At 42.9% G+C, this 65,061-nt stretch overlaps 1 protein-coding gene across 2 annotated transcripts; it reads right to left on the bottom strand.

Annotated features, from left to right (window-relative positions):
• Positions 1-17,986: 17,986 nt before the first annotated feature.
• Positions 17,987-63,024, bottom strand: LOC138365808 (uncharacterized). 2 transcript variants are annotated; one of them, XM_069326293.1, is made up of 4 exons: positions 45,645-45,663; positions 34,376-34,574; positions 25,131-25,298; positions 17,987-19,799 (listed from the first exon to the last, which is right to left on the bottom strand). In XM_069326293.1, the coding sequence occupies exons 2-4, from the start codon at positions 34,501-34,503 to the stop codon at positions 19,673-19,675; spliced, it is 423 nt and encodes a 140-aa protein (XP_069182394.1). In that variant the 5' UTR covers positions 34,504-34,574; positions 45,645-45,663; the 3' UTR covers positions 17,987-19,672. The 2 variants fall into 2 exon arrangements, with proteins under 2 accessions (XP_069182394.1, XP_069182393.1); XM_069326292.1 differs by lacking the exon at positions 45,645-45,663 and adding an exon at positions 62,815-63,024 and having other exon boundaries at positions 17,996-19,799.
• Positions 63,025-65,061: the final 2,037 nt, after the last annotated feature.

Below are 65,061 nucleotides of genomic sequence, written 5' to 3'. Positions count from 1 at the left end.
AACTACCTTCCAGTAGCCGGCATAACTAGTATGCTTTAACCCACTACGCCATCAGACCTTACAAAAGAAGTAGATAGTTCGAGATATATATATCTCAAACATCTCTACCTCCCGAAGGCACCAGATGAGTGAGGGGTCAGTCTGCAATTTTCGTCAAGCCACTGTCAATGTGAGAGAACTCGTGTCCAGCTTATAAGCCTATACTTGCATAAACCACAAGTGAAGATAAACAATCTTTGGACAACACCCACCAGTGGGACTCGAACCCAGAAAGCACAACTACCTTCCAGTAGCCGGCATAACTAGTATGCTTTAACCCACTACGCCATCAGACCTTACAAAAGAAGTAGATAGTTCGAGATATATATATCTCAAACATCTCTACCTCCCGAAGGCACCAGATGAGTGAGGGGTCAGTCTGCAATTTTCGTCAAGCCACTGTCAATGTGAGAGAACTCGTGTCCAGCTTATAAGCCTATACTTGCATAAACCACAAGTGAAGATAAACAATCTTTGGACAACACCCACCAGTGGGACTCGAACCCAGAAAGCACAACTACCTTCCAGTAGCCGGCATAACTAGTATGCTTTAACCCACTACGCCATCAGACCTTACAAAAGAAGTAGATAGTTCGAGATATATATATCTCAAACATCTCTACCTCCCGAAGGCACCAGATGAGTGAGGGGTCAGTCTGCAATTTTCGTCAAGCCACTGTCAATGTGAGAGAACTCGTGTCCAGCTTATAAGCCTATACTTGCATAAACCACAAGTGAAGATAAACAATCTTTGGACAACACCCACCAGTGGGACTCGAACCCAGAAAGCACAACTACCTTCCAGTAGCCGGCATAACTAGTATGCTTTAACCCACTACGCCATCAGACCTTACAAAAGAAGTAGATAGTTCGAGATATATATATCTCAAACATCTCTACCTCCCGAAGGCACCAGATGAGTGAGGGTTAAAGCATACTAGTTATGCCGGCTACTGGAAGGTAGTTGTGCTTTCTGGGTTCGAGTCCCACTGGTGGGTGTTGTCCAAAGATTGTTTATCTTCACTTGTGGTTTATGCAAGTATAGGCTTATAAGCTGGACACGAGTTCTCTCACATTGACAGTGGCTTGACGAAAATTGCAGACTGACCCCTCACTCATCTGGTGCCTTCGGGAGGTAGAGATGTTTGAGATATATATATCTCGAACTATCTACTTCTTTTGTAAGGTCTGATGGCGTAGTGGGTTAAAGCATACTAGTTATGCCGGCTACTGGAAGGTAGTTGTGCTTTCTGGGTTCGAGTCCCACTGGTGGGTGTTGTCCAAAGATTGTTTATCTTCACTTGTGGTTTATGCAAGTATAGGCTTATAAGCTGGACACGAGTTCTCTCACATTGACAGTGGCTTGACGAAAATTGCAGACTGACCCCTCACTCATCTGGTGCCTTCGGGAGGTAGAGATGTTTGAGATATATATATCTCGAACTATCTACTTCTTTTGTAAGGTCTGATGGCGTAGTGGGTTAAAGCATACTAGTTATGCCGGCTACTGGAAGGTAGTTGTGCTTTCTGGGTTCGAGTCCCACTGGTGGGTGTTGTCCAAAGATTGTTTATCTTCACTTGTGGTTTATGCAAGTATAGGCTTATAAGCTGGACACGAGTTCTCTCACATTGACAGTGGCTTGACGAAAATTGCAGACTGACCCCTCACTCATCTGGTGCCTTCGGGAGGTAGAGATGTTTGAGATATATATATCTCGAACTATCTACTTCTTTTGTAAGGTCTGATGGCGTAGTGGGTTAAAGCATACTAGTTATGCCGGCTACTGGAAGGTAGTTGTGCTTTCTGGGTTCGAGTCCCACTGGTGGGTGTTGTCCAAAGATTGTTTATCTTCACTTGTGGTTTATGCAAGTATAGGCTTATAAGCTGGACACGAGTTCTCTCACATTGACAGTGGCTTGACGAAAATTGCAGACTGACCCCTCACTCATCTGGTGCCTTCGGGAGGTAGAGATGTTTGAGATATATATATCTCGAACTATCTACTTCTTTTGTAAGGTCTGATGGCGTAGTGGGTTAAAGCATACTAGTTATGCCGGCTACTGGAAGGTAGTTGTGCTTTCTGGGTTCGAGTCCCACTGGTGGGTGTTGTCCAAAGATTGTTTATCTTCACTTGTGGTTTATGCAAGTATAGGCTTATAAGCTGGACACGAGTTCTCTCACATTGACAGTGGCTTGACGAAAATTGCAGACTGACCCCTCACTCATCTGGTGCCTTCGGGAGGTAGAGATGTTTGAGATATATATATCTCGAACTATCTACTTCTTTTGTAAGGTCTGATGGCGTAGTGGATTAAAGCATACTAGTTATGCCGGCTACTGGAAGGTAGTTGTGCTTTCTGGGTTCGAGTCCCACTGGTGGGTGTTGTCCAAAGATTGTTTATCTTCACTTGTGGTTTATGCAAGTATAGGCTTATAAGCTGGACACGAGTTCTCTCACATTGACAGTGGCTTGACGAAAATTGCAGACTGACCCCTCACTCATCTGGTGCCTTCGGGAGGTAGAGATGTTTGAGATATATATATCTCGAACTATCTACTTCTTTTGTAAGGTCTGATGGCGTAGTGGGTTAAAGCATACTAGTTATGCCGGCTACTGGAAGGTAGTTGTGCTTTCTGGGTTCGAGTCCCACTGGTGGGTGTTGTCCAAAGATTGTTTATCTTCACTTGTGGTTTATACAAGTATAGGCTTATAAGCTGGACACGAGTTCTCTCACATTGACAGTGGCTTGACGAAAATTGCAGACTGACCCCTCACTCATCTGGTGCCTTCGGGAGGTAGAGATGTTTGAGATATATATATCTCGAACTATCTACTTCTTTTGTAAGGTCTGATGGCGTAGTGGGTTAAAGCATACTAGTTATGCCGGCTACTGGAAGGTAGTTGTGCTTTCTGGGTTCGAGTCCCACTGGTGGGTGTTGTCCAAAGATTGTTTATCTTCACTTGTGGTTTATGCAAGTATAGGCTTATAAGCTGGACACGAGTTCTCTCACATTGACAGTGGCTTGACGAAAATTGCAGACTGACCCCTCACTCATCTGGTGCCTTCGGGAGGTAGAGATGTTTGAGATATATATATCTCGAACTATCTACTTCTTTTGTAAGGTCTGATGGCGTAGTGGGTTAAAGCATACTAGTTATGCCGGCTACTGGAAGGTAGTTGTGCTTTCTGGGTTCGAGTCCCACTGGTGGGTGTTGTCCAAAGATTGTTTATCTTCACTTGTGGTTTATGCAAGTATAGGCTTATAAGCTGGACACGAGTTCTCTCACATTGACAGTGGCTTGACGAAAATTGCAGACTGACCCCTCACTCATCTGGTGCCTTCGGGAGGTAGAGATGTTTGAGATATATATATCTCGAACTATCTACTTCTTTTGTAAGGTCTGATGGCGTAGTGGGTTAAAGCATACTAGTTATGCCGGCTACTGGAAGGTAGTTGTGCTTTCTGGGTTCGAGTCCCACTGGTGGGTGTTGTCCAAAGATTGTTTATCTTCACTTGTGGTTTATGCAAGTATAGGCTTATAAGCTGGACACGAGTTCTCTCACATTGACAGTGGCTTGACGAAAATTGCAGACTGACCCCTCACTCATCTGGTGCCTTCGGGAGGTAGAGATGTTTGAGATATATATATCTCGAACTATCTACTTCTTTTGTAAGGTCTGATGGCGTAGTGGATTAAAGCATACTAGTTATGCCGGCTACTGGAAGGTAGTTGTGCTTTCTGGGTTCGAGTCCCACTGGTGGGTGTTGTCCAAAGATTGTTTATCTTCACTTGTGGTTTATGCAAGTATAGGCTTATAAGCTGGACACGAGTTCTCTCACATTGACAGTGGCTTGACGAAAATTGCAGACTGACCCCTCACTCATCTGGTGCCTTCGGGAGGTAGAGATGTTTGAGATATATATATCTCAAACATCTCTACCTCCCGAAGGCACCAGATGAGTGAGGGGTCAGTCTGCAATTTTCGTCAAGCCACTGTCAATGTGAGAGAACTCGTGTCCAGCTTATAAGCCTATACTTGCATAAACCACAAGTGAAGATAAACAATCTTTGGACAACACCCACCAGTGGGACTCGAACCCAGAAAGCACAACTACCTTCCAGTAGCCGGCATAACTAGTATGCTTTAATCCACTACGCCATCAGACCTTACAAAAGAAGTAGATAGTTCGAGATATATATATCTCAAACATCTCTACCTCCCGAAGGCACCAGATGAGTGAGGGGTCAGTCTGCAATTTTCGTCAAGCCACTGTCAATGTGAGAGAACTCGTGTCCAGCTTATAAGCCTATACTTGCATAAACCACAAGTGAAGATAAACAATCTTTGGACAACACCCACCAGTGGGACTCGAACCCAGAAAGCACAACTACCTTCCAGTAGCCGGCATAACTAGTATGCTTTAACCCACTACGCCATCAGACCTTACAAAAGAAGTAGATAGTTCGAGATATATATATCTCAAACATCTCTACCTCCCGAAGGCACCAGATGAGTGAGGGGTCAGTCTGCAATTTTCGTCAAGCCACTGTCAATGTGAGAGAACTCGTGTCCAGCTTATAAGCCTATACTTGCATAAACCACAAGTGAAGATAAACAATCTTTGGACAACACCCACCAGTGGGACTCGAACCCAGAAAGCACAACTACCTTCCAGTAGCCGGCATAACTAGTATGCTTTAACCCACTACGCCATCAGACCTTACAAAAGAAGTAGATAGTTCGAGATATATATATCTCAAACATCTCTACCTCCCGAAGGCACCAGATGAGTGAGGGGTCAGTCTGCAATTTTCGTCAAGCCACTGTCAATGTGAGAGAACTCGTGTCCAGCTTATAAGCCTATACTTGCATAAACCACAAGTGAAGATAAACAATCTTTGGACAACACCCACCAGTGGGACTCGAACCCAGAAAGCACAACTACCTTCCAGTAGCCGGCATAACTAGTATGCTTTAACCCACTACGCCATCAGACCTTACAAAAGAAGTAGATAGTTCGAGATATATATATCTCGAACTATCTACTTCTTTTGTAAGGTCTGATGGCGTAGTGGGTTAAAGCATACTAGTTATGCCGGCTACTGGAAGGTAGTTGTGCTTTCTGGGTTCGAGTCCCACTGGTGGGTGTTGTCCAAAGATTGTTTATCTTCACTTGTGGTTTATGCAAGTATAGGCTTATAAGCTGGACACGAGTTCTCTCACATTGACAGTGGCTTGACGAAAATTGCAGACTGACCCCTCACTCATCTGGTGCCTTCGGGAGGTAGAGATGTTTGAGATATATATATCTCGAACTATCTACTTCTTTTGTAAGGTCTGATGGCGTAGTGGGTTAAAGCATACTAGTTATGCCGGCTACTGGAAGGTAGTTGTGCTTTCTGGGTTCGAGTCCCACTGGTGGGTGTTGTCCAAAGATTGTTTATCTTCACTTGTGGTTTATGCAAGTATAGGCTTATAAGCTGGACACGAGTTCTCTCACATTGACAGTGGCTTGACGAAAATTGCAGACTGACCCCTCACTCATCTGGTGCCTTCGGGAGGTAGAGATGTTTGAGATATATATATCTCGAACTATCTACTTCTTTTGTAAGGTCTGATGGCGTAGTGGGTTAAAGCATACTAGTTATGCCGGCTACTGGAAGGTAGTTGTGCTTTCTGGGTTCGAGTCCCACTGGTGGGTGTTGTCCAAAGATTGTTTATCTTCACTTGTGGTTTATGCAAGTATAGGCTTATAAGCTGGACACGAGTTCTCTCACATTGATAGTGGCTTGACGAAAATTGCAGACTGACCCCTCACTCATCTGGTGCCTTCGGGAGGTAGAGATGTTTGAGATATATATATCTCGAACTATCTACTTCTTTTGTAAGGTCTGATGGCGTAGTGGGTTAAAGCATACTAGTTATGCCGGCTACTGGAAGGTAGTTGTGCTTTCTGGGTTCGAGTCCCACTGGTGGGTGTTGTCCAAAGATTGTTTATCTTCACTTGTGGTTTATGCAAGTATAGGCTTATAAGCTGGACACGAGTTCTCTCACATTGACAGTGGCTTGACGAAAATTGCAGACTGACCCCTCACTCATCTGGTGCCTTTGGGAGGTAGAGATGTTTGAGATATATATATCTCGAACTATCTACTTCTTTTGTAAGGTCTGATGGCGTAGTGGGTTAAAGCATACTAGTTATGCCGGCTACTGGAAGGTAGTTGTGCTTTCTGGGTTCGAGTCCCACTGGTGGGTGTTGTCCAAAGATTGTTTATCTTCACTTGTGGTTTATGCAAGTATAGGCTTATAAGCTGGACACGAGTTCTCTCACATTGACAGTGGCTTGACGAAAATTGCAGACTGACCCCTCACTCATCTGGTGCCTTCGGGAGGTAGAGATGTTTGAGATATATATATCTCGAACTATCTACTTCTTTTGTAAGGTCTGATGGCGTAGTGGGTTAAAGCATACTAGTTATGCCGGCTACTGGAAGGTAGTTGTGCTTTCTGGGTTCGAGTCCCACTGGTGGGTGTTGTCCAAAGATTGTTTATCTTCACTTGTGGTTTATGCAAGTATAGGCTTATAAGCTGGACACGAGTTCTCTCACATTGACAGTGGCTTGACGAAAATTGCAGACTGACCCCTCACTCATCTGGTGCCTTCGGGAGGTAGAGATGTTTGAGATATATATATCTCGAACTATCTACTTCTTTTGTAAGGTCTGATGGCGTAGTGGGTTAAAGCATACTAGTTATGCCGGCTACTGGAAGGTAGTTGTGCTTTCTGGGTTCGAGTCCCACTGGTGGGTGTTGTCCAAAGATTGTTTATCTTCACTTGTGGTTTATGCAAGTATAGGCTTATAAGCTGGACACGAGTTCTCTCACATTGACAGTGGCTTGACGAAAATTGCAGACTGACCCCTCACTCATCTGGTGCCTTCGGGAGGTAGAGATGTTTGAGATATATATATCTCGAACTATCTACTTCTTTTGTAAGGTCTGATGGCGTAGTGGGTTAAAGCATACTAGTTATGCCGGCTACTGGAAGGTAGTTGTGCTTTCTGGGTTCGAGTCCCACTGGTGGGTGTTGTCCAAAGATTGTTTATCTTCACTTGTGGTTTATGCAAGTATAGGCTTATAAGCTGGACACGAGTTCTCTCACATTGACAGTGGCTTGACGAAAATTGCAGACTGACCCCTCACTCATCTGGTGCCTTCGGGAGGTAGAGATGTTTGAGATATATATATCTCGAACTATCTACTTCTTTTGTAAGGTCTGATGGCGTAGTGGGTTAAAGCATACTAGTTATGCCGGCTACTGGAAGGTAGTTGTGCTTTCTGGGTTCGAGTCCCACTGGTGGGTGTTGTCCAAAGATTGTTTATCTTCACTTGTGGTTTATGCAAGTATAGGCTTATAAGCTGGACACGAGTTCTCTCACATTGACAGTGGCTTGACGAAAATTGCAGACTGACCCCTCACTCATCTGGTGCCTTCGGGAGGTAGAGATGTTTGAGATATATATATCTCGAACTATCTACTTCTTTTGTAAGGTCTGATGGCGTAGTGGGTTAAAGCATACTAGTTATGCCGGCTACTGGAAGGTAGTTGTGCTTTCTGGGTTCGAGTCCCACTGGTGGGTGTTGTCCAAAGATTGTTTATCTTCACTTGTGGTTTATGCAAGTATAGGCTTATAAGCTGGACACGAGTTCTCTCACATTGACAGTGGCTTGACGAAAATTGCAGACTGACCCCTCACTCATCTGGTGCCTTCGGGAGGTAGAGATGTTTGAGATATATATATCTCGAACTATCTACTTCTTTTGTAAGGTCTGATGGCGTAGTGGGTTAAAGCATACTAGTTATGCCGGCTACTGGAAGGTAGTTGTGCTTTCTGGGTTCGAGTCCCACTGGTGGGTGTTGTCCAAAGATTGTTTATCTTCACTTGTGGTTTATGCAAGTATAGGCTTATAAGCTGGACACGAGTTCTCTCACATTGACAGTGGCTTGACGAAAATTGCAGACTGACCCCTCACTCATCTGGTGCCTTCGGGAGGTAGAGATGTTTGAGATATATATATCTCGAACTATCTACTTCTTTTGTAAGGTCTGATGGCGTAGTGGGTTAAAGCATACTAGTTATGCCGGCTACTGGAAGGTAGTTGTGCTTTCTGGGTTCGAGTCCCACTGGTGGGTGTTGTCCAAAGATTGTTTATCTTCACTTGTGGTTTATGCAAGTATAGGCTTATAAGCTGGACACGAGTTCTCTCACATTGACAGTGGCTTGACGAAAATTGCAGACTGACCCCTCACTCATCTGGTGCCTTCGGGAGGTAGAGATGTTTGAGATATATATATCTCGAACTATCTACTTCTTTTGTAAGGTCTGATGGCGTAGTGGGTTAAAGCATACTAGTTATGCCGGCTACTGGAAGGTAGTTGTGCTTTCTGGGTTCGAGTCCCACTGGTGGGTGTTGTCCAAAGATTGTTTATCTTCACTTGTGGTTTATGCAAGTATAGGCATATATATATATATATATATATATATATATATATATATATATATATATATATATATATATATTTATTTATTTATTTATTTATTTATTTTTATTAAATAAATAAAAATGGAAATGTTCGCTTGTTCAAAATCGCTAATCTCCGAAAGTTCTTCACCGATTGCTTTAAAATTTTCACACAACGTTCCATTTGCATCCGGCCAGATTTTTATATACATACTATATAGAGGTCACGTCTGTGACGGTAAAAAAACATGCTTTTTCTGAAGAACTGTGTTTTCCATGTGTTTTTCCATGTGAGGGAAATCTTCGAAACCTCATTATCGATTGCTTTGAAATTTTGACACAACGTTGCATTCGAATAGGCGCATCTTTTTATACATCTACTACATACATGCCTCACTTGTGACAGGAAAAAACATGTTTTTTTTTAAAAAACAGCGCCATCTGTTGGACGTAAGAGCAACGCATGCTGTAATCTCCAAAAATTCTTCACCGATTGCTTTGAAATTTTGACAACGTTGCATTCGAAAAAGCACGTCTTTTCATATACCTACTATATTTATGCAACCCCTGTGACAAGTAAAAACATGCGTTTTTGAAAAACAGCGCCATCTGTTGCACATAATAGCAACATGCACGCTATACTAAATATGTCACGCATTCCATTTCAATGTTTCCGATTTCATTGATAATTTTTATTTTCATAGATTGCGATATATTTTTTTTTATTGAATTATTTTGTGTGGCTGTGTTGGAATTGAGCTGTGTTGTTTACCATACCAATCATTTCATAAGTATGAGTATAGATGCCACACCTGTGACAGGTAAAACTATGCTTTTCTTGAAAAACAGCGCCATCTGTTGTATGTAAGAGCAACACACATGCTATACTAAATATGTTACAATTCCATTTCAATGTTACTGATTGCATTGATAAATTGAATTTTCATAGATTTGGATTTATTTTCATTTTGATTTAATTATTTTGTGTGAATTGCATTGGAATTGAGCTGTGTTGTTTACCATACCATTCATTGAGAGTATAGTTTATTTATATATTTGTTTATATTTTAATTTGATTTTTAACTGTTTTTCTTATATTTCAGTGATGGGAACATCAGATCACTTGATGTTCCCAGTTTTCTGATACGAACATCAGACCATTTGGGAAGGCATAGGACGAGGGAGTGGGGAATGGTGGGGATGATGAGGGGATGGAAGTGAGAGATGGTGGGGAGGACGAGGGAACAAGGGAGGGGGTTGGTGAGGAAGGACGAGGAGACGGAGGAGTTTGGGATAATGGGGACGAGGGGTTGGGGGGAATGGAGAATGGTGGGGAAGACAAAGGGACAGGGAAGTGGGGCATGGTGGGAAGGAAGAGATGATGGTGGAGTGTGGAATGGTGGGGGGGGGGGGGAATGAGGGGACGGTGGAGTGGGGAATGGTTGGGAGGCCAAGGAGACAGGTGAGGGGGGAATGGTTGGGAGGACTAGGGAAGAGGGAAGGATGCTGTGGCCGGGTATTGCTAGTATGTATGTATATATGTATGTATATATGTATGTATATATGTATGTATATATGTATGTATATATATATATATATATATATATATATATATATATATATACATATATATATATATTTTTAACCTAGAAGGGGTACCACCTCTGGTGCAAGTGTAGGGACCCATAGCCTCAGAGAAGAAAATAAAGAGTACTCAGAGAAGACCTTGTGGATCTTCACTGAACACTGATATTTTCTTCTCCTACCACCCCTATTCTTTTGGTATGTGTGTATATATATCTAACTTCATTTGAAAATGTCATTACACAAAAAGGGTTAAAACATTGGATACATGCAGAGTACAAGGCTACTTGTCACAAGTTGTAGAGCTCCTCCAGCTCCTCAGATGGCAGGCAGGAACCATGGATGCAGTGAGCATTTCCTCTCTGGATCGCCACACTAATGCGCTGAAAAGAAAACTGGCAGCTCTAGGGTCTAGTTGTTTCAATTCGCTTGGACCCCAACTTCTTAAAAACTAGCAGCACTTTTATCCCAGGCACCAAGTGTCTCTGAGGCAATGGGGACAAAATTGTAGTGGTGCTCAAGGTCTCTGCATTTATGTGACTTGGCTACTTTCCAGTGATTGGCAGCACCACCTGCTTGTGTAGCACTGAAGTCAACATAGGTGTTGGCTAAAGTTGAAATGCAAGTGTAGTCCCACACCAACTGTACCATTCTTCCAGGGGTTCACCGTGATTCAGTCTGGGCGACCGACAGGCTCATCAGAGTTGCGGGACATTAGGCAACAGGGCGCTCTCTCTGCTGGACAACTGGCTGTGGTAAAGCTTCTCTTAATAATGTCGTTAACCTCGCCAAGTCTTGCATGCCATCCTCCTGTCCTTTGGCAGAGAAGGCCATGCCGTCCATACCTGTTGGCCTCTGCCTCACCGCAAATACACCTGTATTCGGTGTGGATTGGGGTAGCGAGGCGGAGAGCCACGGCAATTCGGAGGGCCTGCGGTGTGAGACGGGAGCCGGTTGCTGACATTGGGGTTGCTAATAGGAAGTCACCTGCATGGGAAGCTGCTACAGCTCTAAGTCGGGCAGTGTCATGTGGTGGTGTTATAGTTTTTTACCATGTGGGGTTTGTTTTGTTATGCCTACCTTTCTGGGTGCCTGACCCCAGTCGATGGCAGATAAGGAAAACCCCAACCACAAGGGGTTTTCCAGGGCCATTGCTCCCTGAAACCTCTCTGAAGGGGCCAGGTTCTGGCACTGGTCCCTGGTAGGTCTGAACTCCTTAGCTAATGTCACAGTCTAATATAATATACATTAGCCCGATAAGCTCCAGAGAGCCGTAGGGGCTCCCCACAGAAAAGAGCGACTTACCCGGGAAGCAGTCGTCACTCACTCCTCAACTCGAAGTCGAGACAACTGGCTGCAACCGGTGAAAACACGCCCGAAAAGGGCCAGGAACATTTACAAGACACTGTGCTGCCAGGACCCTGTTCAACCTCCAAAAGCTCCGTGTCCAAATGTCAGCCTAGGACATTCCCAAAAACAGCAGCCAAAGCCGCGAACTTACGAACGTCGTGTGCACGGGGATAGAACGCAGGCTGGCTGGACCAAATAATCCTGCAGACGACCTGGGAGACCCGCACCCTGGAACAGGAAAGAAAGGAAACTGGGTCCACCCAGAGCGCATCCCCTGCCATGGAGGCCGTAGCGCACAGATAACAGCGAAGAACCGCAACCGGACACAAAACATGATGCACCCCCGGCCGAACCAACCAAGCATCAACAACCCAAGGACCCCTTCAGAAAGCAGCAGCCTCATTCTTCACCAGAAAAGAAGGAAAAGGCTGCAAACGAACGAAACAACCATAAGGACCAAAAGAGCAGAAACCCTTTCGCTAGAGGAGAGCATGAAGCTCCCCGACCCGACCTACAGAGGCCAATGCCAATAAGAAAAGCCTTAGAAAAACAGTCCTGAACTGAGGGGGCCACCACAAACCAAGGAGAAGAAAGAAGAGAGAGCACCCGGTCCAACGACCAGGACGGCTCAGGCAGCGCATGAGCAGGCAGCAGGTGCAACAACGCCCAAGAAAGCTTGCGGAACGGAGCAGAAGTGACAGGCGATTAGGTGGTTGGTTTAATGCTGTCCTACCTGAAGTCATCTTACCAGCAACAGTATGTGGTTCATTGGCATTCGATTGGCTATTTTCTGTCCTTTCATCATTGTTCTTTTGTTTCATAGCAGGTTGGTCTGTTCTTTCTTTCTTTCTTTCTTTCTTTCTTTCTTTCTTTCTTGGCTGTTTCTCGATTGGCATGTTATGCCTCATACTGTACAGTCACCTTTTATCATGCTGCATTGGTTGAGCCACTCCAGCTTGCTTTTGGAGTCTATACCTCTTTGGTTCAATTTCGCAAGCTTTTTCATGCATTCTATCATTTCCGGTCAACTCATGCGCCTCTTGAGCCTGCCTCGTCCCTTGACTGGGTTCTTTCTTTTCTTTCCTCTGCTCGGTATGCAGTGGTACCTTCAGTCAGGGATTTTTATTTCTCTGGCCACCGGGTGTCAGGTGGGAGAGTTTGATGCTCTTCTTCAAAGTGGGGGTAGTTTTGTTCCTTTAGTCTTGATGGGCACTTTGTTTCTTTGCAGCCAGCTGCTTCTTTTCTGGCGAAGGAGGAGTCGGCTAGCTTCTGGGGGAGGAGGGGGAGTCTTTTGGTTGTGAACTCATGGTTGGTTTGGCCAGGGATGCGTCATGTTTGCATTCGGCTCCCCCCTCCCCCTCCCCCAGGAAGGGGAAGGGGTAGGGGGAGCCCCAGACCCTTGTGCTGGCGATCCACCATGTAGTTCTTCGGCTGGATATCAAAATATGTAAGCGAAAACCGCTGACCGGATGGAGGGAGGGTTGCCGGGAAGCCTCTGGGACTCACCCAAAAATTACGTTTCATTACATTCAACACTGGTTTTCTGAGGAAGCCCCTACGACTCCCCGCAGCTACTTCACCAGAGACTAAAAAGAAAAGGGAGACTTACCCGGGAGGTGATCGGAGCTCCAGCATCTCAACTCGAAGGCGAGACAGGCTGCAGCCGCCTACCCAAAGTGACATAGGCCCGACTAGGCCCAGGAACGTGAATGAGGTAGCATGCAGCTAGGACCCTGTTTGACCGCCAAAAACCCCATGCCCGAATGTCAGCCCAGGACAAATTACCAGAGATGGCAGCAAGAGCAGCAAATTTATGAATGTCATTAGCACCGGGATAGACCACAGACCGGCTAGACTTAACCCAGCAAATGACCCTAGAGACCCGTACCCGCTAACAGGGAAGAAGGGAAACTGGATCAACCCATAGCTTGTCGCCGGACACAGAAGCCATGGCGCACAAATAGTGGAGGAGGGCCGCAACCGAACACAACACACGATGCACCCCTGGCCTGACCAACCAAGCATCAACAACCCAAGGACCCCTCTGGAAAGCAGCAGACTCAATCCTTGCCAGAAAAGAACGAGACGGCTGCAAACGAACAAGAAAGAGTTTCGGAAAAACAAACCTGAACTGAAGGGGCCACAACAAACCGAGGCGAAGACAGAAACGAGAACACACCGGCCAAAGACCAGGACGGCGCAGGCGGCACATGAACAGGCCGGAGGCAAGCAACTCCCATGACAGCCAGCGCAGCTGTGCAGAAGGAACATCAAAACCGAAAGCAAACTGTAGCGGCTCCGCCAGCACCGCACGAGCATCTGAGCTCAGCATTCCACTTCACCTGATCTTTCAGGCATCCCTGTGTACAGGAATCGTAGCAGACGTGTGGAAACAGGCTAACATAGTTCCAATCTACAAAAGGGGCAGCAGGGAAGACCCCCTCAATTATAGACCTGTATCATTGACAAGTGTAATAGTGAAAGTATTGGAAAAACTAATCAATACTAAATGGGTAGAACATTTGGAGAGAAATGATATAATATCAGACAGACAGTATGGTTTTCGATCTGGAAGATCCTGTGTATCAAATTTACTCAGTTTCTATGATCGAGCCACAGAGATATTACAGGAAAGAGATAGTTGGGTTGACTGCATCTATCTGGACCTAAAAAAGGCTTTCAACAGAGTTCCACATAAGAGGTTGTTCTGGAAACTGGAAAATATTGGAGGGGTGACAGGTAAGCTTCTAACATGGATGAAAAATTTTCTGACATAGAAAAATGAGGGCAGTAATCAGAGGCAATGTATCGGAATGGAGAAATGTCACAAGTGGAGTACCACAGGGTTCAGTTCTTGCATCAGTGATGTTTATTGTATACATAAATGATCTACCAGTTGGTATACAGAATTATATGAACATGTTTGCTGATGATGCTAAGATAATAGGAAGGATAAGAAATTTAGATGATTGTCATGCCCTTCAAGAAGACCTGGACAAAATAAGTATATGGAGCACCACTTGGCAAATGGAATTTAATGTTAATAAATGTCATGTTATGGAATGTGGAATAGGAGAACATAGACCCCACATAACCTATATATTATGTGAGAAATCTTTAAAGAATTCTGATAAAGAAAGAGATCTAGGGGTGGTTCTAGATAGAAAACTATCACCCGAGGACCACATAAAGAATATTGTGCAAGGAGCCTATGCTATGCTTTCTAACTTCAGAATTGCTTTTAAATACATGGATGGCGATATACTAAAGAAATTGTTCATGACTTTTGTTAGGCCAAAGCTAGAATATGCAGCCGTTGTGTGGTGCCCATATCTTAAGAAGCACATCAACAAACTGGAAAAGGTGCAAAGACATGCTACTAAGTGGCTCCCAGAACTGAAAGGCAAGAGCTACGAGGAGAGGTTAGAAGCATTAAATATGCCAAAACTAGAAGACAGAAGAAAAAGAGGTGATATGATCACTACGTACAAAATAGTAACAGGAATTGATAAAATCGACAGGGAAGATTTCCCGAGACCTGGAACTTCAAGAACAAGAGGTCATAGATTTAAACTAGCTAAACACAGATGCCGAAGAAATATAAGAAAATTCACCTTCGCAAATAGAGTGGTAGACGGTTGGAACAAGTTAAGTGAGAAGGTGGTGGAGGCCAAGACCGTCGGTAGTTTCAAAGCGTTATATGACAAAGAGTGCTGGGAAGACAGGACACCACGAGCGTAGCTCTCATCCTGTAACTACACTTAGGTAATTACACTTAGGTAATTACGAGACAAGACGACAGTATGAGTCAAGCGGACAGTCCCAAACCCCCACGAGAGAAGGACAAAATCACGTCAACAAAAACTGCAGGATACCTACGAAGAGACAAAAGGAAAATTAAGGACCGCCAGCAAAACCCCATACCACCGCTGAGACGAACCACGCAGGTGGGACACCATCAATGAAGCCACCTGATCCCCAAAGATGGCGAGAGACTCGAGTCAAAATTACCAGACTGGAAGACTCGAGGAGAAGACCAAACCAGCCCTGATACGGACCGGACCGATCATGAGAAGAGGTAGAGCCGGGAAAAGACCCATGGGTTTGGACACCGGGCAAGCAGCGACCGAAACCAAGGCTGGCAAGGAACCAGAAGGAATGATCGCCAAGGAACCAGGAACCCAAACCCGGCTAACTGGGAAAGAACCAACCCTGGGGAGCAGATAGCCCCGTCCGGGAGGGACCCTCTCGCGACCCTAAAAAGACCAAAAAGAACAATAACAGATAACAACGAGAAGAAGCCACTTGCTGAAAGAGATAAACCATAGACTCTGCAAACAGCAAGGACAAAATGGCGATGAAAACCAAAGACCCAGGGGCTCAGGTAGAGGCTAACGAGGAAGCGAGCACCACGAGCCGACATGCGAGACCCGAAGCCAAAAACAGCGACACCACAACTTGCAGGAGCAGTACAACTAGCTCCAGCAGGGCAGAACGACGCACGAGAAGCAGAGCAACAGATGAAGAGAACTACCCAGGACATGTACCTCACTAAAGCAAAAATGTACTGTCCGGCAAAGGAACACAAGGAAAAAGCCATAGCCATGGTCGTAATCCTAGCTCCCCCTGTCCCAACAAAAAAGGAACAGTAGGGGCAGGAGTGGGTGATTGGAACCTACAGCCACTAGCAGACAATGTAACACAGAAGCTGGTAGGGACATACAAGAAGATGAAAGAACGCAGTTCTACAACTGAGCAGCGGGGCTGTCCAATCGCAGGGAACTGAACATGTACACAGTCCAACCTAGCACCAACACTAGTATAGCCAATAAACACATACTGAGACACACAACAATGCATAGTATAGAGGTAGGAAATGCAACGAAAACAGAATGTACACGATCAAGTAAAGAGACACACACACTCCAATGTTTACATTTATTTATTTATTTATTATTTATTTATTTATATATATACAAGAAGGTACATTGGGTTTGTGAGAATACATTGGATAGTACAGTATTTACATTCTTGTAAAGCCACTAGTATGCGCAGCGTTTCGGGCAGGTCCTTAATCTAGCAGATAATTTTAAGTAGGTAATTTCAATCAGAATTGATAAATGATAAAGATATATTAGAAGAGAAAAATGAGATGAGAGAGATAAGTAAGTATATTAAAGCACATTGTTATATTAAAGCTCTGATTGATTACATTGACAGCTTGATTAGCAATTTAAACAAGATTAATAGACACCATACAGCAGATTGACAGCACATATAAGACAGCAATGATCACAATGGTAAAGGTGTTCAGATTGGGTACATAAAGATTGGGAGACTGGGTAGCAAAAGATACAGATAAACAAGATTTATAAACACCATACAACAGATTGGCAGCACATAGAAGAAAACAGCAATGATCACAATGGTAAAGATGTTCAAATTGGGAACATAAAGGTTGGGAGATTGGGTAGCAATTGATACAGTGCAATTTTAAGGCAAAAAGTGAAAAACTATGAAGATGAAATTAGGTACTTTTTAGGCTGCACATTAGAGTGCAGCCAGGCACTGAACGACGGCCAAGGAAGGAGTGTCCAGAAGCAATGACCGAATCATGAAACGAGTGTCCATCTGACATCCATCCCAGTCGATGGCAGATTATAGAATGCTCCAAAATCACAAGTGCATTTCTATAGGCCATTGCTCCTTGTGCCTCTCTGAGGGGCCAGGTTCTGGCTCGTGGTCCCCTGTAGGCCTGGAACTCCACCCACATCGATTGCTGCCAAAGTTAGGAATATCCATATCAGCATGGACAACTCCAGGGAGACGTAGGGGCTCCCCCCAGAAAAACGGCACTTACCAGGGAGAAGGCAGCACCAGATATAATGAGGACGAGACCACCGGCCACGACACACAACACAAGGTCGCCGAGAACTGGGAATGTGCACCAGATACCCGACCGACCCTGTTCGATCGGCAAAACCCCTAAACCTGAATATCGGCCCAAACATATTGGCAAAAACACCGGTTAGAGTGGCATACTTGCATACATCATGGGCATGAGGGTAGACTGCAGACTGGCTAGATTTAATGACATTATAGACAACCTGAGAAGGACAAGCCCTGGAACAGGAAACCAGGGAAACCAGATTAACCCACAGAGTCCACTGAAGCAGAACCGACGGCACAAATGTAGCAGCATAAAGCTGCCACTGGACAAAGAACATGATGCATCCCTGGCCAAACCAACCATGAGTCCACAACCAAAAGACTCCACCCCCCTCCCCCCCAGAAGCTCCTTCGCCAGAATGAGCTTCTGGCGAAGGAGTCTTCTTTTCCTCCTTCGCCAGACAAGAAGCAGCTGGCTGCAAAGAAACAAAGTGCCCATCAAGACTAGAGGAACAAAACTACCCCCCACTTTGAAGAAGAGCATCAAACTCTCCCACCTGACACCCAGTGGACAGAGAAATAAAAAATAAAGTCTTCAAAATACAATCCCAGACTGAAGGTGCCACTGCATACCGAGCAGAGGAAAGAAAAGAAAGAACCCAGTCAAGGGACGAGGCAGGCTCAAGAGGCGCATGAGTTGGCCGGAAAGGATAGAATGCATGAAAAAGCTTGCGAAATTGAACCAAAGAGGTATGTATAGACTCCAAAAGCAAGCTGGAGTGGCTCAACCAATGCAGCATGATAAAAGGTGACTGTACAGTATGAGGCATAACATGCCAATCGAGAAACAGCCAAGAAAGAAAGAAAAAGAACAGAACAACCTGCTATGAAACAAAAGAACAATGATGAAGGGACAGAAAATAGCCAATCGAATGCCAATAAACCTCATACTGTTGCCTGTAAGACGATTGCAGGTAGGACACCATTAAACTTATCCACCTAATCACCATAAAGATGGTGATAGACATGCATAAAAACTCCAGACACAAAGAGCAGAGGAGAAATTTGAACCAATAAAGTACATCACCAGCCCGACCCTCTGAAAGAGGAGCCATGGAAAATACCCTTTGTTCGGACACCGAGCAAACAGCGCCTGAAACTAAGGCTGGGTCAGCTACCAAGGAGCTAGAAGAATCACCCTTCCCCTTTAGGACTACAAATGCTCCAGCACCCAGAGCAACAGCCGGACCAGGAGAAAAAAGGTAAAAGAACCCCATTTCGACAAGTCTAGCTGAAAGGCGTCCACTACCAGGGCCTCGCAGTTGTGGAATGGTATCACATAAAGAGGCAGATGCCGAGACCATGCTGATGCGAAGAGGGCAACGTCCGGGCACCTGAAAATCTGGCAAAGCCTGAAGAAGGCAGCGACATCGACAGCCTATTCCATGGAAACAGGAAGCGGTGTCAATGATTCATTTCATGGAAACAGGAAAGAACCAGGACAGACTGTTGGTTGGAACACTGGACACTCCCAGAATATGAAAGGCATGGAGAGCCAAACCCCAAGAACTCTGCCAATGAGCTACTCTAAGAAACCAGCTCCAAAGTGACAGGAATAGAAGAGACCCCACCCCAGTTGAATTAATGAACCACAGGGAAACTGTGGTTCTGTACTGTGAGCACAACAAAGGTGAGAAGGCCAATAACCCTAGCCGAGCGGGTGAGCGCTAGTCACAAAGCTCAAAGCCACAACTGAGAGCCGAGGCATCCACAAAAACATCAAGCGAGGGCAGAGGAAGGAACCAGGGAATTGAGCCCCAAAAAAATCTGAAATCTAGCATTAAATGTTACTTTCTCTTTGGCAATTTATTGAATAACACAGTATTTAGTTAAATTGGTTACAGGGATGAAGGGAGGTAAAGAGTAGAGAAGAGGTAAAGGGTATAGAAGAGGTAAAGAGAAGAGAAGATTGAGATAGGAAAGGTGGTGAAGGGTAGGGAAGGTGGTGGACAAGTAGGGGTGAGTGGTGAAGGGTAGGGAAGGTGGTGGACAAGTAGGGGTGAGTGGTGAAGGGTAGGGAAGGTGGTGGACAAGTAGGGGTGAGTGGTGAAGGGTAGGGAAGGTGGTGGACAAGTAGGCGTGAGTGATGAAGGGTAGAGAAGGTGGTGGACAAGTAGGGGGTGAGTGGTGAAGGGTAGGGAAGGTGGTGGACCCTTCCATGCTCACATGGTGTCCAAAACCACTTGATATACTTCCTATCAGACTCACTTGGGGTTCATTCCTACCTGATACACTCTTTGCGTGTGAAATGTGTCCTTATAAACGAGAGGTTAATGTCATCAGTTTGTTTAATTCTGTCATTTCTCTCCCATGTTCTCTTAGTTCGACGCTTCAGTCCAATCTTTTTCCTGTTAGGGCAGAATATTAAAAACCACATCATCAAATATGCAAATGACATTTTAGATTTATGGTAAAATAGAAAGTGAAAATGATATTGAGGCATTACAAAGATACCTACATGAAGACTGCTTCTCTTCCTGTAGGTATCGACTTGAGAATGGTCTAGAACAGACCGAAACGTAGTTGTCCCTTTACTTTCTAGTGTGTGGTTTGCTCAACATATTTCAGCCATGTTATTGTGACTTGTCGTCTGCATACAGTACCTACATGAACTTCACAAATGGTCAGAAGATTGGCAAAGGTTTTTAAATAATGAAAAATGCAAGACCTTTCATGTGGGGCATAGCAACCCATATCACAACTACCAAATTAACAACATTACCATGCAGCAGATACATGAAGAAAAAGGTCTTGGTGTCAGAAGCCATCATTCACTAAAAGCTGCACAACAAGTAGAGAAGCAGTAAATAAAAAGCTAACCAAACCTGAAAATAATCAAGCAAACATTTGACTTTAAGAAAACGAAGTTAATTAACTGCATAAATTTCTGGTGTATTGCTTGCATTGCATTGTTATTGCTTGGATTATGGTATCCAAGGTTGGAGATTTCATCTTCAGAAGGGCATAGCTGCTCTTGAGAAAGTACAACACCTGGCAACAAAAATCATTCCAGAATTAAGTTATTCTGGCAAAGGGAGTGAGAGTATGTTCAGCATGTTAAGGGTCTTAAACAGAGGAGGGCTGTGTGTTGTCTGAAGACAGAGTTTGTTATACTGTACTTCTTTAATATCTTTGATATTCATCAAGTGAGACTCAATCGAAGCAGAAACGCAATGCAAATCAAGGGTCAAAAATTGTGGAATGACCTCCCGAATGTTATTAAAAGCTGAACATCTCCCAACAATTGCAAAAGAGACTAAGAAATATTTACTTAATATCATGTAATTATTATCCGATAATTAATACCATGTAAATAGTTTCACTCATATTTTCCCATATAATGTGTTGGAAGCGGAGAGTAAATATGTGAGGAACGGGAGAGTAAATATGTGAGGAAGAGGTGTAAATATGTGAGGAAGAGGGGTGTAAATATGTGAGGAAGGGCCGAGTAAATATGTGAGGAAGAGGGGTGTAAATATGAGAGGAAGAGGGGTGTAAATATGTGAGGAAGGGGCGAGTAAATATGTGAGGAAGAGGGGGTGTAAATATGTGAGGAAGAGGGGGTGTAAATATGTGAGGAAGAGGGGGTGTAAATATGTGAGGAAGAGGGGGTGTAAATATGTGAGGAAGAGGGGTGTAAATATGTGAGGAAGGGCCGAGTAAATATGTGAGGAAGAGGGGTGTAAATATGAGAGGAAGAGGGGTGTAAATATGTGAGGAAGGGGCGAGTAAATATGTGAGGAAGAGGGGGTGTAAATATGTGAGGAAGAGGGGGTGTAAATATGTGAGGAAGAGGGGGTGTAAATATGTGAGGAAGAGGGGGTGTAAATATGTGAGGAAGAGGGGTGTAAATATGTGAGGAAGGGGCGAGTAAATATGTGAGGAAGGGGCGAGTAAATATGTGAGGAAGGGGCGAGTAAATATGTGAGGAAGGGGTGAGTAAATATGTGAGGAAGAGGGGTGTAAATATGTGAGGAAGAGGGGTGTAAATATGTGAGGAAGAGGGGTGTAAATATGTGAGGAAGGGGTGAGTAAATATGTGAGGAAGGGGTGAGTAAATATGTGAGGAAGAGGGGTGTAAATATGTGAGGAAGGGGTGAGTAAATATGTGAGGAAGGGTGAGTAAATATGTGAGGAAGAGGGGTGTAAATATGTGAGGAAGAGGGGTGTAAATATGTGAGGAAGAGGGGTGTAAATATGTGAGGAAGAGGGGTGTAAATATGTGAGGAAGAGGGGTGTAAATATGTGAGGAAGAGGGGTGTAAATATGTGAGGAAGAGGGGTGTAAATATGTGAGGAAGAGGGGTGTAAATATGTGAGGAAGAGGGGTGTAAATATGTGAGGAAGAGGGGTGTAAATATGTGAGGAAGAGGGGTGTAAATATGTGAGGAAGAGGGGTGTAAATATGTGAGGAAGAGGGGTGTAAATATGTGAGGAAGAGGGGTGTAAATATGTGAGGAAGGGGTGAGTAAATATGTGAGGAAGGGGTGAGTAAATATGTGAGGAAGAGGGGTGTAAATATGTGAGGAAGAGGGGTGTAAATATGTGAGGAAGAGGGGTGTAAATATGTGAGGAAGAGGGGTGTAAATATGTGAGGAAGAGGGGTGTAAATATGTGAGGAAGAGGGGTGTAAATATGTGAGGAAGAGGGGTGTAAATATGTGAGGAAGAGGGGTGTAAATATGTGAGGAAGAGGGGTGTAAATATGTGAGGAAGAGGGGTGTAAATATGTGAGGAAGAGGGGTGTAAATATGTGAGGAAGAGGGGTGTAAATATGTGAGGAAGAGGGGTGTAAATATGTGAGGAAGAGGGGTGTAAATATGTGAGGAAGAGGGGTGTAAATATGTGAGGAAGGGGTGAGTAAATATGTGAGGAAGCAGACAGTGAAGAAGTGAGTGTGTGAGTGAGGAAGCAAGGAGTGAGTGAGTAAGCAGGGAGTGAGTAAGCTGGGAGTGAGTAAGCTGGGAGTGAGTAAGCTGGGAGTGAGTAAGCAGGGAGTGAGTAAGCAGGGAGTGAGTAAGCTGGGAATGAGTAAGCTGGGAGTAAGCTGGGAGTGAGTAAGCAGGGAGTGAGTAAGCTGGGAGTGAGTAAGCTGGGAGTGAGTAAGCTGGGAGTGAGTGAGTGAGTAAGTAGGGAGTGAGTGAGGGAGGAATCAGGGAATGAGTGTGAAGAAGCAGGGAGTGAGTGACTGTGTGAGGAAGCAGGGAGTGAGTGTGTGAGGAAGCAGGGAGTGAGTGTGTGAGGGAGCTGGGAGTGAGTGAGTGTGTGAGGAAGCAGGGAGTGAGTGAGTGTGTGAGGGAGCAGGGAGTGAGTGAGTGTGTGAGGAAGCAGGGAGTGAGTGAGTGTGTGAGGGAGCAGGGAGTGAGTGAGTGTGTGAGGGAGCAGGGAGTGAGTGAGTGTGTGAGGAAGCAGGGAGTGAGTGTGTGAGGAAGCAGGGAGTGAGTGAGTGTGTGAGGAAGCAGGGAGTGAGTGAGTGTGTGAGGAAGCAGGGAGTGAGTGAGTGTGTGAGGAAGCAGGGAGTGAGTGAGTGTGTGAGGAAGCAGGGAGTGAGTGAGTGTGTGAGGAAGCAGGGAGTGAGTGAGTGTGTGAGGGAGCTGGGAGTGAGTGTGTGAGGAAGCAGGGAGTGAGTGAGTGTGTGAGGGAGCAGGGAGTGAGTGAGTGTGTGAGGAAGCAGGGAGTGAGTGAGTGTGTGAGGAAGCAGGGAGTGAGTGAGTGTGTGAGGAAGCAGGGAGTGAGTGTGTGAGGAAGTAGGGAGTGAGTGAGTGTGTGAGGAAGCAGGGAGTGAGTGTGTGAGGAAGCAGGGAGTGAGTGAGTGTGTGAGGAAGCAGGGAGTGAGTGAGTGTGTGAGGAAGCAGGGAGTGAGTGAGTGTGTGAGGAAGCAGGGAGTGAGTGAGTGTGTGAGGAAGCAGGGAGTGAGTGAGTGTGTGAGGAAGCAGGGAGTGAGTGAGTGTGTGAGAAAGCAGGGAGTGAGTGAGTGTGTGAGAAAGCAGGGAGTGAGTGAGTGTGTGAGAAAGCAGGGAGTGAGTGAGTGTGTGAGAAAGCAGGGAGTGAGTGTGTGATGAAGCAGGGAGTGAGTGTATGAGGAAGCAGGGAGTGAGTGAGGAAGCAGTGAATGTGTGAGGATGCAGGGAGTGAGTGAGTGAGTGTGAGGAAGCAGGCAGTGAATGTGTGAGGATGCAGGGAGTGAGTGAGTGAGTGTGAGGAAGAAGGAAGTGAGTGTGTGAAGAAGCAGGGACAGAGTGTGTGAGGAAGCAGGGAGTGAGTGAAAAAGCAGGGAGTGAGTGAAAAAGCAGGGAGTGAGGTAGTGAGTGAATGTGTGAGGAAGCAGTGAGTGAGTGTGCGAGGAATCATAGTTTTCTAAGTATTTCCGTGGTGAATGATTCTACCTTCCACTCCCGTGGGTTAACAGTAATTAGTGACCATGGTGTATGTAGGCAGAAATGTTACATTACCATTCCCTTCACCATTTATTTATTTATTTATTTATATATGTATATACAAGAAGGTACATTGGGATTGTGAGGATACATAGCATAGTAATTACGTTCTTGTAAAGCCACTGGTATGCGCAGCATTTCGGGCAGGTCCCTAATCTAAGAAAATTTTAAGTAGGTAAATACTAGCAAAATTTTTAAAAATGGAAGATGAGAGAAATTTGTAGGTATATTAACGCACATAGGTAGCTCAGATTGATTGCACTGACAGCTTGAAAGGTAGTTTAACAAAAATTAATAGGCACAATACAGCATATAGCTAGCACATAAAAGAAGACAGCAATGAACACAGTGATAAAGTTGTTTGGATTAAGTACATAAAGATTGGGAGATTGGGTAACACTAGATACAGAGCAAATTTAAAGCTCAGTGTAGGAAACTACGAAGATGAAATTAGGTACTTTTTGTTTTTGTTTTTGAATGAGGCAAAAGTTTGACAGCTTTTCAATTCGCTAGGGAGCGAGTTCCATAGACTAGGTCCCTTTGTTTCCACTGTGTTTACACAGATTCAGTTTGACCCTGGGGATATCAAAGAGATATTTATTTCTGGTGTGGTGATAATGGGTCCTATTACATCTGTCCAGGGAGAGTTTCAGAGCATGGTTTGCATTTCAGAACAGGGTTTTGTAAATGCAGTTGACAAGAAAATGTGTGGAGGGAGTTAATATTTAGCATGTTAAGGGATTTAAACAAGGGAGCTGAGTGTTGTCTGAAAGCAGAGTTTGTTATTATTCTGATAGCAGATTTTTGCTGGGTGATGATGGGCTTGAGGTGGTTTGCAGTGGTAGACCCCCATGCACAGGTACCATAATTAAGATAGGGATAGCTTAGTGCATAATATAGTGAGAGGAGAGCAGAGTTAGGAACATAATATCTGATTTTGTAGAGTATATCAACTGTTTTACCAACTGTTTTAGAGACTTTCTTAGGTATGTGTTGAATGTGGGTGCTGAAGTCGAGTCTCTTGTCTAGGAATAGGCCAAGAAACTTTCCACCATGAAGAACTCTACTGTCCTTCAAATATGTAATCCCATTAAAATATTCTTTCAATTAGGAAAATGAAATAAAACAGTTAAAAGTTATTCTCAGCATTAAATGTTGATGAACAGTGTAATTTTAAATAAGGTGTCCTGCACCAACCCTTCAGTTTTGCACATTCTTTTACTAATTTCTTTTTCATCACTCACCTCTGCAAGGTCCATCGTTGATCGTTCATGGCATAGCTGTTAAGATCATTGACCTTGTATGAGCTAAAGGGGTCGAAGGCCATGGTGTTGAGGTTGAGGGAACCACCTTCCATCGTCGACCTGGAGTAGGCGCTTGACTCCCTGTACCTGCTGCCTCCCCCACCAGACCTGTACCGAGACAATTTTGTTATTACTATGCCATACTAGTTCAAGTACAATTTTCCCATGATTCATAAGTAGAGTAAAAGTACTGGAAAAATAATAAGTTAAGCAGGTACGATTTGGATTAGTATATTTATTCTATTGTTATTGTTGCCAATTATTTGCTCTTAAGTTACACATACGTTCTATTATAGTTGGTACATTTAATTTCTATTTGTTACAATACATTTATTTGCTAATTAATTTACTTAAATGTTAAGTAATTAATTTATACAGTACTGTATTCCCATTCTAAGTTTGAGTTTCACTTGAACCAGAAATACGAAGGCTATTTTAAGAACAGAGCGGAAGGCATGCTTTTGGAGCTAGATACACAAGAAGGCAATGGATACCTCAACCATCAGTAGTTTCAAAGCGTTATGTGATGAAGATTAAAGAGAAGATGGGATGACACGGGCATAGCTCTCACCTTGTAATTGCACTTCGGTAGCTACATTCTTTCTCAAGGTGCTGTAAACCATGTTTTGTAATGCCATATAAAGGAGCTTGTGTTTATATGCTTGGTAGAGCACCTCGCATGGCGTTCATCATATGATGTCGTTATGATTATGCTCCCCAGGGACTCGCCAATGGTTGCTGCAGTTTCAGATGACTGCTCAATTGTCCTGGTTTCTGGGAACTGCTTATTCATACAAGCACAGACCTTGTGGTGTTCAGAGTGGGAATAATGTTTCTGTGTACCCCTGTTCACAGTTCCCAGAAACCAGGACAATTGAGAAATAATTAACACTGCAGCAACCCTTAGCGAGTCCCTGGGAAGCATAATCACAATGACATAATATAATGGACACAATGAAAGGCGCTCTGCCAAACATATCAACACAAGCTCCTATAAAATCTTGTTCAGGAACATTATTTACAGCATCTTGAGAAAGGATGTAGGTTCCATCCAATACTTCATTTTAATACAAAGATTTGGGTCTTTCCTTGACCTTCATTCAAGCACTATAACATTTGAGTAAGTTTCCCCACAATTTTACTGTCATCAATATTGTTCTTGCACAGATCAACTAGATGGCCACAGTTCCTTAGAGTAACAACAAAAGTGCCTGACAATTTTTTGCCTTCAAGTTTTGATGATTTATGGTTAGCAGGTGTAAAAGTTGAAGTGCTCTTGTATCAACGCCTGGAACAACCAATATCCAATCCATAAGAGGTTAGTCTTGCAGACACTCTTGTCTGATTTATTTACTGTACTACAGTACTTCACTTCTGGCATTTTTGTAATGAGTTATTAACTATAAATGTTAATATCCAATGCAATAAACTATGACAACAAAGTACTATTATCACTGTTGCACAGCCACAGATGCCACCGAGTCACTGGATCTACTGACTAGTCTTGTACTAATCATGTGTTCTGTGTGTGTGTGTGCAGTGATGTCAACTGTATCATACAGTAAAAACAAATTGACCAGTGAAAATAAAAGAGAAACATACAATAGCACACTCAGAGACTTGCAAATATCTCTTCTGGGACAAATTTGGTAAAATCATATAAAAACATCAAAGATACTACTAAAACCCTCTTCATTTACATCAAACATCTGAATAGCATTTTCTGAAACCCAGACATAACCAAAATCACCTAGATCTAGATGTAAATCTTCAAAATTGGCAACACTGGGCAGGACGAGGCATTGCCTAATTTACCGAGGGCCACTAATCCTAGTGGCCTCTACGAGGACAGGAAGCCAGTGGCTTGTCTTCCCCCACATTTGCATTGATATTTTCTAGGTACATTTTAAAACTCAACACAGTTTTGGCAGTTATGGCTTTGGCCGTAACTGCCAAAATAACATCCAATAAAACGCAATAACACTGGGTGAAAAAGCATCTGTTCTCAGTCCTACATTGTGGCTTGTTTGAGGTTGAAACCATTGCTCCTTGTTTGTGTTACATCTGACCTTCTAAAGAAAATATCCGGATCAACATCCTCTATCTTGTCCAGTATTTTAAAAGTTTCAATGACATCTGCCCTGTCATGTCTGGTTTGCAGTGCTATTAGCCCTGTGGCCCTTAACCTTTCCTGATACGAGAGGTGACTTAGCTTTAGAATGACTTTTATTGTCAGGTGTTGCACCTTCTCCAGAGCAGCTATGTCCTTATGAAAATGAGGTCTCCATGCTTGGATACAGTAATCCAAATGGGGGCGCACCAGAGATTTGTACAGTTGAACCATTACCTTCTTTTCCTTAAAGTCAAAAGTACACTTGATTATGCCAAGAGTTTGGTTAGCTTTTCTGAGTGTTGACTCAGAAACCCATCTGCTGTGCAACTTTTAATGAGTGGTGGATTTTGACTCCAAGGTCCTTTCCTTCATCAATCTTCTGTAATGTAATGCTATTAACTTGAAAGTCATGGCATGGGTTGTTATTTCTCCCATGTAGGGTCTTGCATGTGTTGATATTAAAAAAACATTTGCCAGTCTTCTGACCACTTGTGGAGTTCATGTAGAGCTCTTTGTAAGGCTTCAATATCATCATCATTTCCCACTTTACCATAAATCTATGTTATTGATGTATATGACAAAAAGGGTAGGTCCCAAAATGGACCCTTGTGGCACCCCACTTATCACATTTCTCAATTCAGATTCTTTTCTATTTGTTATTTCTCGACCCTTCGTTTTCTTTCCTTCAACCATTGTTTTATCCATTCAAATATTTTTACCATTTATTTCATGGGCCTGTAATATCCTTACCAGTCTTTTATGTGGTGCCTTATAGAAAACTTTAGCAAAATCCATGTACACTACATCCATCGAAAAGCCTTTGTCTGGGTAACTGGTTACCATTTCCAAAAATGCGAGCAAGTTTGTAAGGCAAGATCTGTTTTTAACAAACCCATGTTGTGTCGATTGTACAAGGTTGTTCACTGAAAGCTGGTAAATGATTCTCTCCCTGAGGATTTTCTCCATGAGCTTGCAGATGTGCGATATTAAGCTGATCTTCCAGTACAGTAGTTTTCTGCCGAGCTCTTCCTATCTTTTTAGAAAATAGGGGTAACATTTGCATATTTCTAATCTAGCGGGACTACATCTTGGTCCAGAGATTTTGTGAAAAGGAGTTTCAGCGGGAGGCATAGTTCTTATTCCAGTTCCTTTAAGACTTTAGATTGGATTCCATCCACATCTGGGGCTTTTGAGTCTTAGTTTACCAATGTTTTTTCTAATTATTTTGCATGTATTGGGTATATCCCTAAATTCATTCTCCACCCATCCTTCAAACATTTGTGTGGGTGATGGAATGTCATCCAATCTTTCGAGTGTGAACACTGATGTAAAATAATCATTTAGAGTGTTTGCTGCCCTTTCATCATCCATTATAGCTTGGTTAGTTTCATATTAAGGGTCCATCTGATTCCTTTGTTTTGGTTTTACCTCTAGTATAGGCATAGAATGATTTTGGATCATTCTTTATGTTTTGGGCAAGTTTTCTTTCGTAGTTTCTTTTGGCTGCTCTGATTTTCTGAGTGGCCGAGATTGGTGTCCTTTTGTATAACTCATAATCAATGATGTTCATTGTGGATTTAACTCTGGAATTGGAGCCCTTAGGACAGTTCGTTGTTGCCTTCAACCTCGTTCTGACAGTCCCTGCGACAGCACTGGAACCAATCATAATGGCGTTTGCCTTTCCATTGGAGACTTTAGGCATCATAGTGAGGAGGGGACCTGCTGCTTGGGTGACAGTTTCTCCTCCATATCAACCTACCCTGGCTTTGCACCCTGGAGAGGATACTCCATACCGACAACCAGAACGCAACTCCATAGTTTCCTACAACTGATGAATGCCTACTATTTAGAATAAGAGGGTTAGGATTGGAGAAAATGATAGTGTATCATCAGCAAATAGAATTGACTTCAGGTGTTGAGTGGCATTTGGAAGAGCATCGATGTAAATGAGAGAGAGAAGAAGACTAAGTATACTACAGTGAGGAATGCCAGCATCGTTTACAAAAAAATTCTGGCCCAAAAAACCAACATTGAATGTCAAATCAAATCAAAATCAAATGAAATATTAATTCAAGTAAATTACATACATACAAGGTGTATTGTACAGTACATACATACAAGTACAATACATACAGTAAAGTACATACATACAAGGTGCATCATACATACAAAACATTGATGGATTTATAGATAGAGTTAGTACATACAATGCCTAAAGCCACTATTACACAAAGCGTTTCGGGCAGGAAAAACACCAAGACTAAAACTTAATACTAATTGAGATTAACCCTTAAAGTGCGCATCACTTCATATGAAGTGTAAATCGTTTTACCAGTCAACTGCGCTTCACTTCATATGAAGTGTATGGGTACCGCGCACGATTTGAATGGCCCGCGGTGTAGCTGGGGGTCCCATACGCTGCCCAGGGGCTCTAGTAAACAGCGGCCATTTTGAAAAAAAATCCAGCTCACGCTCCGATGGCATGGGAGGCCTCAGTTTAGCGAGAGTCACCATGGCGAGCGCACGGTCAAACGCCTCACGAGCACGCATCACTCAGTCCCTCACCCCAGAGCAAATAGCCCACGAATTATTCTCTGAAGGTGAAGAAAGTGTGTTTGACGATTCAGACAACGATGAGGATTATACACAGTTGTCGGGAGATAGTAGCAGCAGCAGTGAAAGTGAGAATGACCGCCATGCCATGGCGAGGCCTATACGCTCTCCCATGCCTCCTCGCCCATTTTCTACCCCAATTCTACCACAACCTCACAGTTCCTGTGGATATTTTCTGTTTGAGGTTGACGAGTCAGAGGGAGGTGACTCCTTTTCTGGGTTTAGTGACTCAGATCAAAGTTTTATTGAGCCTGTGGCTGGTACCAGTGGTGTAACTGGGCGAGAAATTGTCGCGTCAGCAGCATCTCGCCCAGCCAAGCGCCACCGCATGGCACCAAGACCCTCGTGTTCACGTGCACCCACCTCACGTGCACGTAGCCGCCGTGCTTCTCGCAGACGGTATTCAGCTCCTGGTCGCCGGTATGCATCGCTTCCTCGCCATCTTTCCTCTGCATCTCGCAGGACGCCTGGTGTACTTGAGTGGAGTGATGGTGACGATTTTATTCCTAATATTCCTCACTTTGACGATAAAGATGTAGGGATTACAAACCTTTTCCCTAATCAAGGTGAGGACATGGCTGAGATGGAATATTTTACAGCATTCTATGATGAACCACTCATAGAATACATTATACACCAAACGAACCTGCATGCTGCTTACCTGATTGAGAGGGAAATCACAGAATTTTCACGACTGCAGCGTTGGAAAAATACCACAGTGGCGGAAATGTATGTGTTTTTGGCACTCTGTTTGTTGATGAAGCACTGTCACAAACATGCAATAAATGACTATTGGAGCAAGGACAAGACAATACCAACACCTTTATTCGGGAAATATATGTCACGAGACAGGTTTCAGATACTCCTCAGGTGTCTACATTTTGGAAGTGTTCAGGACCGAACACCTGATGATAGACTGTGGCGAGTGAGGCACTACATGAACGATGTTATTGGAAAATTCAGAGATTTTTATGTACCAGCACAGAAGCTGGTGGTTGATGAATCTCTCATACTTTTCAAGGGACGTGTTCCATTCAAACAGTACATTCCCTCAAAACGAAACCGATTTGGCCTGAAATTTTTTGTTCTTTGTGATTGTGAGACAGGATACGTGTTACACATGATTCTGTACTCGGCTAGTGATGTAGACATTCCCGGTAACGACGAACATGGATTCTCGGGGAGTGTAGTGAAGACCATCATGGCTCCGTGGATGAACAAGGGACACATTTTATACACAGATAATTACTATACAAGTCCCTTGCTAGCTCGGTTCTTGCTAGAAAATAGAACCGGATTGGTTGGTACAGTAAAGCCACAACGAAGGGAAATGCCTGTGTTTGACAACGACATTGCAGTTGGTGAGTGTCAGAGAAGGAAAAGTGATAACATTCTGTCAGTTCGGTGGAAAGACAAAAGAGAGGTGAACTTGTTGACAACAATTCATGATGGAACAATGGTGAACAGTGGGAAAGTGAGCCATAAAACAAACGCACCACTATATAAGCCAGACTGTGTTTTAGACTATAATATCAACATGCGGTTGATTGATAAATCAGACATGATGATTGGCACTGCAGAGTGTGTGCGGAAGACATGTAGGTGGACGAAAAAAGTGTTCTTCCATCTTGTGGACATGAGCATGCTGAACTGTTTCAACATGTACCATGTGAGAACTGGACGTAAGCCCACTTTCCGTGACTTTGTATTTGATGCTGCAATACAGTTATTAGGAAAGTTTGCAAAAGATGTCCCAGGTATTCAGCGGCCCATCATAAACCCACTGTTGCAGCATGCTGGTACTCCACGCCTCGCTCACACTGAAGGCTTCCTAGCACACAAACTTAAGTATTTGCCACCTGGTGTGAAGCGTGCAATAGCCCAACGTGATTGCTTGGTGTGTAAAACAACGACACGTAGAGACAAGAAACGGAAGCTTGTGCAAACATGGTGTGAAACGTGTGGTATCCCATTATGTGCTGTCTACTGCTTCAATGACTACCACAGTCTAGAAATCTTCTAAGTGTGCTTCAAAGTGTGTATAGCGTGTGCGAGTGTGTAAATATGTAAACATATAAGCAGAACATATAATATAATAGACTGTAATGACATATTATATTGCCGTAATTGAAAACATTTGTGTGCGCCTGTGTATACTCAAATATGCAACAATTATTGATACAAAATATGTTCAAACAGTATTTGAAACACAATTAGTGAACAAAAATTAGATAAGATGCGCTTAGACATTGTAAATAAATAGCGCGAAAATATATTTGTGGCAACTCTGGCTGTTTGAGGACCGCGCGCAACATCTCCCGGGCGTGTACTGCATGAGCGACCATGCAGATTGTGACGTCATCGCAGAGCTTCTCGGCTCTATTGCAACAAAAGTAAGTACAATAGAATTTTTTTTTTATTTTTCCCGTGATCGGTGAACAGAACTTAACAGATTAGCAAAAAAAAAAAAATTTTTTTTTTTTCAAAATGACATGCGCCTGTGTGGATAGCAGGATATTAGACCCCGAGCATGTTAAGGGTTAAAGTATAAATTGTGTTGAGAAAATAAAAAAATAAAAAAAGGGGGAATATGGCAGAAAAAATAGCAAATATACAATTTCGTCAACAAACAGCATTGTTTAAAATAGTAGACATGGGTTGACATTTTAGGGGTGAGGTAGGATACATGGAGTTAATTGGGTAGTACTTAGTTTTTATCTTAACTGGTTGGGAGAGGTACAGTCTAACATAATTGGGAAGGTCATTCCACATTCTGGGTCCCTTGATTTGTAAAGCATTTCTAGTTTGATTAAGTCATACTCTTGGAATATCAAATAGGTATTTGTTTCTGGTGTGGTGTTCATGGGATCTGTTACAACCTTCTAGGAAGCTTTTAAGGTCAGGATTGACATTACAGTTCGGCATTTTATATATATATATAAAATACACATGAGAGGATGTGCAGTGACTTAATATCTAACATATTCAGAGATTTGAGTAGGGGTACCGAGTGCTGTCTGGGACCAGAGTTAGATATTGTCCTAATAGCAGCTTTGTGTTGAGTAATTAGAGGACATAAGTGATTTTGGGTAGTAGAACCCCAAGCACAAATACCATAGTTGAGATAAGGATAGATGAGAGAGTAATATCGTGTCACCAGGGCAGGGCGAGGTACATAATATCTGATCTTAGAAAGAATGCCAACAGTTTTTGAAACTTTTTTATATATTTAGAATGTGTCCCTGGAAATTCAGCTTGTGGTCAATAAGAATGTCAAAGAATTCGCCATCTACTTTGTTACAAATTTGGATATTGTTTATCCTGAGATTTATTTGATTTGAGGATTTATTGCCAAACAAAATATAGAAAGTTTTGTCAATGTTGAGGACGACTGTTGCCAGTTACCCATAGATGAACTTTATTTAGCTCAGTATTCACTGACATTTAGAGCAAGGGGTCAGGCCTGGAGTAAATGAAGGTTGTGTCGTGAGCAAATAGAATTGGTTTGAGGTGTTGGGAGGCATTTGGAAGGTCATTAATGTAGATGAGAAAGAGAAGAGGGCCAAATATGCTGCCCTGAGGAACACCAATGTTGATGGGTAGGGTGGGAGAAATTGAATTATTCATAGAAACATACCGTTGACTCCATAATGCTGTAATTTAAGAAGAAGGTTTTGGTGATTAACAGTGTCAAAAGCCTTATGCAGGTCCACAAATAACCCAACAGGGAACTCATTTTTATTAAGAGCTGCATGTATCAAGTTAATCATACTAATAAGTGCATCGTTAGTGCTTTTTTGGGGTCTGAAACCATATTGACAAGAGCTAAGGATATTGAGTTTGGCTAGAAAAGAGTAAAGCTGCTTGTAGATTAGATTTTCAAATATTTTTTACAAGTTTGGCAGAATTGATATAGGTCTGAAGTTGTTGACCTCAGTGAGATCACCACATTTGTGGACAGGGGTTACTCTCACTTTTTTTTTAGAATATCTGGAAAGGTTTGGAGTTCAAGTGACTTGTTGAAGATGTAATGAAACGCCAATTTTTGGGCAAACTCTGGTGGGTCCCTGACACTCCCTTCACCAGGAAGTTGGGGTGGCTTATCAGATCATACATCTGAGGGTGGAGCAGCGAAATACATAACTGGGATATTATGTTAGCACTGGGCGATTTTTGTAACTTTCTAACTGGTTGTACTTGTGTTATTCTGGCTGCTTCTTGTTCCCTTACTATAAGCAGTACATGGTCTTTGTGGTAGTTGGTAATTTCCGTATAGATAGGAACAAAGTTGTCATACCTGCGCCCTCTACTTCCTGCCTTCCACCATGGTCCCTTTCTCACCAAAGCAATTTGTCTAACTTACATCATTTTTTAATGTTCTTGTGATATTTTCCAGGTAAACCATTATGGAAGCTTATGATATCTTATATTTATTTTGTGATTTTTATGCATAAATTACCTTGCAGAGGGACAAGCGGAGGCTTCATTCCACAGGTCAGCATTGGGTCTCGGGCTGGACTCTGCCACGGGAGGCAGGCTGGAGCCCAGCACTAAGGGCATGGTCAGCCCCTGCTCCTTGTTCTCCATCTCTCACACTTGACTGATCACAATCATCTCACATCATCCTCCCTCTGCTCCCAATACACCCCTGGTGCAGCCTGAAAACAAAAGTCGATGGTCAATGATGATTCATCCAAGACAGGTACCACTGTCTCTTTTCAAATTCAAATGTTTATTCAGGTAAAAGTTTGTAACATACATAGAAGATGAGTTACAAACATAATGTTGCATTTATAGATAGAGCTAGTACATACAATACCTAAAGCCACTAATACGCATTTCAGGCAAGGTGTGGGAAAAAACACAGACTAAAACTTAATACTAATTGAAATTAAAGTATAAATTGTGTTGAAAGGGGGACAGGGCATGGCAGAATTCAGCAGTTAAACAAGTTAGTCAACAAGCAGCATTGTTTGAAAATAGCAAGACATGGGTTGACATTTAGGGGGTAAGGTAGATTACATGGAGTTAATTAGGTAGTATTTAGTTTTTCTCTTAAAACTGGTTGAAAGAGGTACAGCCTTTGACTTGATTGGGGAGGTCATTCCACATTCTGGATCATTTGATTTGTAGAAGACTTCTAGTTTGGTTAAGGTGCACTCTTGAAATATCAAATAGTATTTCTTTCTGGTGTGGTGCCCATGGGTTCTGTTACAACCTTCTAAGGAAGCATTTAAGCTCATGATTGACATTACAGTTCAGAGTTTTATATATATAGAGTAAAATGAGAGTTACACTCGTGGTGTCCTGTCTTCCCAATACTCTGTCATATAATGCTTTGAAAATACTGACGGTTTTGGCCTCCACCACATTCTCACTTAACTTGTTCCAACCATCTACCACTCTGTTTGCAAAAGAAAACTTTCTAATATTTTTTTGGCACCTGTGTTTAGTTAGCTTGAATCTGTGTCCTCTTGTTTATGAAGTTGCTGGTTTCAGGAATTTCTCTTTGCCAATTTGATTGATTCCTGTTAGTGTTTTTTTTTTTTTTTTTTTTTTTGAGATATATACAAGAGTTGTTACATTCATGTACAGCCACTAGTACGCGTAGCGTTTCGGGCAGGTCCCTGGAATACGATCCCCTGCCGCGAAGAATCGTTTTTTCATCCAAGTACACATTTTACTGTTGCGTTAAACAGAGGCTACAGTTAAGGAATTGCGCCCAGTAAATCCTCCCCGGCCAGGATACGAACCCATGACATAGCGCTCGCGGAACGCCAGGCGAGTGTCTTACCACTACACCACGGAGACTGTAAAGTCTTTGTAAGTGGTGATCATATCACCTCTAACATTTTCTAGTTTTGGCATGTTTAACGCCTCTGGTCTCTCTTAACTCTTGTTTTTCAGTTCTGAAAGCCATTTTGTAGGATGCTGCTGGATCTTTTCCAGTTTATTTATGTTCTTCTCGAGATATGGGCACCATACAACTGCTGCATATTCAAATTTTTGTTTTACAAACCATTAACAGTTTTTTTTAGCATTTCACCATCTATCCATTAGAGATGGTGGTGGTCAGGTAAATACAGGTATACTTTAGTCCTTAACGTAGCCCCATGACTAAAGTATACTCTAAACATCAAGAAATGGGTAAGCAAAGATTACACTTGACTGCATGAAAATCTCCTGGGGGCCAGGGAAAAAGAGGGTGTCTATAAATGTTAATATTTCTTAAAGCATTTAACTTAAGCTGACCCCGACCAGCCTATGTCTGTCCCGCACCCAAGCCATTTTTCCCCGCAATGTTGGGTGAGGCTAGCCCCAAGTGTCTGGCCTCCAGCCTTGGACACAAACACACACTCTTATAGATATAGATAGTTGTATAGTTCTATATACATAGATTTTAGGTTTATACTTATATGATTGGGGCTGAACCTTATGTATCGGATATACATACTTGTTGCCATGTCATGTGAATTAATAGACTAACAAATTTGAAAATTATATAAAACGTGGCGGTGGGCCAGGCATGGCCGGCAGTGAGTACATGTTGAGTTTCTCCCGTAGGATAATCTTGTTGGGAATTATCTGTAAGTGGAAATAGTGAACACAATCCACAAAGTTACAAAACTGTACTATTTACAGAATTAGATACTTTAGTGGTAAGAACTTTACAAATACGGCGCCACTGACGTTGGCATGGCGGTAGATCAATGTATTTTTAAATACAGTACATAAATGTACAGTATGTTCATAGTAAGAACATAAGAACATAAGAACAAAGGTAACTGCAGAAGGCCTATTGGCCCATACGAGGCAGCTCCTATTCTATAACCACCCAATCCCACTCATATACTTGTCCAACCCGTGCTTGAAACAATCGAGGGACCCCACCTCCACAATGTTACGCGGCAATTGGTTCCACAAATCAACAACCCTGTTACTGAACCAGTATTTACCCAAGTCTTTCCTAAATCTAAACTTATCCAATTTATATCCATTGTTTCGTGTTCTGTCCTGTGTTGATACTTTTAATACCCTATTAATATCCCCCCGGTTATGTCCATTCATCCACTTGTAAACCTCTATCATGTCACCCCTAACTCTTCGCCTTTCCAGTGAATGCAACTTAAGCTTTGTTAATCTTTCTTCATATGAAAGATTTCTAATTTGGGGAATTAACTTAGTCATCCTACGCTGGACACGTTCAAGTGAATTTATATCCATTCTATAATATGGCGACCAAAACTGAACTGCATAATCTAAATGGGGCCTAACTAGAGCAAGATATAGCTTGAGAACCACACCAGGTGTCTTGTTACTAACGCTGCGATTAATAAATCCAAGTGTCCGATTTGCCTTATTACGAACATTTATGCATTGATCCTTTTGTTTTAAATTCTTACTAATCATAACTCCCAGATCCCTTTCGCAATCCGACTTCGCAATCACAACACCATCTAGCTCGTATCTTGTAACTCTATCATCATTACCTAACCTCAGAACTTTACATTTATCAGCATTAAACTGCATCTGCCAATCCTTTGACCATTTCAAAACCCTATCTAGATCAACTTGAAGTGATAGTGAGTCCTCCTCCGAATTAATTTCCCTACCGATTTTCGTATCATCGGCAAATTTGCAAATGTTGCTACTCAAACCTGAATCTAAATCATTTATATATATTATAAACAACAGAGGTCCCAGGACAGAGCCTTGAGGCACTCCACTTACAACATTTTCCCACTCTGACTTGATTCCATTTATACTAACTCTCTGTTTCCTTTGGTATAGCCATGCCCTAATCCAGCTTAATATAGCACCCCCAATACCATGAGACTCTATTTTTTTAATCAGTCTTTCATGTGGCACTGTATCAAAAGCTTTGCTAAAGTCAAGGTATACAACATCGCAATCCTTACCACTATCAACTGCCTCAACAATGCTAGAATAAAAAGATAACAAATTTGTTAAACATGAACGGCCATTTATAAAACCATGTTGCGACTCAATTATTAATTTATGTTTTTCAAGATGAAGACGAATTTTATTTGCTATTATAGATTCGAGTAACTTTCCCACAATAGACGTTAGGCTAATTGGTCGATAGTTAGACGCAAGTGATCTATCTCCTTTCTTAAAAACTGGTATCACATTAGCAACTTTCCAAAACTCGGGCACTCTGCCTGACTCTATTGATTTATTAAATATGGTTGACAGTGGGTCACAAAGCTCCTCTTTGCATTCTTTAAGCACCCTAGCAAACACTTCATCCGGCCCTGGGGATTTGTTTGGTTTGAGTTTTACTATTTGTTTAAGAACATCCTCCCTGGTAACTGCTAAACTCGTCAACCTGTCCTCGTCCCCACCCACATAGACTTGTTCGGCTGAAGGCATATTGTTAAGTTCCTCTTTAGTAAATACAGATACAAAATATTTATTAAAAATACTACTCATCTCTTCATCACTATCTGTTATTTGACCTGTCTCAGTTTTTAATGGACCTATCCTTTCCCTAGTCTTAGTACGATATAACTGAAAAAACCCTTTAGGATTTGTCTTTGCTTGCCCTGCTATGCGAACTTCATAGTTTCTTTTTGCTTTCCTTATCTCTTTTTTAACATTTCTAACCAGTTGTACGAATTCCTGTTCTAAAGTGACCTCCCCATTTTTAATCCTTTTGTACCAAGCTCTCTTTTTACCTATAAGGTTCTTCAAATTCTTTGTTATCCACTTTGGGTCATTAGTATACGATCTATTCAATTTGTATGGTATACTACGTTCCTGTGCTTTGTTTAGAATATTCTTAAATAAGTTATATATTGAATCCACATCGAAATCCCCATTTAAGTCACCTATCGCTGGGTTCATGTCTCGCTCCAAGACCGGCCCACACCCCATACCCAAGCCTTTCCAATCAATTTGACCCAAAAAATTTCTTAGGCTATTAAAATCAGCTTTTCGAAAATCTGGCACTTTAACAGAATTTTCTCCTACTGGTCTATTCCATTCTATGCTAAATGGAATAGTACAGTGGCACCTCGACATACGATTGCCCCTACTTACGATAATTTCGAGTTACGATGTAAATTTCATCGAAAAATGCGACTCTACATCCGATGGTGTGGTCGACTTCCAATATCTGTTGGTACATGTTCGGGTCGACCGAGCGCGTGCTTCCCAGTCACGCGGCCAACCTGCCTCAGTTTACTACAGCTGCCTGCTTAGTGACGATTGCGCCTACAAGAAATTCCACTTTTGTGGTGATTTTTTGCATTTTGAACATTAAAGTAATTATTATATATCACGCCATGAGTCCCAGGAAAGTCAGTGGTAAGGCTCAACATATGAAAACCCATGTAAGGATGACAATAGTGCAGAAACAAGAGTACAGAATGTCTCTTCCTCAACAATTAAGAAAATGTGTGCAGCATGGCAAGAATTGCAAACCTTTGCTGAAACGACTCACCCAAATCAAGCTGCAGTAGGTCGTTGACTTAACCTATTCAATGACACTGTGATGCATCATTACAGACAAATGTTAAAATGAAGGGAAAAACAAATGTATCTTGACAAATTTGTAGTGAGACAAACAAGCACTGAACCACAACCAGGTCCTAGTGGTGTTCAGGCAAAATGTAGGAGAGAGAGAGTACCCCAGAGAAAACATCACTGCCTGATGTGATAATGGAAGGGGACTCCCCTTCCAAACAGGAACAACTCTCCTCCTCCCCCCCCCTCATCACCATCTTTCATACACCATCAAGAGCCCTCCATAAAGGTAAGAGAAACTTTGGTACTGTATTGTCGTTAGAAAAAAACATTGTATTCAGTATTAAATGTATTTGTATGTTAATATTTTGGAGGGTGGGGAACGGATTAATTCAATTCCCTTTCATTCTTATGGGAAAAATCGCTTCGAATTACGATATTTCGACTTACGATCCGTCTCTGGGAACGGATTAGCATCGTAAGTCGAGGCCCCATTGTACATACATTTTAAAAAAAGGCAGAAAAAGCTCAGCGGAGCACTACCGTCCAATCATTTTGATATCACACATCTTAATAATAAATAATTAATTCATTGTGTCAAAGGACAGGAAGCCAGAGTGTATTCATACATATTTTAGCTTTTATCGAGGTTCTTCCCTAGGCCAAATTACTGACCCAGCCCAGCATACAATCCCACAACAAGCTTACTGACTCCCGAGTACATACTCCCTGCTAGGTGAAGAGAAGCATTAGGTAAAAGGAAATGTGCCCGACCATTTCTGTCCTGCCCGGGATTCGAAGCCGGAATTCTTGATTGTGCATCGAGAACGAACCCGACTGTACCACCGGGACATCTGCAAGCTAATGGAGAGAATCATAAGGGAGGAAATCATTCTTCATCTTTCAGTGAACAATCTTGTAAAATCGACACAACATGGGTTTGTTAAAAATAGATCATGCCTTACAAATGTGCTCACATTTTTGGAAACAGTAACCAGCTACCCAGACAAAGGATTTCTGCTGGATGTAGTATACAGTACCTGTACATGGATTTTGGTACAGCCTTTGATAAGATACCACATGACAAGGAAATTACAGACACATGGAAAAAATGATAAAATACTAGAATGGATAAAACAATGGTTAAAACAAACAAAACAGAGGGACACGTTCAATGGAAACTAGAGAAATGTGATAAGTAGGGTACCACAGGGATCCATTTTGGGGCCAACCCTTTGTCATATACATCAATGAGAGTTTTAGTTTAGTTCATTTATTATGCACCCCATACCCATCTTGTGGGTAGTAGTGGAAAGGGTTACAGAGCCACATAATGGGCTCAGGGACTGAATCCCACAATTCATTTAGCAAAGCAAGTTACAATCTTGATGAGCTAGTTACAAAATTCAGTATAAGTCGTCACATCAACAATGGGTTCGAGATCGACCACAAGTAAAGTATCTAAATTAAGCATCATGTATCAATGAGATACATGAGCATATTACAAACCACATCATCAAATTTGCAGGTGACAAAGATTCATGGTAAAGTGGGAAATAATAATGATATCAAAGCCTTGCAAAGAGCTACATGAACTCCACAAATGATCAGAAAATTGGCAAATGCTTTTTAATATTGACAAATGCAAAGGCCTCTGCATGTGGGGCATAACCCATGCCACAACTACCAAATTAATATCATTACATTACAGCAGATTGATGAAGAAAAGGACCTTGGAGTCAAAATCCACTACTTGCTGAAAGTTGCACAACAGGTGGCAGTCAAAAAAGCTAACCAAACCCTTGGAATAATCAAGCATACCTTTGACTTTAAGGAAAAGAAGGTAGTGATTTAACTGAATAAATCTCTAGTGCACCCCTACTTGTATTACTGTATCCAAGCATGGAGACCTCGTCTTCAGAAAGATATAGCTGCTCTAGAGAAAGTGCAAAACCTGGCAACAAAAATCCTTCCAGAACTAAGTCAACTCTCATATCAGGATCAGTTGAGGGCCACAGGGCAAAGAACACTGCCAAAGATGTAAATGACAAGACTGTTGAATTTCAAAATCTAACTGGAAAAGATTATTAAGGCAAATTGGGGAATCTTCAACAAACAGCCGCCTTCCTGTCTTCGTCGAGGCCACTAATGTCATTGGCCTTCAGATAAATAGGTAAAAAAAACTGGTAAAAAAAACACTGCATACCAGGCATGACAGAGCAGATCTCATTTTAACTTTTAAAATATTGAACAATTTGGATGATGTTGATCCAGACAATTTCTTCACAAAGTGAGATTTAACTCAACGAGCAATGGTTTCAAACTCAACAAGCAACATTTTAGGATTGAGAACAGAAAATGCTTTTTCTCTCACAGGTTTATAAACCCATTGAACCACCTACCCACCAAAGCCATAAATGCCAAAATTCTGCTGAACTTTCAAATCCAAGGTACTTTTTGGTTTTACCTTTCAAAAAGGCATAGGTTGGACAACTTTTTAATTCATTAGAGAGCGAGTTCCATAGAGCGAGTCCTTTTATTTGCATGGAGTTTTTGAACAGATTTAGCTTGACTCTGGGGATATCAAAGAGATTTATTTCTTGTGTGGAAACAACACTGTCAACAAAATTATTCGCACACCCTCTGTCACTATGTGGAGGAGTGCGAAAATTTATGTGAATTCAGAGACAATTCTACAATGAATGTTCCAACGATGTGTAAATATTTCATTCAAAATGACCTGCTACCAGAAATTTTAGCCAAATATTCCCAGTTTGCTAACTGTAGGTAGTAACTAAGTGACTAACCTATCCACCACTGCCCACTAAATGGGGGCGGTGTGCAGGACAAACATATCAATTGTGACACTAGCTCTCCACATATGTCAGTTGCTTAATTTAGAAACTGTACTTGTGATCGATCTCGAACCCATTGATGGTTTGATGATCATCAAGATTTTAACTTGCTTAGCTAAATGAATTGTGAGGTTCAGTCCCTGAGCCCATTATGTGCCTCTGTAACCCTTTCCACTACCGCCCACAAGATGGGCATGGGGTGCATAATAAATGAACTAAACTAACTTCTTGTGTGGTGCTCATGGGTTCTATTACACCTATCAAGGAAAAGTTTCAGATCAGGATTAGCATTTAGGAACAAGGTTTTGTACATGTAGATAGCACAAGAGAATGCGTGGAGTGTATATTTAGCATGTTAAGGGACTTAAATAGAGAGGGCTGTGTGTTGTCTGAAGATAGTTTGTTATAAATAAATAAAAATAAAATGTTTATTTAGGTAAGGTACATACATACAATAAATTTTTACAAAGATTGGTTGACTTATAGGTAGAGCTAGTACATACAATGCCTAAAGCCACTATTACGCATTAAGCGTTTCGGGCATGATAAACTTAAATGACAAGCTTAATACTAATTGAGCATAATGAGTAGAATGAAAACAAGAAATGAAAACATAGATGAAAAAGCAGCACAAATACAATTATGTCGACAAACAGCGCTCTTTAAAAAAAAACAGACATTGGTTGACAATAGAAGGGTAAGGTAGGTTACAGGGAATTTATTATAGTTCTGATAGCAGATTTTTGCCGAGTGATGATGGGCATAAGGTAATTTGCAGTGGTTTAACCCCATGCACAGATACTATATGTAAGATAGGGATATATTAGAGCATAGTATAATGAGAGGAGAGCAGAATGGGGAAAATAATATCTGATTTTAGAGAGTATACCAACTGTTTTTTAAACTTTCTTGGTTATGTATGGTATGTGGGTGCTGAATTTAAGTCTCTTGTCTATGTATAGGCCAAATTATTTTTACCTTTCCTCTTATTTGTACCTTTCCTTGTAATTTATTTTGTTGTACCTTTCCTCTTATTCTTCCATTCATCCTATTCCTACATTATTCTTATATTCATCATATTCTTACATTCATCATATTCTAACATTCATCATTCTTTCATTCATCATATTTATTTATTTTTATATAAATATATACAAGAAGGTACATTGGGTTTATGAGAGTACATAGTATTGATGTTTTTACATTCTTGTAAAGCCACTAACACACACAGCATTTCGGACAGGTCCTTAATCTAACAGATAATATTAAGGCGATAATCTATAGCAAAAAATAAAAAACTTAACAGGTACATTGTAAGAAAATTTGAAGAAATTTGTTAGGTACATTTTAGTAAAATTTGAGGATTATTGACAGGTACATTGTAGCATAATTTGAGGATTATTTCTAGGTACATGTAGTAAAATTTACATTCAACATAACAACCATGATATAATTTACCATAACAATTTACCATGATACAAGACGATGGCAGTGATTACACCCGTGAAGTTATATGGCTTAGGCACATATTTTGGGGTACTGTAGTACAAGATACAATGCGAGTGTGAAGCACCAGGTAGAAAACTATGAGGATGAAATTAGGTATTTTTTGGTGTTACTTTTGAATACGGGGTAGATTGGACAGCTATTTAATTCATTAGGGGAGTAAGTTACATAGGCTAGGTCCCTTTATTTGCATTGAGAGTTTACACAGAGTTAGTTTAACTCTGGGGATATCAAAAGATATATTTATTTCTGATGTAGTGATTATGGGTTCTATTACATCTGTCTAGGAAGAGTTTCAGATCAGGGTTTGCATCTAGGAACAAGGTTTTGTACATATAAATGGCACAATACAATGTGTGGAGTGAGTTTATGTTTAGCATGTTGAGGGGTGTTAAACAGGGGGAGTTGTGTGTTGTCTGAAAGCAGAGTTTGTTATTTTTCTGATAGCAGATTTATTCTTAAATTTATTCATTTGCAAATTTATTCATTATTCTTATATTTATCCTATTCTTACATTATTTTTACATTCATCCTATTCTTACCTTATTCTTACATTCATCCTATTCTTACCTTATTCTTACCTTATTCTTACAGTCATTCCATTCCTACATTATTGTTACATTCATTCTTGTTATTTAATTTATTTATTTATTAATTTATTTATATATATACAAGAAGGTACATTGGGTTTATGAGAGTACATAGCAATGATGTTTTTACATTCTTGTAAAGCCAATAACACGCATAGCGTTTCGGGCAGGAAATTTGAGGATTATCAACAAGTACATTGTAGCATAGTTTGAGGATTATTTCTAGGTATGATGTAGTATAACATGTGTTCAACATAACAACCATGATATAAGATGATGCAGTAGTTGTGATTACAATGGTGAAGTTGAATGGCTTAGGCACATATATTGGGGGAGTGGGTAGCAGAGGATACAATGCGAGTTTGAAGCACAAGGTAGCAAACTATGATGATGAAATTAAGTACTTTTGGGTTTATTTTTGAATAAGAGGGGTAGGTTAGACTGCTTTTCAATTCGTTATTGAGTAAGTTCTATAGACTAGGTCTATGGAACATGACCATAGAGTGTGTGCATAGTGTTTACACAGATTAAGTTGGACTCTGGGGATATCAAAGATATATTTGTTTCTGGTGTGGTGATTATGGGTTCTATTACATCTGTCGGGGAAGAGTTTCAGATCAGGATTAGTATTTAAGAACAGGGTTTTGTAAATGTAATTGGCACAAGAGAATGTGTGGAGTGAGTTTGTGTTTAGCATGTTTAGGGATTTAAACAAGGGAGGGGCTGAGTGTTGTCTGAAAGCAGAGTTTATTGTAGTGATAGCAGATTTTTGCTGGGTGATGATGAGCTTAAGGTAGTTTGCAGTGGTAGAATATTCTTGCAGTAAGAATATTCTTACCTTATTCTTACATTCATCCTATTCCTTCATTATTCTTACATTGATCCTATTCCTTCATTATTCTTACATTGATCCTATTCCTTCATTATTCTTACATTGATCCTATTCCTACATTATTCTTACATTGATCCTATTCCTTCATTATTCTTACATTGATCCTATTCCTTCATTATTCTTACATTCATCCTATTCCTTCATTATTCTTACATTCATCCTATTCCTTCATTATTCTTACATTCATCCTATTCCTTCATTATTCTTACATTCATCCTATTCCTTCATTATTCTTACATTCATCCTATTCCTTCATTATTCTTACATTCATCCTATTCCTTCATTATTCTTACATTGATCCTATTCCTTCATTATTCTTACATTCCTTCATTATTCTTACATTCATCCTATTCCTTCATTATTCTTACATTCATCCTATTCTTACCTTTCCCTCACCTTATATTTGCCTTTACCTTCCTCTTCTTTCACAGGGTCTGACAATGGTCCAAGACGGACCTAAACGTCGTCTTCTCATCATCTTCTGGTGAGTGGTTGGGTCATTATGTATTCAGCCTCGTTATTGTGACTCTTCGTCTGCTTGTTTAGCGCGGTCACGTTCATGAGGTCTAGAGGTCACGCGGTCACGTTCATGGGGTCACGTTCACGGGGTCACGTTCACGGGGTCACGTTCACGCGGTCTAGAGTTCACGCGGTCACGTTCATGGAGGTCACGTTCACGCGGTCTAGAGTTCACGCGGTCACGTTCATGGAGGTCACGTTCACGGGGTCACGTTCATGGGGTCACATTCATGGGGTCACGTTCACGGGGTCTAGAGGTCACGCGGTCACGTTCACGGAGTCACATTCATGGGGTCACGTTCACAGGGTCACGTTCACGGGGTCACGTTCACGGGGTCTAGAGGTCACGCGGTCACGTTCACGGGGTCACATTCATGGGGTCACGTTCACATTGCATACCACACAACCGCTGCATATTCCGGCTTTGGTCTAATAAAAGTCGCGATTGTTCACGACTTTTGTTAGGCCAAAGCTAGAATATGCAGCGGTTGTGTGGTGCCCATATCTTAAGAAGCACATCAACAAACTGGAAAAGGTGCAAAGACATGCTACTAAGTGGCTCCCAGAACTGAAGGGCAAGAGCTACGAGGAGAGGTTAGAGGCATTAAATATGCCAAAACTAGAAGACTGAAGAAAAAGAGGTGATATGATCACTACGTACAAAATAGTAACAGGAATCGATAAAATTGATAGGGAAGAATTCCTGAGACCTGTAACTTTAAGAACAAGAGGTCATAGATATAAACTAGCTAAACACAGATGCCGAAGAAATATAAGAAAATTCACTTTTGCAAACAGAGTGGTAGACGGTTGGAACAAGTTAGGTGAGAAGGTGGTGGAGGCCAAGACCGTCAGTAGTTTCAAAGCGTTATATGACAAAGAGTGCTGGGAAGACGGGACACCACGAGCGTAGCTCTCATCCTGTAACTACACTTAGATAATTACGTGGTCACGTTCAAACGGTCACGTTCTTGGGGTCACGTTCATGGGGTCACGTTGATGGGGTCGCGTTCATGGGGTCACGTTCACGCGGCCACGTTCATGGGGCCACATGTGTGAACGTGACCACACAACTGGCTGTGTCAGGGCTCACAACCATGACCACACAACTGGCAGTGTCAGGGCTGACAACCATGACCACACAACTGGCAGTGTCAGGGCTGACAACCGTGACCACACAACTGGCAGTGTCAGGGCTGACAACCGTGACCACACAACTGGCAGTGTCAGGGCTCACAACCGTGACCACACAACTGGCAGTGTCAGGGCTCACAACCGTGACCACACAACTGGCAGTGTCAGGGCTCACAACCGTGACCACACAACTGGCAGTGTCAGGGCTCACAACCGTGACCACACAACTGGCAGTGTCAGGGCTCACAACCGTGACCACACAACTGGCAGTGTCAGGGCTCACAACCGTGACCACACAACTGGCAGTGTCAGGGCTCACAACCGTGACCACACAACTGGCAGTGTCAGAGCTCACAACCGTGACCACACAACTGGCAGTGTCAGGGCTCACAACCGTGACCACACAACTGGCAGTGTCAGGGCTCACAACCGTGACCACACAACTGGCAGTGTCAGGGCTCACAACCGTGACCACACAACTGGCAGTGTCAGGGCTCACAACCGTGACCACACAACTGGCAGTGTCAGGGCTCACAACCGTGACCACACAACTGGCAGTGTCAGGGCTCACAACCGTGACCACACAACTGGCAGTGTCAGGGCTCACAACCGTGACCACACAACTGGCAGTGTCAGGGCTCACAACCGTGACCACACAACTGGCAGTGTCAGGGCTCACAACCGTGACCACACAACTGGCAGTGTCAGGGCTCACAACCGTGACCACACAACTGGCAGTGTCAGGGCTCACAACCGTGACCACACAACTGGCAGTGTCAGGGCTCACAACCGTGACCACACAACTGGCAGTGTCAGGGCTCACAACCGTGACCACACAACTGGCAGTGTCAGGGCTCACAACCGTGACCACACAACTGGCAGTGTCAGGGCTCACAACCGTGACCACACAACTGGCAGTGTCAGGGCTCACAACCGTGACCACACAACTGGCAGTGTCAGGGCTCACAACCGTGACCACACAACTGGCAGTGTCAGGGCTCACAACCGTGACCACACAACTGGCAGTGTCAGGGCTCACAACCGTGACCACACAACTGGCAGTGTCAGGGCTCACAACCGTGACCACACAACTGGCAGTGTCAGGGCTCACAACCGTGACCACACAACTGGCAGTGTCAGGGCTCACAACCGTGACCACACAACTGGCAGTGTCAGGGCTCACAACCGTGACCACACAACTGGCAGTGTCAGGGCTCACAACCGTGACCACACAACTGGCAGTGTCAGGGCTCACAACCGTGACCACACAACTGGCAGTGTCAGGGCTCACAACCGTGACCACACAACTGGCAGTGTCAGGGCTCACAACCGTGACCACACAACTGGCAGTGTCAGGGCTCACAACCGTGACCACACAACTGGCAGTGTCAGGGCTCACAACCGTGACCACACAACTGGCAGTGTCAGGGCTCACAACCGTGACCACACAACTGGCAGTGTCAGGGCTCACAACCGTGACCACACAACTGGCAGTGTCAGGGCTCACAACCGTGACCACACAACTGGCAGTGTCAGGGCTCACAACCGTGACCACACAACTGGCAGTGTCAGGGCTCACAACCGTGACCACACAACTGGCAGTGTCAGGGCTCACAACCGTGACCACACAACTGGCAGTGTCAGGGCTCACAACCGTGACCACACAACTGGCAGTGTCAGGGCTCACAACCGTGACCACACAACTGGCAGTGTCAGGGCTCACAACCGTGACCACACAACTGGCAGTGTCAGGGCTCACAACCGTGACCACACAACTGGCAGTGTCAGGGCTCACAACCGTGACCACACAACTGGCAGTGTCAGGGCTCACAACCGTGACCACACAACTGGCAGTGTCAGGGCTCACAACCGTGACCACACAACTGGCAGTGTCAGGGCTCACAACCGTGACCACACAACTGGCAGTGTCAGGGCTCACAACCATGACCACACAACTGGTAGTGTCAGGGCTCACAACCGTGACCACACAACTGGCAGTGTCAGGGCTCACAACCGTGACCACACAACTGGCAGTGTCAGGGCTCACAACCGTGACCACACAACTGGCAGTGTCAGGGCTCACAACCATGGCCACACAACTGGCAGTGTCACGGCTCACAACCATGGCCACACAACTGGCAGTGTCAGGGCTCACAACCGTGACCACACAACTGGCAGTGTCAGGGCTCACAACCATGACCACACAACTGGCAGTGTCAGGGCTCACAACCGTGACCACACAACTGGCAGTGTCAGGGCTCACAACCATGACCACACAACTGGCAGTGTCAGGGCTCACAACCATGGCCACACAACTGGCAGTGTCAGGGCTCACAACCGTGACCACACAACTGGCAGTCAGGGCTCACAACCATGGCCACACAACTGGCAGTGTCAGGGCTCACAACCGTGACCACACAACTGGCAGTGTCAGGGCTCACAACCATGACCACACAACTGGCAGTGTCAGGGCTCACAACCATGACCACACAACTGGCAGTGTCAGGGCTCACAACCATGGCCACACAACTGGCAGTGTCACGGCTCACAACCGTGACCACACAACTGGCAGTGTCAGGGCTCACAACCATGACCACACAACTGGCAGTGTCAGGGCTCACAACCATGACCACACAACTGGCAGTGTCAGGGCTCACAACCATGGCCACACAACTTCAGATTCAGATTCAGATGTTTATTCAGGTAAGGTATATACATACAAGTGATGTTACATTAATGGATTGATATATAGATAGAGCTAGTATATACAATGCCTAAAGCCACTATTACGCAATGCGTTTCGGGCAAGAAAAACATTAATATCTAGAACTTAATACTAATTGAGCATAAAGAATAAAAAGTGTTGAGAACAAATACAAATAAAGATAAAAAAGGGGGGAACATGACTGAAAAAGCAGCACAAATACAATAGGTTGACAAACAGTGTTGATTAAAACAAAAAAAAAAAGAAAAGAAAATAACAGACATGGGTTGACAATAGAGGAGTGAGGTAGATTACAGGGAATTTATTAGGTAGTGTTTAGTTTTTATCTTAAACTGGTTGAGAGAGGTACAGTCTTTAACATGGTTGGGAAGGTCATTCCACATTCTGGGCCCCTTGATTTGCAGAGCATTTCTAGTTTGATTAAGACGTACTCTAGGAATATCAAAACTGTATTTATTTCTGGTGTGGTGCTCATGGGTTCTGTTACAACCTTCTATGAAGCTTTTAAGATCAGGATTGGCATTATAGTTTAGCGTTTTATATATGTATAATACACATGAGAGAATGTGCAGTGACTTAATATCTAACATATTCAGAGATTTGAGTAGGGGTACCGAGTGATGTCTGGGGCCAGAGTTGGATATTGTTCTAATAGCAGCTTTGTGTTGGGTAATTAGAGGACGTAAGTGATTTTGGGTAGTAGAACCCCAAGCACAAATACCATAGTTGAGATAAGGATAGATAAGGGAGTAATAGAGAGTCACCAGGGCAGGGCGTGGTACATAATATCTGATCTTAGAAAGAATGCCCACAGTTTTTGAAACTTTTTTTGATATATTTAGAATGTGTCCCTGGAAATTCAGCTTGTGGTCAATGAGAATGCCAAGGAATTTGCCATCTAATTTGTTACAAATTTGGGTATTGTTTATTTTGAGATTTATATGACTAGAGGATTTATTGCCAAACAGAATATAAAAAGTTTTGTCAATGTTAAGGGTGAGTTTGTTGGCAGTTAGCCAAAGATGGACTTTATTTAGCTCAGTATTTACTGTGGCATTTAGAGCAAGAGGGTCAGGCCTGGAGTAAATGAAGGTTGTGTCGTCAGCAAATAGAATTGGTTTGAGGTGTTGGGAGGCATTTGGAAAGTCATTAATGTAGATGAGAAAGAGGAGAGGGCCAAGTATGCTGCCCTGAGGAACACCAATGTTGATGGGTAGGGTGGGAGAAATTGTATTATTCACAGAAACATATTGGAGCCTGTCAGTAAGGTAGGACTCGAGGTATTGTAGGGAGTGTCCTCTGACTCCATAATGATGTAATTTAAGAAGAAGGTTATGGTGGTTGACAGTATCAAAAGCTTTACGCAGGTCCACAAATAACCCAACAGGGAACTCATTTTGATCAAGAGCTGTATGAATCGAGTTAAGCATACTAATAAGTGCATCGTTAGTGCTTTTTTTGGGTCTGAAGCCATATTGGCAAGGGCTAAGTATATTGAGTTTGGCTAGATATGAGTAAAGCTGCTTATATATAAGTTTTTAAAAAATTTTTGACAAGTTTGGCAGGATTGATATAGGTCTGTAGTTGTTAACATCTGTGGGGTCACCACATTTGTGGACAGGCGTTACTCTCGCTTTTTTTAGAATATCTGGAAAGGTTTGGAGTTCAAGTGACTTGTTGAAGAGCAAAGCAATAGCAGGGGCTAAAGATCTGGAGGCTTTTTTGTAAATTAAAGTTGGTATCTCCTCAAGGGCACCAGACTTGGTTTTAAGGGAAAGGATTATCTCATTGACGTCAGTGGAGTTAATGGACAGTTAATGTCAGTGGACAACTGGCAGTGTCAGGGCTCACAACCATGGCCACACAACTGGCAGTGTCAGGGCTCACAACCATGGCCACACAACTGGCAGTGTCAGGGCTCACAACCATGGCCACACAACTGGCAGTGTCAGGGCTCACAACCATGGCCACACAACTGGCAGTGTCAGGGCTCACAACCGTGACCACACAACTGGCAGTGTCAGGGCTCACAACCATGGCCACACAACTGGCAGTGTCAGGGCTCACAACCATGGCCACACAACTGGCAGTGTCAGGGCTCACAACCGTGACCACACAACTGGCAGTGTCAGGGCTCACAACCATGGCCACACAACTGGCAGTGTCAGGGCTCACAACCATGGCCACACAACTGGCAGTGTCAGGGCTCACAACCGCTCCACATGTTTAATGCAGCGAATATTTCGAGCTATCGATCCAGGGTCAAAGTTTAGGTACTTCAGCGGGAAGAAAACGTACACGAGAGGAGAGAGAGAACAATACGTACATAGCCGTGTACACACACCTCTCAGTACCTACATAGCTGTGTACACACACCTCTCGGTACCTACATAGCCGTGTACACACACCTCTCAGTACCTACATAGCTGTGTACACACACCTCTCGGTACCTACATAGCCGTGTACACACACCTCTCAGTACCTACATAGCTGTGTACACACACCTCTCGGTACCTACATAGCTGTGTACACACACCTCTCGGTACCTACATAGCTGTGTACACACACCTCTCTGTACCTACATAGCTGTGTACACCTCTCAGTACCTTCATTCATAGCAGTGTACACACACCTCTCGGTACCTACATAGCCGTGTACACACACCTCTCAGTACCTACATAGCTGTGCACACACACCTCTCAGTACCTACATAGCCGTGTACACACACCTCTCAGTACCTACATAGCTGTGTACACACACACCTCTCAGTACCTTCATAGCTGTGTACACACACCTCTCGGTACCTACATAGCTGTGTACACACACCTCTCGGTACCTACATAGCTGTGTACACACACACCTCTCAGTACCTTCATAGCTGTGTACACACCTCTCAGTACCTACATAGCTGTGTACACACACCTCTCGGTACCTACATAGCTGTGTACACACACCTCTCAGTACCTACATGGCTGTGTACACACACCTCTCAGTACCTACATGGCTGTGTACACACACCTCTCAGTACCTACATGGCTGTGTACACACACCTCTCAGTACCTACATGGCTGTGTACACACACCTCTCAGTACCTACATGGCTGTGTACACACACCTCTCAGTACCTACATGGCTGTGTACACACACCTCTCAGTACCTACATGGCTGTGTACACACACCTCTCAGTACCTACATGGCTGTGTACACACACCTCTCAGTACCTACATGGCTGTGTACACACACCTCTCAGTACCTACATGGCTGTGTACACACACCTCTCAGTACCTACATGGCTGTGTACACACACCTCTCAGTACCTACATGGCTGTGTACACACACCTCTCAGTACCTACATGGCTGTGTACACACACCTCTCAGTACCTACATGGCTGTGTACACACACCTCTCAGTACCTACATGGCTGTGTACACACACCTCTCAGTACCTACATGGCTGTGCGCACACACACACACACCTCTCAGTACTGAAATAACCGTGCGCACACACGTACACCTCAGTACCGACATAGCCGTGTACACACACCTCTCAGTACTGACATAGCCATACACACACACGTACACCTCAGTACCGACATAGCCGTGTACACACACACCCGTCCTAAGATGAAACTTAGGACGGGTGAGGACAGGTACACAGAGAATGACAAAAAGGTGCGTGAAGAACTCAACGGTTCCAGGAGGTCTTTACAATAGAACAAGGAGAGGTCACGGCGCTAGGAGAGGTGGCAACAAACCAGGCGACCTTGGAAAGGTTCGAAATTACAAGAGATGACGTCAAGAAGCACCTACTGGAGCTGGACGTGAGAAAAGCTGTTGGGTCGGACGGAATCTCACCATGGGTATTGTAAGAGTGTGCAGGAGCACTTTGTTTGCCACTCTCCATAGTGTATAGTAGGTCACTGGAAACGGGAGACCTACCAGAAATACGGAAGACGGCGAATGTAGTCCAATATACAAAAAGGGTGACAGACTAGAGGCACTGAACTACAGGCCAGTGTCCTAAACTTGTATACCATGCAAGGTGATGGAGAAGATTGAGAAAAAACTAGTAACACATCTGGAGAGAAGGGACTTCGTGACAACCCATCAACATGGGTTCAGGGAGGGTAAATCTTGCCTTACGGGCTTAATAGAATTCTACGATCAGGTGACAAAGATTAAGCAAGAAAGAGAAGGATGGGCGGACTGCATTTTTCTTGGACTGTTGGAAAGCCTTTGACATAGTACCCCATAAAAGGCTGATGCGTAAGCTAGAGAAACAGGCAGGAGTAACTGGTAGGGCGCTCCAGTGGATAAGGGAGTACCTAAGCAATAGGAAGCAGAGAGTTACAGTGAGGGGCGAGACCTCATTTTGGCGTGAAGTCACCAGTGGAGTCCCACAGGGCTCTGTATTCGGACCTATCTTGTTTCTGATATACGTAAATGATCTCCCAGAGGGTATAGATTCATTCCTCTCAATGTTTGCTGACGACGCCAAAATTATAAGGAGGATTAAGACAGAGGAGGACAGCTTGAGACTTCAAGAAGACCTGGACAAGCTGCAGGAATGGTCGAACAAATGGTTGTTAGAGTTTAACCCAAGCAAATGTAATGTAATGAAGATAGGGGTAGGAAGCAGGAGACCAGATACTAGATATCATTTGGGAGAAATACTTCAGGAGTCAGAGAGAAAAAGACCTGGGGGTTGATATCACGCCAGACCTGTCCCCTGATGCTCATATCAAGAGGATAACAGCAGCAGCATATGCCAGGTTGGCTAACATAAGAACGGCCTTTAGAAACTTGTGTAAGGAATCTTTCAGAACATTATATACCACATATGTCAGACCAATCCTGGAGTATGCAGCTCCAGCATGGAGTCCATATCTAGTCAAGCATAAGACTAAACTGGAAAAGGTTCAAAGGTTTGCCACCAGACTAGTACCCGAGCTGAGAGGTATGAGCTACGAGGAGAGACTACGGGAATTAAACCTCACTTCGTTGGAAGACAGAAGAGTTAGGGGCATGATCACCACATTCAAGATTCTCAAGGGAATCGACAGGGTAGATAAAGACAGGCTATTTAACACAAGGGGCACACGCACTAGGGGACACAGGTGGAAACTGAGTGTCCAAATGAGCCACAGAGATATTAGAAAGAACTTTTTCAGTGTCAGAGTGGTTGACAAATGGAATGCATTAGGAAGTGATGTGGTGGAGGCTGACTCCATACACAGTTTCAAGTGTAGATATGATAGAGCCCAATAGGCTCAGAAACCTGTACACCTGTTGATTGACGGTTGAGAGGCGGGACCAAAGAGCCAGAGCTCAACCTCCGCAAGCACAACTAGGCGAGTACACGCCTCTCAGTAACCTACATAACCGTGCACACATTGTCGAGTGTGCGTCGCGAACGAAGCCGACTGTACTACCGAGACCCTATTATGCTAAGTTCCTTAACATTTCCACAGGATAGGTGTGTAAGATGCATTATAAATACACTATAAATAAGCAGTCTCCGTGGTGTAGTGGTAAGACACTCGCCTGGCGTTCCCTGAGCGCTATGTCATAGGTTCGTATCCTGGCCGGGGAGGATTTACTGGGCGCAATTCCTTAACTGTAGCCTCTGTTTAACGCAACAGTAAAATGTGTACTTGGTTGTAACAACGATTCTTCGCGGCAGGGGATCGTATTCCAGGGACCATAGGATTAAGGACTTGCCCGAAACGCTACCCGTACTAGTGGCTGTACAAGAATGTAACAACTCTTGTATATATTTAAAAAAAAAAAAAAAAAAAAAAAAAAAAAAAATTAGTCTGGAGCAGACGCGGGTTCGACCCCCGTTCTGCTCTAAAAATGATCATATCACGTTATTGTAATTTAATTTTGTATAAAATAAAAAAAGCTAAGCAAACCCAGTGATTAATCAAGCCAACCTTTGACTAGTTTAGTCATGTTCATTTATTATGCACCCCTTACCCATTATGTGGGGTGTAGTGGAAATGGTTACATGGCCCATAAAGGGCTCATGCAGGGACTGAACCCCAATAACAATCTTGATGAACTAATTACAAAATTTAATGTATATTTTTACGTCAATAATAGGCTCAAAACCGACCACAATTTTTCAGTTTCTAAATTAAGCAACTGACATATGTGGAGAGAGAGTGTCACAATTGATGTTTATCCTGCATTCCTCCTCCCCGCCCCCCCCCCCCCCCCGCCCCGATGAGCAGTGATGGAATGTTTACAATCGCCCACAATTACTACTCATAAGGATAAGAAGGTAGTGATTCAACTGCATAAATCTCTGGTGCGCCCCCACATGGATTACTGTATCCAAGCATGGAGACGTCATCTTCAGAAGGACATAGCTGCTCTGGAGAAAGTGCAACACCGGCCAACAAAAATCATTCCAGAGCTAAGCCACACATCTATGGATCATCCAATAAAATCAGCAGACTTCTAGATGTTACTACAGCTCGGCTTAGACTCGGTTACAAGTATCTCTGGGAATTCTCATTATCTGCTGATGTAGACCTGACCAAATGTAAACTGTGTCAACAAAATTATTCGCACACCCTCCGTCACTATGTGATGGAGTGCGAAAAGATACGTGAATTTAGAGACAATTCTATAACCAATGTTCCAGCGATGTGTCAATATTTCATTCAAAATGATCTGCTACCAGAAATTTTAGCCAAATATCCCCAGTTTGCTAACTGTAGGTAGTAACTAAGTGATTGTAACCTATCCACCGCTGTCCACTGGATGGGGGGCGGTGTGCAGGACAAACATATCATTTATGACACTAGCTCTCCACATATGTCAGTTGCTTAATTTAAAAACTGTACTTATGGTTGGTTTCTGACCCATTGTTGACGTGATGATGTGCATCAAATTTTGTAACTAGCTCATCAAGATTGTAACTTTCTTAGCTAAATGAATTGTGGGGTTCAGTCCCTGAGCCCATTATGTGCCTCTGTAACCCTTTCCACTACCGCCCACAAGATGGGTATGGGGTGCATATTAAAGGAACTAAACTAACTAGAGCTAAGGCAACTCTCATACTAGGATCGGCTGAGGAGCTCAGGGCTAGCACTGCAAATCAGGCATGACAGGACGGATCTCATTGTCCAATGTGATACCACAACAAATGAGGCACAATTATCTCGAGGAAATTTTTAAAGAAGCCGGAAATGAGTTAGATCAAATGTACACTGATGGATCATCTAACCCTGTCAATGGCAGGGCTGGTGCAGCATACACTGTCATTAGGAATAATGCCTTTCAACGCGGAAATGAAGGGAAAGTAAGTATTGAGAACTATGCCTCTTCAATGCAAGCGAAGTTAACCGTCATTGTTGTGGTGTTAATATTCCTTGAACTATTGGTGCAGTGATCTGCACTGATTCAAAAGCAGCTCTACAAAGCCTTACTAATAATCGGGCAGAAAATACTGGGATATAGTCGCTGAAATCAAGAGAGCTGTGAGAGCACTAACCAATAAGGGAAGAGTCGTCAAATTTCTGTGGATTCTCATGTAGGAATCTGGAAATGAACAAGCAGATGTGCTGGCTGCTGAAGAAGACCATATTGTATACTTCATACCCAAGACTCCTACAAACTAGAGGTATCATCAGGCAATATCACTGCGACAAGGTTACTGAGGAAAGGAGGATAGAAGCACAAATCAGTAAATCTGTACGATGGTACAACATGGTTGCAGCTGGCAATCCCAATCATTATGGCCGAAGAGGAGGTGGCCGCGGGAGAGAACCAGTAATAGCAAGAATCTGTTTTGGATACAAATATCCATGAAGAATCGAAATGAAAACAACAGTTGAGGAGCAGAGTTGCAGAATCTGTGATGAAAGTAACGGACACCGCCTAGACCAATATGTACGAGACTGAACATCTGAGAAACATTAGAAATGTGTACAATAATAAACCCCACATTGTTCGAGTTAGGAAAATAATATTTGTCAAATATATATACTGTTCTAAAAAGATTTCCCAATTTTGCACCCAAAAGATAACGTAAGATTTTATGGGTTGACGAATGCTAATCTTCTTGTTTGAGAAGCTGTTCACTTGAGATAGGTAAGCAAGTCCCAGCTGTGTCAGGATACAAGTGACAGGACGAATAACCCAGGGTGTTTTCTTCCTATTGGGGAGTGTATATTTGCCCCTCGGGGTAAAATTAAATTGACAAATCGACAGGGGCTTGTTAAAAATAGATCGCGCCTTCCAAACCTGCTCACGTTTTTTGGAAACGGTAACCTGTTACACATACAAGGACTTCTGAGGGATGTAGTATACATGGATTTTGCTAATGCCTTTGCTAAGGTACCACATGAAAGACTGGCAAGGAAATTAAAGGCTCGTGTAATAAATGGTAGAATACTGGAATGGATAAAACAATGGTCAAAACAAAGGTCATACTAAATGGGTCCAAATCTGACTGGATAAATTTATTCACCTAGTTGTGATTGCGGGGGTTGAGCTCTGCTCTTTCGGCCCGCCTCTCAACTGTCAATCAATCAACTGTTACTAACTAACGATTTTTTCACACACACACACACACACACACACACACACACACACACACACACACACACACACACACACACACACACACACAGGGATGGCAATTCCTGCTTCACAGGGTTACTTGAATTCTACGACCAAGCAACAAAAATCAGGCAAGAAAGAGAAGGGTGGGCAGACTGCATATTTTTGGATTGCCAGAAAGTCTTTGATACAGTACCATACAAGAGGCTAGTGAAAAAGCTGGAGATGCAGGCTGGAGTGAGAGGGAAGGTACTCCATTGGATAAAGGAGTACCTAAGCAACAGGAGACCGAGTCAATGTGAGGGGTGAGGTCTCAAATTGGTGAGACGTCACAAGTGGAGTCCCGCAGGGGTCAGTCCTTGGACCTATACTGTTTCTGATATATGTAAATGATCTCCCAGAGGGTATTGACTCGTTTCTCTCAATGTTTGCTGATGATGCAAAAATTATGAGGAGGATTAAGACAGAGGAAGATAGTAGGAAACTACAAGATGACCTAGACAGACAGTGAATGGTCCAACAAATGGCTGCTAAAGTTCAACCCAAGTAAAGGCAACGTTATGAAACTAGGCGGTGGAAACAGGAGGCCAGACACATGATACAGAATAGGAGATGAAGTACTTAATGAAACGGACAGAGAGAAAGATCTAGGAGTTGATATCACACCAAACCTGTCTCCTGAAGCCCACATAAAAAGAATTACGTCTGCGGCATATGCGAGGCTGGCTAACATCAGAACAAGCGTTCAGGAACCTGTGTAAGAAATCGTTCAGAATCTTGTATACCACATATGTAAGACCAATCCTGGAGTATGCGGCCCCAGCATGGATCCCGTGCCTTGTCACGCACATGACGAAGCTGGAAACAGTTCAAAGATATACCACTAGACTAGTCCCAGAACTAAGAGGCATGAGTTACGAGGAAAAGCTGCAGGAAATACACCTTACGACACTGGAAGACAGGAGAGTAAGGGTAGACATGATCACAACCTACAAAATCCTCAGGGAAATCGACCGGGTAAACAAGGATAAACTATTCAACACTGGCGGGACGCGAACAAGGGGACACAGGTGGAAACTGAGTACCCACATGAGCCACAGAGACGTTAGAAAGAACTTTTTCAGTGTCAGAGTAGTTAACGGATGGAATGCATTAGGCAGTGATGTGGTGGAGGCTGACTCCATACACAGTTTATAATGTAGATATGATAGAGCCCAATAGGCTCAGGAATCTGTACACAAGTTGATTGACGGTTGAGAGGCGGGACCAAAGAGCCAAAACTCAACCCCCGCAAGCACAAATAGGTGAGTACACACGTCCTCTTGGACATTACGAGTGATCACGTCCTCTTGGACATTAAATACGCTATGCGATATAATCTAGTAGGAATGGGGACAGTGAAACAGTTGTTAAACGTGATTTCAAGAGAGGACGCTATGGGGAACTTAGAAATTTTTTTCATGGGTATAATTGGACAGACTTGTTGTCAGGCAAGGAAGTAAATGAGACATATGCCAAAGTTTGCAAAATATACGATGAAGGCACACAAACATTCATACCAAAACAGACATGAAGACCTAGGAAATAGGGTTGGTTCAACAGAAATTGCGAGAGGGCCAGAGATCAAAAGACACAAAAATAGAATCATTATAGAAAGAGGCCAAACCCCCAAACATACCAGCGATATAAAGATGCAAGAAACAACTACACGTCAGTAAGGAGAGAGGCAGAGAGGAACTTAACAAAAGTGGCGGCAGGAAAGACCCCCTCAATTATAGACCTGTATCATTGACAAGTGTAATAGTCAAAATATTGGAAAAAATAATAAAAACTAAATGGGTAGAACACCTGGAGAGAAATGATATAATATCAAACAGACAGTATGATTTTCAATCTGGAAGATCCTGTGTACCGAATTTACTCAGTTTTTATAATCGAGCCACAGAGATTTTACAGGAAAGAGATAGTTGGGTTGACTGCATCTATCTGGACCTAAAAAAGGCTTTCGTCAGAGTTCCACAAAAGAGGTTGTTCTGGAAACTGGAAACTATTGGAGGAGTGACAGGTAAACTTCTAACATGGATCAAACATTTTCTGACTGATAGAAAAATGAGGGAAGTAATCAGAGGCAATGTATCGGACTGGAGAAATGTCCCAAGTGGAGTACCACAGGGTTCAGTTCTTGCACTGGTGATGTTCAATGTCTTCATAAATGATCTACCAGTTAGCATACAGAATTATATGAACATGTTTGATGATGGTGCTAAGATAATAGGAAGGATAAGAAACTTAGATGGTCATGCCCTTCAAGAAGACCTGGAAAAATAAGTATATGGAGCACCACTTGGCAAATGGAATTTAATGTGAATGAATGCCATGTTATGGAATGTGGAATATGAGAACACAGACCCCACACAACCTATAAATTATGTGAGAAATCTTTAAAGAATTCCGATAAAGAAAGAGATCTAGGGGTGGTTCTAGATAGAAAACTATCACCTGAGGATCACATAAAGAACGTTGTGCGAGGAGCCTATGCCACGCTTTCTAACTTCAGAATTGCTTTCAAATACATGGATGGGGAAATACTAAAGAAATTATTCACGACTTTTGTTAGGCCAAAGCTAGAATATGCAGTGATTGTATGGTGCCCATATCTTAAGAAGCACATCAACAAACTGGAAAAGATGCAAAGACATGCTACTAAGTGGCTCCCAGAACTGAAGGGCAAGAGCTACGAGGTGAGGTTAGAGGCATTAAATATGTCAAAACTAGAAGACAGGAAAAAGAGGTGATATGATCACTACGTACAAAATAGTAACAGGAATTGACAAATTTAATAGGGAAGAATTCCTGAGACCTGGAACTTCAGGAACAAGAGGACATAGATTTAAACTATCTAAACATAGATGCCGAAGAAATATAAGAAAATTAACTTTCGCAAACAGAGTGGTAGACGGTTGGAACAAGTCAAGTGAGAAGGTGGTGGAGGCCAAAACCGTCCGCTTGTGCCGGGGATCGAACCCCGGTCTCTAGGTCCAACGAGTCTAGAGCGCTGTCAACTCAGCCACCAGCGCCTAAGTGATGATGGCTGTAAATGTAGTAAATGAGGTACCTTAAGGATCCATTTTGGGGGCCAACATTTTTTGTTATTTACATCTAACATAGATGCTATTATTACAAACCCCATCAAAATTAGACAAAAAAGTATGGTAAAGTGGGAAATAATGATATAGGAGCTCTACAAAGATCTACGTGATCTCCACAAATGGCCAGAAGACTGGAAAGTGCTTTTTAATGTTGACAAATGCAAGACCTTGCATGTGGAGCATAACAACTTACGCCACAACTACCAAATTAATAGCATTACATAACAGCAGAGTGAGGATGGAGTCAAAATCCACCACTCGCTGAAAGTTGCACAACAGGTAGGTACAGCAGTCAAAAAAGCTAACCAAACCCTTGGAATAATCAAGGGTACCTTAGACTTCAGGGAAAGGGTGGTGGCGATTCAATTTTATAAATCTCTGTGCGGGCCCACATGGATTACTTACTGTATCCAAGCAAGGAGACCCTATCTTCAGAAGGACATAGCTGCCCTGGAGAAGGTGCAACACCTGGCAACAAAAATCATTCCAGAGGCAAGTCATGTCTCGTATCAGGAACGGTTGAGGGCCACAGGACTAACGACACCGCAAACCAGGCATAAGACGGATCTCATTGAATAAAATACAGAATAATTTGGTGGATGTTGATTCGGAAATTTTCTTCAAAAGGTCAAATGTAACAGACAAGAAGCAACGATTTCAAGCTCGACTAGACGCATTGTAGAATTGAGAAAAGGAAATGCTTTTCACCCATTAAAAAAATGGAAACGCCTACCCGTCGAAGCTGTAAATGCAAAGACTTGAATTTCAAAATCAAACTGGAAAAGATTATCAGGGCAAATGGGGGGCCTCGTAGCCTGGTGGATTGGGGCCTCGTAGCCTGGTGGATAGCGCGCAGGACTCGTAATTCTGTGGCGCGGGTTCGATTCCCGCACGAGGCAGAAACAAATGGGCAAAGTTTCTTTCACCCTAAATGCCCCTGTTACCTAGCAGTAAATAGGTACCTGGGTGTTAGTCAGCTGTCACGGGCTGCTTCCTGGGGGTGGAGGCCTGGTCGAGGACCGGGCCGCGGGGACACTAAAAGCCCCGAAATCATCTCAAGATAACCTCAAGATAACCTTCGACAAGCCGCCGGCTTCCTGTCCTCGTCGAGGCCCTCGGGTAAATAAAGATAAACTAAAAAGTTCTACGGGATCCGCAAGTGAGCTAAAGGTGGGCTTTAGGAGCTGAAACCGTATGTAAGCACATACTGCAGAATAATTGTTGCTTAAAATAATCCTATCATTTTATGATTATATACATATTATTAGTTATTTTTATTATTACAATTATTATTTTTGTTTCTTTAGTACTTTGGTATATTCATTAGAACTCTACACCCCAGCGTGCATATGGTAGAGGGCTAGAGGCAGGAACACAACCCAATATTTGTCAAGGTAAGCAGAAAACCCGCACATGGTAAGTGTTGTTGAAGCTCGCACGGTCAAAACACACCAGAGATAAACTTACGGGAGACCAGCTGGGGGCATCATGGTGGCAACTGCACTACAGAAAGTGTACACGGAACTTGGGGTAGTGTCCGCGTGTTAAAGTTAAAGCAGAGTACACAGTAAACTGGACAATATATAGACACTGGCTCACGGCTGTTTCACACCCCCTCACTCACACCAGGCAACGGAGGGACTGACCGCGCCGCTCACTGAAGAGTGAGGTACAGGGTGAGGGAGAGAGAGGGGGGGGGGCAGGAGGGGCAGTTGCTATGGGGAGGGAACATGTATACGGGGAGGGAAATAATGTAGGAGAGGTTGTACATTTTCTGTATTTTTAAGAGTACAGCACGTTAAGGTGGGGAGAAGCCTAAGGGAGGTGTCCGACAATATGGATCGAGAGCTGATTAAGAAGTCTGGAGACACTGGTGGGGAAGGGGGCCATGTGGAGGGGGGCTCAGCAGTTACGGAGGAAGGTGTCGGAGTGAATAGAACGGGTTGAATCATTGGAAAAGTATTTGTAGTATGTGGCAACATAAGGTGACACACAGACTATAGCTATGTGACCTTACAGGGGTGACACACAGTTTAAGTGTCATCATAGGATGACATTCAGTCTAGCTATGTGGGATTATAGGGTAACATGCAGCCTAGCTATGTGGCCGTATTGGGTGATACGCAGCCTAGCTATGTGGAGATCATAGGGTAACACACATTCTAGCTATGTGGTATCATAATGTGACATGTAGCCTAGCTATATGGCATCTTAGGGTGACATGCAGTCTAGCTATTTGAGGTCACAGGGTGACATGCAGCTTATCTATGTGTGATCTTAATGGTGACTTGCAGCCTAGCTGTTGGGATCATAGGGTGACATCCGGTCTAGCTATTTGAGGTTTAGGGGTGATATGCAGCCTACCTATAGGGAGGTTAGGGTGACATGCAGTCTAGCTATTTAGGGTTGAGGGTGACATTCAGCCTAGCTATGTGGAGATCTAGGGTGACATGCAGTGATGCAGCCTATCTATAACTAATAATAATCGATCCATTTTCTCTAATAAATAATTTATTTGTTATTTGAGAACTAATGGGTGACAGAAATTCCACATTATAGATCTGAAACGTCATATACTGTACTTTTTTTAAATTAAAATACACAAATTGTGTTTGAGTGATTGTCTTAGGTAAACAGTGGCATTTGAATACGGACCCATCGGTAATCAACCAAGCTTGTAAAATGATATCGAATGATATATGAACCGCATCCATATATACAGCTCATACAGTTAACAATTCACATTGTATTATATTGATAACCGATAAGGCGCCAGCTAAAAAGAGTTTATTTTAATTTAGTTTATTATGAACCCAATACACCATGAGAACTTTTATAATGCATATTAAATAAGCGTAGGTACACGTATAGCGAACTACAGAGTACGGCTCAAAATCTAACTTTGAGGTTCATCTAATATGGGAGCCTGACGGCTGAGTGGACAGCGCTCGGTGTTCGTAGTCCTAAGGGTGTGGGTTCGATCCCCGGCAGAAGGTGGAAACAAATGGGCAAAGTTTCTTTCACCCTGATGCTCCTGTTACCTAGGAGTATATAGGTACCTGGGGGATAGATAGTTGCTAACTAGGGATGTGTGTGTGTGAAAATTAGGATTAAGGACTTGCCCGAAACGCAATGCGTGCTAGTGGCTGTACAAGAATGTAAGAACTCTTGTATAAATTATTAAAAAATAAATATCCTCATCTCAAACGATGGGTGGTCAATGGTTATACCTGTGATGGGAGTCAGCTATACTAGCCTTTGTGTAAAGTATGGGAATATATTCTAATATCAGTGAGTAATATAGTTACAATTTGCCCCAGGTATATATCATGCATTGTAAAATTTATAGCATTCACCAATATAGTATTAAAGAGTGTGTATCCTAGCTCTTTTTGTTCCATATAGTATACAAGTGGATTGATCACTGTTGGGAGAGATTACCTGCAGTCACTTGCCAGAAGTAACGGTATCCCAACCTAATTCCGCACTTATAATGTCATTCCGTCTGGATTATGTTTTATGGTGTAAATACAGATATAGTTCAGTTCTTTTTGACGAGAGGAAGCAATAGAAAAACAGAAGGGCCCTTACGCGGCATCAGGCTTGGATTCCCATGGGCATGAGTAATAATAGGCTTGCAGGTTCCAGAAGATGAGAGGAAATGTCAGCATTGCAGAAAATGCCTGACAGCCCACTGGAACATTATTCAAAATT

Source organism: Procambarus clarkii, chromosome 18 (genome assembly GCF_040958095.1).
Source record: "Procambarus clarkii isolate CNS0578487 chromosome 18, FALCON_Pclarkii_2.0, whole genome shotgun sequence".
Classification (NCBI taxonomy): Eukaryota; Metazoa; Arthropoda; class Malacostraca; order Decapoda; family Cambaridae; genus Procambarus; species Procambarus clarkii.
The sequence above is the reverse complement of the archived record's forward strand: the minus strand, read 5'-3'. Positions and strand labels throughout refer to the sequence as shown.

Excerpts from the sequence above, each read along its gene's own strand:
- LOC138365808 (XM_069326292.1), bottom strand. The coding sequence starts at position 34,503 with ATGGAGAACAAGGAGCAGGGGCTGACCATGCCCTTAGTGCTGGGCTCC. Across the intron at positions 25,299-34,375 it reads TCCGCTTGTCCCTCTGCAAG|GTCTGGTGGGGGAGGCAGCA; the intron begins GTAATTTATGCA and ends GTCTCGGTACAG. Across the intron at positions 19,800-25,130 it reads CAACGATGGACCTTGCAGAG|GAAAAAGATTGGACTGAAGC; the intron begins GTGAGTGATGAA and ends CTGCCCTAACAG.